Raw genomic sequence first — 60,948 nt, 5'->3', positions numbered from 1 at the left:
AGAGCAAAATACCAATAATGAGAAACTAGTTGCATCTATGAATGTGATATGAAAAATGCATGTCTCTCTTTTTGACTCTCAATAATAACATTGACTCTCTCTATGATTCACATTCTGCCTGATGTCTGTTCTCTGTATTTCCTTGTTCTGAATGACTTCTACAGAAAAAATAGACTTTTAGAGGCTGATAGTCACTCAGGAGAACAAGGCATAGTTGGTATTTTGTCCAAAATGTATTTCGGCTTGTTAACCATCTAACTAAACATCAGTGAAGTAAACAATACAAAATAATTAATGTATGAATTAATTGCTAAATTTATTAATCAATCTATCAAGACATTTTATGTGTATCCTTTTCTGCAGCCCCACTTTTGCCTGACTGCCTGCCTGTCTCAGTTATTCTGCCTTACACCCACCCACACACCCACCCATACAATCCACCACCACACACAAGCACACATGTATTTGTGCCAAAAGTGACTTAGGTTGCAATGTTTGAATGTGCTTTTGATGTGTTATTAGTGATTTGATGCAAATGGTACAGATAACTGTGTTATTCTGGTGAGAACTAACTATGAATTTGCTATTATTTAAGGGGACAACTTGTTCTTGCTGACGTGGCCCTTATTGTGACATTTTTGATTTGCTTATGATAAACAAGAAAGATAAACTCTCTCTCGCTCCACCACTACTCCTCCCCTGTTCTCTGTGGGGGAGGTGTGGTTTGTCTTTTTTGTGTCTTTCTCTCTCATCACACTCTACCATCTCAGTTGATCAGAAACCGGACAGCACACAGCATGGAGCTCTCTCCTGTGGGCCTGCTGCTTGGTGAGTTATGTCTCTCTCTCTCTCTCTCTCTCTCTCTCTCTCTCTCTCTCTCTCTCTCTCTCTCTCAAATTCAAATTCAAAGTTGCTTTATTAGCATGACTGTATTGGAAAAGTGTTGCCAAAGCTGTTGTTACATAGAACATAACATACAAGAACATAAGACCATAGGACAAAAAACAAAAACAGAAAATACATAAGAAGAGGTGGCTACAGTACATCATTGTGGGGTGGACATAAAAGATCTAAAATTAACAGCAGTAAAGAACAAGAGTAATACTGTAATAGTGTGATGTGAAGTGTGTGTGTGTGTGTGTGTGTGTGTGTGTGTGTGTGTGTGTGTGTGTGTGTGTGTGTGTGTGTGTGTGTGTGTGCATACGTGTGTGTGTATGTGTGTGCATACTTGTGTGTGTGTGCACGTGTGTGTGTGTGTGTGTATATAGCACAGACACAAATATGTTTTAGTCCCTCAGATCCTCACATTTCAAGATAAATTGTGCTGCTAAGGCAGCAGAGGGCTCTTCACCAAGAAGTATGGCCATTTTTTCATCATTGTCAAAATCTTGAAAGTGTGGGATAACTATTTGGAATTTGAGGAAGAATGTCTGTCTTACATTTTTGTATTTTATCACAGTGAAGAAAGAAGTGCTCCTCTGTCTCAACAATCTCTGCCTGACAGTGACCATATTCTTTATTCTTTTGGCAGCCAGGTTTTCCTGTGCCTGCCTGTTTCTATTGCTAGATTGTGGTCACTGAGCCTGCATTTGGTCAGGACTTGCCTCTGTTTCCTATCTCTTACAGAGATGAGATACTCTACCAATTCATATTCTCTTTTTATGATAAGATAATAATTCTACTTTGGTTGGCAATTTGGTTTGTCCAATGATCTAAATATTCTTCTTTTGCTTGATTCATGATTTTGTTGACTCTGATTGATGTTTGGGAAACAGAACTGGACTGAGCTTGATGTGTATTGGTTGTTGCTATTGAGTTAGTTAGCTTCAGTACCACCTGGCTTAGGGGACTCTTTTCAGGTTTCAGCTCCTGGGTTTTTAGTGCCTCAAAGTGGAGAGAGTTCTTGGGACTGCTGTTCAGGTGCATCCAAAATTTCAAGATTCTTTTCTGAATAGGTAAAGCCAATGGAAAACGGCCTAATTCTGCCCTGCATGCATTATTGTGTATGGTGTTTTTGATTGGACTTTTAGTATAGATCGACAGAATTCTGTATGTAGGGCTTCAGTTGGATGCTTGTCCCATTTCATGTAGTCGTGCATACTGAGTGGACCCCAAACCTCACTTCCATACAGCGCAATAGGCTGGATTATGCTGTCAAATATTTTGCACCAGATTGTAATTGGAATGTTTATTTTGTGAAATTTTCTTTTAATTGCATAAAGTGCCCTGCGGGCTATTGCTTTTAGTGCATTCACTGCCATGCTGAAACTTCCTGATGCTGTAATGATTAGACCAAGGTAGGTATATTGCATTGTGTGTTGCCTAGAGTGCTGCCTAGAGTAAACATGTATCTATGTTCCTGACACCTGGGTTTCTTTTGAAAAATCATAATTTTGGTCTTTGTTGGGTTTACTGCCCAGGGCCCAGGACTGACAGTACTGCTCTAGCAGATCAAGGAGCTGCTGTAATCTCTCTCTCTCTCTATTTCTCTCTCTGTCTCTCTCTCTCTCTCTCTCTCTCTCTCTCTCTGTGTGCATGTGTGTGTGTGTGTGTGTGTGTATGTGTCAGTGTGTGTGTGTGTGTGTGTGTGTGTGTGTGTGTGTGTGTGTGTGCGTGCGTGCATGTGTGTGTGTGTTCTGGAAGTTTCTTCTCTGTTGCTTTCTTTACTACTGTATGCATGTGAATATCATGTTTATGAATGAGCACAAAGTTTTGTGGATGTGTGTGCACTTGGATATGTCCTGTTTTGTATCTGTGTTGTCTGCAGATATAAAGAAATGCATGAACGTTTAAGAATTCAGGAAATTCATTTGAGGAAAATATGTTTGACTTGATGATGTCTGAACATGTCATGCCTAAATGCCTGATAGCTTTGCTGCTGCTTTTCCCCTGTAATCATTTGTTGTGCTACTAAACAAAAGGCAGGTTGTTGTTAAACAGAAGTCTCAAAATGATTAAAACGACAAGTAGCTGCAATTACTGTTGGCCCAAAAGACGACAATGTCAGGAAACACCAAACATTATGTGTTGATTTCAACACTTTTGCAGGAAATCATTTGTTAATCCAGCACACCTTCACTAGACTGATGAGTTGTGAAAGTCCTGCTCCTGTGTCCCTGATTGAGGAGGGGAGCCTCTTTTGAGTATGTCAGTAGAGCAGCACATTCTAGTGGTGAGAATCAACACATCCTTTAATGAAGAGTACGGCTTAGGTGTTGCTACTCAGTGGTGTAATGTAGTTGTGCTGGGCCTGATTAGGTGTTGCTACTCAGTGGTGTAATGTAGTTGTGCTGGGCCTGATTAGGTGTTGCTACTCAGTGGTGTAATGTAGTTGTGCTGGGCCTGATTAGGTGTTGCTACTCAGTGGTGTAATGTAGTTGTGCTGGGCCTGATGAGGTGTTGCTACTCAGTGGTGTAATGTAGTTGTGCTGGGCCTGATTAGGTGTTGCTACTCAGTGGTGTAATGTAGTTGTGCTGGGCCTGATTAGGTGTTGCTACTCAGTGGTGTAATGTAGTTGTGCTGGGCCTGATTAGGTGTTGCTACTCAGTGGTGTAATGTAGTTGTTCTGGGCCTGATTAGGTGTTGCTACTCAGTGGTGTAATGTAGTTGTGCTGGGCCTGATTAGGTGTTGCTGCTGTACTCAGTGGTGTAATGTAGTTGTGCTGGGCCTGATTAGGTGTTGCTACTCAGTGGTGTAATGTAGTTGTGCTGGGCCTCAGAACAATAATTTAACATTTTCTACTTGTTGTTGTTTTTTGCTCTTGAAAGGTGGCTTTGAAGATTGAAGATAACGTGGGTTATATTGTAAGCAGTAACATATAGAATGTAGAGGTAGATGGAAAATGGAAGTACATTTGTCATTCAGTTTCAGCAAGTGCCACTTTCAGTTCACTGATTGTGATATTGAACTAATTATTATAAAACCTAATATTAAATGTTATTTTAAGGGTACAATGAGAGCATGGTTTGTGTATGAGAGAGCAATCATCACTCAAGCCCAAAACGTCAATCAGCTAGCTGCCCATCCTGTGAGTACACTGTCAAAATAACAAAAAATAACAAAATAACAAAAAAATAAATGTGTAGGCAGCCCACGGTCCGAAAACTGGAAACAAACAAACTGGACAGCCTGCACTCCGAACAAAAGTGCAACACTGTGTGTACATTAGTTTCTCTGGGAATAGTGAAGGGAGGCTGGTTTTGTTTGGTCCTTGATTGAAATTTAAGGCACATTGTTTTGTACAAAAGCATCTAAATATAAACATAAACAAGTGCGATACCATGCACAATGGATGACTGTACGGTGATGTTGGTAGTGGTGACTCTCATGGTGAGAGGAGATAATGATGAAGCACATTTGCCCTACAGTATAATATAGTTTCACTTGCTCTTGTGCGTTAGTGTACTCCTGAGTAGTGATTCTGTTCTTACCCAACAGCAAATCTCAGATAACAAATCATTGGTGAGTGTCAGAATCTTAATGAAAACTGTGTGAAGAACTCTGATGAACTTGGGTCGGTGTGTCTTTGTGTTCTAGTGCTGATCTTGTGTTCCTACTCTGGACATACAGCAGCATGGCAAGGTAAAAGTGAATGTTATCATGTAATTTGTAATATGTTGAAATATCCCAGACACAGCTAGCTTATCCCCACATCACACACTAAACTAATTCGGTTCTCAGACTATATGTCTTTACGTCCAGTTTCCATCAGTTTTCCTCACACCTTCATGTCATGTTTGTCCTGTGATTCACAAAGAGAATCCCAAAGCTGTTCTGGTGCTGGATCGTGACCAAACACAGTTCTACACTGGAGAGTCTGTCACTCTCAGATGCAGCATAGAGGGACAGGACACGTCAGGGTGGAAGTTCGTCTGGCAAAGAGATGGTAGATATAATTACCCACAACAAGGCTGGAGTGACAAGAATGAATACATACCACTGGATGTGTCCGATGGTGTTGAATACAAATGCCATGGTGTCAATGATAAAGAATACAGCGAATGGAGTAAGAGAGTGAAACTGCAAGTGTCTGGTGAGTTTTGGTCACTTAATGTGAACCATAACCATTTTCTTCCACTGGATTTGCTAGCAGTAAAAGACAGTTGAATTTCCAGGTACAGTAAGTGCCTGTGTATATCTGGGGTGTCCTGTGTATGTTGGAGAGACAGTCACTCTGAAGTGTGAAGGACAGTCTGACAGGAACTGGAAGTATGTGTGGTGTAAAGGCAGGTCTGATAATGTAGGCTACTGTTTGTGTCTGACAAGAGCTCATACACCATCACAGCCGACGTCATGACAACGAGAACGTTTATTTGTTCGAGTTATATATTTCAAATAGAGAAACGTGAAATATTTTAAGCCTTTTTGTTGACTTAATCTTGATTATTATAATCTTGATTATTGGAATTTACGGCTCATGGAAATCAAAGATCCAGTATATCAAAATATTAGAATAAAGAATGTATCATACAAAAATGTCAACCTGAGAAGAGCTTTAATGAGTTAATTAAGTCAATATACTGGCAATGAATGATATCAAAAATCTAAATATTAGAAGGAAGAATTTATAATACAGAAATTTCTATACAGAGAGCTCTAATCAGATAATAAAGTCAATATACTGGCAATGATTTCCCGATCATTTAATCTCTCAGTCTGTTCAGGGTAATTGACTTTCCACTATATTCTATTTTTTTGAGATGCTGATGCACCTGTATTTGGAGAGAGTGACTATCGACAAACTGGTTATCAGGTTCATTATCAGGCCCATTTATCATGTGATGAGTGTGCTGTTAATCAGTGTTGTGTGTGTCCCCATAGCCCTGCCTACACCTACACTGAGTGTGCAGCCAGAGACTCCTGTGTTCACTGGAGAGGAAGTCAAGTGTATTTATTCATTTTTTACTCTTTACCTCCCATAGCCCTGCCCACTCCTACAGTGACCATAGAGCCAGAGAGTTCTGTGTATGTTGGAGAGAGAGTCACTCTGAAGTGTGAGATACAGTCTGAGAGTGACTGGACGTATAAGTGGTTTAAAGGCTCCAACAGTGATCATCTCTCTCAGCCTGACACCAGCACACTGACCATCACAGCAGCAGCCAAGTCTGATGAGAGTCATTACTGGTGTCAGGGAGAGATGAGAGGCAGAGCTGTGTCTTCACTGATGAGTGGACATGTTTATCTTTTTGTTAAAGGTGAGTAACTTCTTGAACGGGGTATAATGCATCTTTGCTTTTAAGGTAGCTCAACCTAATGGAAGAGTGTGTAAAGCAGTGGCTCTGAAAACAATTTGTCTGGTGACCCAGAAAATGATTGACCCCACTCTCTCCTACCTGCAAAAATGGAGTTCACTTTAGATAATGTGGTGAGATTGTTGGCGTGGGCAGAACATGTGCTGTCAACACTGAAGGCATTAATGTCAATGGCAGACTTTGACAATCTAATTCTAATTTATTATTTCCCAATGAAAAACTAGCGCTTATTCAATGTATAACTAGTGATCCTGTGGCAAAAGCAGGCTGCATCACTGGTAAGCTCACGTCACACACAGCCTCTAAGAGTTCATCATTGCCAAAGGCATAGATTTGCATCTTCGTATAATTTGTTTTAGAAAATGTTCTTTAATTCAGACCGGAAATCATTTTCCAACCACTCCCATAATTTTGATGTATAATATGTATCTTTCTGTTCTGGCCCTTCATACATTTTATGTTTATTGACCCACACAGTAGAAGTCAGTCAGTAAATTAGTCTGCGGCTGTTAATGTTTCCCTCCACACTGCAGTCAGTCACTCTGAAGTATCTCTATTCATCCTATTTGTCTCCTCATTCTCTCCATGTGTTCCTCTGCAGAGCTGCCTTTGGCTACACTGACTGTAGAGCCCCAGAGTCCTGTGTTCACTGGAGAGAACGTCACTCTGAAGTGTGTGATAGAGTCTCTCAGTGGCTGGACATATAAGTGGTATAAGGAGTCCAGCAGAACCCCAGTGTCTGAGGGAAACACCTTCACCATCAGAGGAGCTGCTGAGTCTCATAAGGGCCAGTACTGGTGTCAGGGGGAGAGGAGAGACAGACCCACATCATCACAACCAAGCAGGAGAACAACTCTTGATGTCAAAGGTAAGTGTGTGTGTATGTGTATGTGTGTGTGCTTGTGTGTGTGTTTGCTCACCAGGGGCGCCGCTAGGGGGGGGCAGCACTGACAGGAGGCCCCTAGAGAGCCCCTCTGATAATACTATACTGTATAATATCTGGGGGCCCAGAACTATTGTCTGTCATAGGGCCCAAATTTTCCTAGCAGCACCCCTGGTGGGCACTTTACTGTGTGCACAGTACCATTTCACCTTGTGCAGTGATCCTGCATTATCAGCTCCTGTGATCTGTCCTGTATTTATCTTTAATGTTGTATTTACAGTGTGTTGATTTGTGTTTTTAATGCATTTTCCCTGTTTTTGGGATAATGAATTTGACCTGGACTTAGAGTGTGTGAGTGAGTGACCTGAGATGATATTTGACTATGTTTGAAAATTATTAATTGTACTTTTACTATGAGTAAATGAGTGAACTGAAATGATGTTTGAATGTGTTTCCCATGTTGAGATGTTACATTAGCTGAACATGACTGTTTCATCCACTTTAGACTCAAAGCCCAAACTCACATTAAGTCCAGGCCACCAACTCCTCACAGGAGACTCAGTGAATCTGAGATGTGAGTTGGGTGTTTCCTCTGGTTTGGTGTTCTACTGGTACAGAGACACACAGACCTCTGATCCTGTGGCCCAGACTGATGGAAACTCCTACAGCATCAGCTCTGTTAAAGTCTCTGATGGAGGACAGTACTGGTGCAGAGCTGGGAGAGGAGACCCAGTCTTCTACACTCAATATAGTGATGCAGCTGAGATAAAGGTTACAGGTTAGTAGTTTCATTACAATATACAATTATTGTTTTTTTGAACATGCTCTAGTGTGAATTAATGGGATTCGCTGTATTTTCTATCCAAAGTAATGCTGGGGCGGCCCATTCAGTTCAGTGGAATCTGAGGACCATCTCATTGTCAGTAACAATCATGTCCTTGTACCTTCACTGAGTGATCACTGAGTTCAATATTTCAGATGCTGGGTCCTCTACGTTGGTGGTAGCAGTGGGTGTGGTGATTGGACTGCTTGTTGCGTTTGCTCTGGTCGTTTCACTGGTCCTGATGTATCGCTCCCAGAAAGATAAGAGTAAGAAAGCAAATTTATGGACATCAATCAGTGTTTCTCATGACATGTAAATATGCAGACTTTCTCTTTTTTATACTTAGGTTCAGTTTCAGTGACGCCAAACCCGTAAGTAATTATTGTATGTGTCATATCTGCTATAAGACTAAGTCATAGATGAATCGTATGTGTGTGTGAGTGTGTGTGTGTGTGTGTGTCACACACACCACTGTTCTCTGTCTCCCTCTAGTGGTCCACAGCAAAGCAGCAGTCACAGTCCAACCTCACAGAACAGAGTTTTAGGTAAGAAATTCCATTCATATAATGTTTACCTGATCTTCTTCTTTGTTGATTCATTTTAAGCTATTAATCTCTTCCTGAATCAGGAAACTGAGAGTCAGATCAAAGTTGAGTATATGGAGAGTTTCTGGTATGATATGTTTTCATTGTACACTGAAAGTGGTAGTATTTTCCAATGGCTCCCATGGCAACCAGTAGCAATTTTAGAAAATAAACTGTATACAGTATGTAGAGCAATGTATTGCAAAATCATTATATGGACAGAACTATTTTCTGTATCTTCCACTAGTTGGTGCTGTGGCTGGAACTGGTGATGTGGTCTATGCCGAGATTGAGCTGAAGAATACAGACAAGAAAAAGAAAGAAGGTCTGTGATGTGAAATATACACTTTACACTTCATCTTAATTATGTTGAATTGTCACAGTAGTGTGGATAAGTCATCCATTGTGTGACCTGTTTGTTTTTAAACTTGTTCCAGCCAAGAGAGGTGCGTCAATGTCTGACACTCTGTACTCCCTCCTGAGGCCAGTGAAGAGTCCAGGTAAGAGTATCTGAGCCATCACTGGCTCCATCAATAGCTCACATGCTTTGAATTCCATAACAACTTTTAGTAAGCAAGTACAATTTATTTATGAAGCACATTTAAACACAGCTTTCACTGAGAGTTATGCAAATGAAAATAAACTTGTAATCTGTAAAAACTCTAATGTCTTTACTTATGAAGCTAAAATTAAAGTATTTAGCAGATGATTTTATCCAAAGTGTCACAGACTCACGACGGGGGATTCAGGAATCAAACTCAGGCCAATTAAATGTGAGGGGGTGACATGACTACTACAACACACCATAGTTATTATAACAACAGAGTAATTTACTTATTACATTCACTGATGAAAAAAAAGTAAATGAAAGAAAACGTCAATGAAACTCTCCATGGATAAGACCTCAGACTAGGACTAGGTTGTTTGTCTAGGACTAGCAGGGGCGTAGCACCAAATTCTGGGCCCTATGCACAAGTGGTGGCCATGGGCCCCCCCCCCCCCCCCCCAACCAACCAACCACCGGCTGTAAGCATGAAGCATGAGGTTCACAACTAACTACTATCTAATCACACATTGAATTAATCTAACAACTCGGTAGTTAGGAAATGGTTTCCCTTCCCTGTCTTTTGCTGTGATTTTATTTGTTTTTTCTCTGCTCGCCAATCTGCGTACTATTGTGTCTCTCTCTTCATTCGTCAACTTCTCTGGCCATAGTGCTGGATCCTCAGGCAATGGCATATACCCCTTAGCACTGCCCTGACTGCTTTCTGACCTCTCTTCATCTCTTTCACTTTTTTCAGAACCTTCTCTGCTTTCACTTCCTTCATCCTCTATCACATCTTCTCTATCTACCTGGACAGACCCCTCTACAAGCATATAAGCATATAGATATATTAGCAGGCAATTCCAATGTAGCCTTATGGATGTGACTGAACATGCTTAATATTTAAATATTCTGTGTAAAATTTCCTCAAATTTCATTTTTCATTTGCTTCATAAAAACATAAGAACATTTTATTTTTTTTCTGATGGTTGTGGCAAAAAAATGGTCTATTCTAATTAGACTAGACTACAGTGAAAGACAGAGCATGAGTGTTGCTAAATATACATTGCAGTATAGCCTTTCGTGTGATTTCATTTTAAACTATAGGCTCACCTTGTCTCAAGTCCACATCAGATGGTGAGAGGTCTGCTGCTGCTGCATCACCCTCTGTGACAGTTTCTGAAACTGAGTGTGATGCGTTTCACAAGTTAGCTTTGCTACTAATTTGACAGCCTTTCCTCATGAACCTATATAACATTGAGCCTAAGTTAAGCTATTAGCTCATAATAATTTTTGAATTAGTAGGCTATTGAAATGTTGTGGTAGGCTATAAATCAGGCATCATGTTATTTCTAATTTTGTGTTAATGCTGTTTTAGCACTGATAATCGCGGATTCGCGGTGGTATTGAAGTGTTTTGTAACCTTCAGGAGTTAATTTCATTTGTAGACTATTGTTTTCACATTGGGCTCACCTTTCTTGGGAAAGAAGACTGTTAACACTTGTTTTCCCTCATTTCTTTTTTTCTCCCTTTCTTGCCTCTCTTTTCTTTTCTGGGAACCGGATTTAGCTTTCTTAGACTTAGACATCTTCACACCGTGACTGTCTGCATTGCAGCTTCGGCAGAATGAACGTTACTTCAAAAATGCGCCTAGGAGGGGAAGGCGGACTGAACCATTTCGTGCAAGGGAGAGGGTGCCTGCCCTCAAACAATGTTGGCTTGGACACAATTTAATACATCAATCACCTGATGCATTTACCCGAAATATTTGCATCTATATTACAATTTATTAAGATCTTTAAATTAAGGAAATTATTTATTATTAAGGAAAATAAAATTCAACTCCTTAGGGGCCCTCCCCCCACTTGGGGCCCGGGTAATTTATTCTCACTTGTCCCCCCACTACGACGCCCTTGAGGACTAGGACTAACTCTCTCTGGTCGTGGTGTCTCTGAAATAGTCTCGGATGGAGTTGGGGACGGGTCCAGTGATGTGACATATGCCAAAGTAAAACCAAAGAAACACAGGAAGCAAGGTGAAGCAAGTTGACGCCTTGAGTGCTGCCTGACTATAATTTAATATTACAACATCAACATTTCTGAAGAGTTAAACAGTCTTCATATAACCAGTAAAATCTAAGGATGTTTTCTTTTCAATCACGAAGATTCAGCTGGCCCCAGTGATGTCACATATGCTGATGTACCGATTAAGATGAAATCACTGGGCAGTAGAGGTGAGTCATATCTCTGTCCTCTAAAGCAACAGCATGCTGCAATTTATGACTCTGTTTTCACTTGTAACTCGTGTTGGTATCTTCATTATGATATAGTGATATGAAGGACTATTTAAGCCCGTTGTTCCCACAAGTGACCCATGCACCACACTGTTTCATAGCAAGCCTTGTCTTAGTGACAGCTCTGCTTTTACTGAATATTTTGACATACCTTTAGGTAGCTATATTTAGCTTGCTTGTTTTGAACTAAATTACCTTACTATTTTGCTAACTTGAAGCTGCTATGTCATTTTGTTTTAGCAAACCAACCACAGGAACATCTTTACTCTGCTGTCAAGCCTGGCTGTTCTTAAAGTAAGGAATAATGTGCCCCAAGCTTTCAAAACAGATGGAAAGATGGGTTGTGATGGTTGGACAAAAGTACAGGGGAAATGGCAAGCAATCTGTGGAGTTTCTTGTACATGTGTGAAGTTAAGTAAGTTTCTAGAAGTTAATTTGGAAGAATTTGTTTGGGAAATCTTTCAAACTTACCCAAATTGTTAGATTGGGAACGTGTGCCTCTCTGATTTGAGCTGTATTTTGTAAAATATAAAAAGAAATTGTGTACATCTGAGCACATTGCCTTTTGCTTTAGACATTTTCTTTTAAAGCATTGTAATGTTTTATTAAGCATTTCATACTACATTTTTTTACTGTATATTGGAAAGCCAAAAATGTAATAGGCCAAGCTTGACTCTATAGGTCATCATGCTATTGTAACATAGTAATCCCTTACTGTAGATGAATGCTGAAATTACTTTAAACTTCAACATCTAGAAAAGGGGAGATGTCTGTAACGTTTTGGAACTTGACTGTATATAAATAAGGCTTATTTCTACCGAGCCCTAGAGTTGACATGAAAAAAAAAAAAAAAAACTGAGAAAAGGTATGTACTGGGGACAAACACTCACTAGGTTGATTAGCGAGATCTTGACTTTCTTTTGCGGGATATTGAGTTTGTTTTGCGAAATCTTGAGTTTCTTTGGCGAGATCTCGAGTTTAACTTTTTTTTTTTTTCATGTCACCTCCCGGGCTCCGTATATTTCAGAGTAAAGCTTTAATATCTATAAAACAGATTGTTCTGTGTAGAGATCAGTGATACAGTATTACTCTGTGTAGAGAATAGTGTGATTTTATTTAACAGCTATATTACTTGTTGAAGAGGCAGCTTGATTAAAAAAATTCGCAAACCTTTCTCAAACCTGCTGCAAATTTGTTTCATTTTGTTTTTTTGAATTGTAGAGTACAATAACATATTTGCCAATTTGTCTCATAAAGATGTGTATTATAAACATGTAATGAAAGTTTATTTTTGTTTGCTGTTTTATCACTTGACTTCAATAAAGCTTCCCCATTAAATCATGATGTTAATAAACAGAATCCATCATTTTTAAGGATGCTAAGGTTTGATATACCTCAGAGGTTTGCCCCAATGTGGTTGAAAAGAAGAAAAGAAACCTCAGACCGAGGAAGCATAAACAGAAAGAGAAAAGCACAGGTTTTGTCTTTAGACTCCTTTATTGGGTAATGTGGGTTTGCTCAGGGGAGAACAGGTTTTGTCTTTAGACTCCTTCATTGGGTAATGTGGGTTTGCTCAGGGGAGAACAGGTTTTGTCTTTAGACTCCTTTATTGGGTAATGTGGGTTTGCTCAGGGGAGAACAGGTTTTGTCTTTAGACTCCTTTATTGGGTAATGTGGGTTTGCTCAGGGGAGAACAGGTTTTGTCTTTAGACTCCTTCATTGGGTAATGTGGGTTTGCTCAGGGGAGAACAGGTTTTGTCTTTAGACTCCTTTATTGGGTAATGTGGGTTTGCTCAGGGGAGAACAGGTTTTGTCTTTAGACTCCTCCATTGGCTAATGTGGGTTTGCTCAGGGGAGAACAGGTTTTGTCTTTAGACTCCTTTATTGGGTAATGTGGGTTTGCTCAGGGGAGAACAGGTTTTGTCTTTAGACTCCTCCATTGGCTAATGTGGGTTTGCTCAGGGGAGAACAGGTTTTGTCTTTAGACTCCTTTATTGGGTAATGTGGGTTTGCTCAGGGGGGAAAAGGTTTTGTCTTTAGACTCCTCCATTGGGTAATGTGGGTTTGCTCAGGGGAGAATAGGTCAAACCACATCCTGTTGGGGGTTACGCCTCAAGAGATCTTGCCAGAAGTCACAGAGTCTGCAGAGGATGGAGAGGCATGTAGTGTAGAGCACAGGAAATATGGTCAGATGTGATAAATCCTGTATTTTGCCACCCTCCTCCTGCTTAACTACTGAGAACACCATTTGTCCCAGTTAAGGGTTTGGAGACTCCTCTCTTTGAGAATGCATTAGTAGTAAAGTGACTAATGCTATATTGTGCTGAAGGCTCATGGGTGTGAGACTGAGTGGCCATCTGTAAGAAGGCATCATGAACTCCAGAAATTCCACAAATTCTGTTAATGACCTAACGTATCCTCTGCTTAACATTCTACAAATGCATCTCCAGCCAGCTGAATGAGATCTGGCACACACACACACACACTATTGCATCTCCTCCCTTATTTCCAGTAATTTCGATTTGTCTGCTGCTATCCTATCAGGACCACACAGTGCTGATTCCTGCAGGTCCTAATAGGTCGGATAACTTCTCAAATACTTTCTATTTTCCTTCAGCCAGTTGCTTCAAAATCTCAACTAATTCCATGTAATATTGTAAATTGTAATGTGACATATTACTGTCTTTTCATGGGACATATCATTCATGGTTTTATCGCCAGACCTTTATCGTACTCACTTGTCAACCAAACCAAAGTTGTTTTCTCAGTAAGATTCTCTTAATGAATACATATCACGTTACGGTGTCATTTCAATAAATAGTTGTACATTCAATCCATTCTGTTATAAAATCAAATCATACACTCGATCACAAAACATCGAGTTTTGCCACGAAGACACATTTGAATACCACATCAATTTGGAGAAGTAACAGGCCTTCATTATGGTTATGGTTATGGATGGTTATGGATTTAGCAGACGCCTTTGTCCAAAGCGACATATAAATACAAAACAACATAATAATATTTAAAAATGAACATGGAACAGATTAAAATCTAGGTCAAATATAGTAAGGAGAATAGTTGTAGTACACAATAATATCAATTCAATCAATAGCCTAATAAAAAAAGCAATGTAAAAAAGGGGAAAGGCAATAATAAAACAATAATGTCAATTCAATCAATAATATAAAAACAATAACATGCTAAGACTACATTAAGGAGAATATCAATAATAAACAATAATGTCAAATTAATTAACAGCCCAATTAAAATAAAAACAACATTATATAAAACCATAACACATAAGCGCTTAAACAACTAAGTATATGTTGAATAGGAATGTCTTTAGACCCCTCTTAAACGACCCAAAACTACCACAGGAACGGAGAGCACTGGGCAGTTCATTCCACCAACATGGAACCACTGAAGAAAAGAGTCTGGAATTAGACCCAGTTTTTATGACTGGTCGACACAACATACGCTCACCAGAAGACCGCAGTGGGCGGTTGGGCATGTAAGGCTTGATTATTGAATTAAAATAACTAGGAGCAGATCTAGTTAGTGTCCTATAGGCCAAAGTGAGAGATTTAAATTTAATTCTGGCTACTATAGGGAGCCAATGGAGAGTAACTAGGAGAGGAGTTACATGTGTCCTCTTTGGCTGATTGAAGACCAGGCGTGCTCCAGCATTTTGAATCAGCTGTAATGATCTTGTTACACAAGCGGGTAAGCCAGCTAATAGTGAATTACAATAGTCCAGCTTAGAGATGACCATGGTCTGAACAAGAAGTTGTGTGGAATCTTGTGTCAGATAAGGTCTGATCTTCCTAATGTTGTAAAGCATAAACCGGCATGATTTTGCAATAGAAGCTATATGCTCAGAGAAGTTAAGTCGGTCATCAATTACAACGCCCAAGTTTCGTGCCGATCTAGTTGGGGTCAGTGAAGTTGAGTCAAGCTGGATGTTAATCTGTTGGGGAATAGCTGTTTTAGCTGGAAACACCAAAAACTCTGTTTTTGAGAGATTAAGCTGAAGGTGCCGATCTTTCATCCAGGCTGAAATATCCTTAAGGCATGCAGAAATCCGGTGGGAAACACTAGAGTCATCAGGTGGGAAAGACAGGTAAAGTTGAGTGTCGTCTGCATAACAGTGATGGTCAAATCCATGGGAGCGAATAGTATCACCTAAGGAAGTGGTGTAAATAGAGAAAAGCAAGGGTCCTAATACTGATCCCTGAGGCACACCTGTGGTGAGGGCATGAGACTTAGATACTTGTCCCTGCCAAGACACGTTGAAAGAACGCCCTTTAAGGTAAGATTCAAACCAGTCAAGAGCTTTTCCAGAAATTCCCAGTTCAGATAGTATAGATAAGAGAATGTCATGGTTAACAGTATCAAAGGCTGCAGATAAATCTAGTAGAATTAATACTGATGACTGAGCAGAGGACTTAGCTACTCTCAATGCTTCAGTCACAGACAGAAGAGCAGTTTCAGTAGAATGACCACTCTTGAAACCAGACTGCATAGGGTCTAGTAGATTATTCTGATGAAGAAAGTCACAAACTTGCTTGAAGACCACTTTCTCCAAAACCTTTGACAAGAAAGGAAGAAGGGAGACAGGTCTGTAGTTCTTCACCTCAGTTGGATTAAGTGTACTTTTCTTTAGCAGAGGTGTAACCCTAGCCTGTTTAAAAGAATAAGGAACTATTCCAGAACTGAGTGAAGCATTAAATACATGTGTGACTGCTGGTAGAACAGCGGGTGAGATAGACTGTAGAAGAGTGGACGGGACAGGATCTAATGGGCATGTTGTTGGACGACATCGCTGAAGCAATTGAGAGACTGCTTCCTCATCAAGAGGAGAGAAAGAGTCAAATGATGGGGTCATACTAACACAAGGCAAAGCCCTCCTTATAGGAGCATCAAACTGAGCACTTATTTTAGCAACTTTTTCAGTGAAAAATGTTGCAAAGTCATTTGCTGACAGTGAAGTAGTTGATGGTGGTGGTGGAGGATTGAGGAGAGATTTGAAAGTAGAAAAAAGTTGTCTACTGTCAGTGGCGCTCTCAATCTTGCTTTGATAGAATGCCTTTTTTGCAAGTGTAACAGTGGATGAAAAGGATGACAGCAAAGACTGGTAGTTACTAAGATCATTTCCATCTCTGGATTTACGCCATTTCCTCTCAGCAGCTCTAAGTTCCTTTCGTACTGAGACTATACTGTTCGTCAGCCATGGATGGCGAGGTTTAGAACGAGTAGGTCTTGAGGAAAGAGGACATGCTGCATTCAGACAAGATGCCAGTGTAGAGCAGAGAGTCTCTGTAGCGTCATTAACCTCAAGTGTCAAGAATGAGCTAGGAGTAGGTAAAGCAGATGTTACTAATGTTGCAAAATGGTCACTTGAGAGGCTTCTGAGATTACGCCGGAACGAAATTATCGGAGGAGGAGCTGCTGGGTTATCCAGGAGACACACAGAGAATCTGATAAAGTGATGATCCGATACATGTAATGGATTAACCAAAACCTTGTCTGTATTACAGTTACGTACCAGAATTAAATCAAGATCATATACATATATGAATACATAGCCCAAATGTCCTAAGTAAGACCTACGTAACAAAGTTTGAATGAAGTTTCTACGTCTAACGGTTGAAGCTGCATTAAACGCGTTAGAAGAAGAAAAATAAGAACTAGAAAAGCATTTCCTGAAGGAAAATACAGTGCATGAAAATGCAAAAATATGATGAGTTCATATGGTTAAATTATTTGCTTGGTAGATAAGGTTTAATATAGTTGGAATGACTGAACAGTTAAATAGGTTGATAATTGAAATGGTTAAATTATTTAGGCAGATAGTTGACGATAACTAACAGTTGGAATGGCTCCAATTTTTGCTAGCAGTTATGCTAACTATGTTAACAAAGATAATAATGTTAACCAAGTTACTATGCTAACTAGCATGTTAACAATGTTAAAATGTTAACTATGCTAACCATATGACTTAGCTAACTTCACTAATCATTTTTAGCAGTTATGCTAACATGCTAACATGCTAGCATGCTAACTATGCTAACTATGTGACTTAGCTAACTTAGCTAATCATTTTTAGCAGTTTTTAAAAAATGCTAACTAGCATGCTAACATGTTAGCATGCTAACTATGCTAACCACGTGACTTAGCTAACTTAGCTGATCATTTTTAGCAGTTTTTAAAAAATGCTAACTAGCATGCTAACATGTTAGCATGCTAACTATGCTAACCACGTGACTTAGCTAACTTAGCTGATCATTTTTAGCAGTTTTGCAAAAAATTCTAACTAGCATGCTATCATGCTAGCATGCTAACTATGCTAACCATGTGACTTAGCTAACTTAGCTAATCATTTTTAGCAGTTTTGTAAAAAATGCTAACTAGCATGCTAACATGCTAGCATGCTAACTATGCTAACCATGTGACTTAGCTAACTTAGCTAATCATTTTTAGCAGTTTTATAAAAAATGCTAACTAGCATGCTAACTAGCATGCTTACATGCTAGTATGCTAACTATGCTAACCAAGTTACTTAGCTAACTTAGCTAACTAGCTACAGTGGGTAGGAGTCATAGTTGATGACAAGTAACAGTTACAATGGCTGAACAGTTAAAAAGTTCAGTAGTTTAAAGGGTTAAATTGTTTAACAATGAAATATTGTAGTGAGGACTTTTATTTTGAAACAGTTTTTGGCAGAGGAAGCAGTTGAACAGGATGTGTAGTCTTAATAGGGCCAGTTTGTATGCTTAAAGCCTGAGAATGGCAGTTGAAACAGATGGCCGAACACCTGCCACAGGATTCTATTTGCTGTGATGTCATAAAGGGCAATGTTAAGTCAATGGGGAAATTTTGATAGTTTTTAATTAATAGTTTAAAAAGTATAAAAGTTACAAAGTTGAAAAATACAAAGCCCACATGTCCTAATTAAGACCTACGCGTCAATGTTTGAATGAAGTTTCTACGTTAAACGGTTGAAGCTGCATTAACTGCGTTAGAAGAAGAGGAATAATAAGAACTAGAAAAGCATTTCCTGAAGGAAATACAGTGCATGAAAATGCAAAAAATATGATGTCAAATTTCATACAGAGTAAAAAGAAACTATATTGGTTGCTAGGTAGATGAGGTTTAATATAGTTGGAATGACTGAACAGTTAAATAGGTGGATAGTTTATACAGTTAAATGATTTGCTTGGTAGATAAGGTTTAATATAGTTGGAATGATTGAACGGTTAAATAGGTGGATAATACTTAACTTAGTTAACTTAGCTAATGTTTTCATTTTTAGTAGTTATGCTAACTAGCATGTTAGCAATGCTAACATGCTAACTATGTTAACCAAGTGACTTAGCTAACCTAGCTAATCATTTTTAGCAGTTTTGCTAAAAATGCTAACTAGCATGCTAACATGCTAGCATGCTAACTATGCTAACCATGTGACTTAGCTAACTTAGCTAATCATTTTTAGCAGTTTTGTAAAAAATGCTAACTAGCATGCTAACATGCTAGCATGCTAACTATGCTAACCATGTGACTTAGCTAACTTAGCTAATCATTTTTAGCAGTTTTGTAAAAAATGCTAACTAACATGCTAGCATGCTAACTATGCTAACCATGTGACTTAGCTAACTTAGCTAATCATTTTTAGCAGTTTTGCTCAAAATGCTAACTAGCATGCTAACTAGCATGCTAGCATGCTAACATGCTAACTATGCTAACCAAGTTACTTAGCTAACTTAGCTAACTAGCTACAGTAGGTAGGAGTCATAGTTGATGACAAGTAACAGTTACAATGGCTGAACAGTTAAAAAGTTCAGTAGTTTAAAGGGTTAAATTGTTTAACAGTGAAATATTGTAGTGAGGACTTTTATTTTGAAACAGTTTTTGGCAGAGGAAGCAGTTGAACAGGATGTGTAGTCTTAATAGGGCCAGTTTGTATGCTTAAAGCCTGAGAATGGCAGTTGGGCCAGCTGGCCTGAACACCTGCCATAAGATTCTAATTGCTGTGATGTCATAAAGGGCAATGTTAAGTCAATGGGGAAATTTTGATAGTTTTTAATTAATAGTTTAAAAAGTATAAAAGTTACAAAGATGAAAAATACATAGCACTCTTATCCCAAGTAAGACCTACGTAACAAAGTTTGAATGAAGTTTCTACGTTAAACGGTTGAAGCTGCATTAAACGCGTTAGAAGAAGAAGAATAAGAAGAACTAGAAAAGCATTTCCTGAAGGAAATACAGTGCATGAAAATGCAAAAAATATGATGTAAAATATCATACAGAGTAAAAACAAACTATATTGGTTGCTAAGTAGATGAGGTTTAATATAGTTGGAATGACTGAACAGTTAAATAGGTGGATAGTTTAAATGGTTAAATTATTAAAGTAGATAGTTGACGATAACTGACAGTTGGAATGGCTCTAATGTTTGCTAGTAGTTATGCTAACTATGTTAACAAAGATAATAATATTAACCAAGTTACTATGCTAACTAACATGTTAACAATGTTAAAAGGCTAATTATGTTAACCATGTTACTTAGCTAACTTAGCTAATCATTTTTAATAGTTTTGCTAAAAATGCTAACTAGCATGTTAACATGGTAGCATGCTAACTATGCTAACCATGTGACTTAGCTAACTTAGCTAATCATTTTTAGCAGTTATGCTAACTATGATAACTAGCATGTTAGCATGCTAGCATGTTAACTATGCTAACCATGTGACTTAGCTAACTTAGCTAATCGTTTTTAGCTGTTTTGCAAAAAATGCTAACTAGCATGTTAACATGCTAGCATGCTAACTATGCTAACCATGTGACTTAGCTAACTTAGCTAATCATTTTTAGCAGTTTTGCTAAAATGCTAACTAGCATGCTAACATGCTAGCATGCTAATTATGTTAACCATGTGACTTAGCTAACTTAGCTAATCGTTTTTAGCAGTTTTGCTAAAAATGCTAACTAGCATGCTAACATGCTAGCATGCTAACTATGCTAACCATGTGACTTAGCTAACTTAGCTAATCATTTTTAGCAGTTTTGCAAAAAATGCTAACTAGCATGCTAACATGCTAGCATGCTAACTATGCTAACCATGTGACTTAGCTAACTTAGCTAATCGTTTTTAGCTGTTTTACAAAAAATGCTAACTAACATGCTAACATGCTAGCATGCTAACTATGCTAACCATGTGACTTAGCTAACTTAGCTAATCGTTTTTAACAGTTTTGCTAAAAATGCTAACTAGCATGCTAACTAGCATGCTAACATGCTAGCATGCTAACATGCTAACTATGCTAACCATTTTAACTAGCTACAGTGGGTAGGAGTCATAGTTGATGACAAGTAACAGTTACAATGGCTGAACAGTTAAAAAGTTCAGTAGTTTAAAGGGTTAAATTGTTTAACAGTGAAATATTGTAGTGAGGACTTTTATTTTGAAACAGTTTTTGGCAGAGGAAGCAGTTGAACAGGATGTGTAGTCTTAATAGGGCCAGTTTGTATGCTTAAAGCCTGAGAATGGCAGTTGGGCCAGCTGGCCTGAACACCTGCCATAAGATTCTAATTGCTGTGATGTCATAAAGGGCAATGTTAAGTCAATGGGAAAATTTTGATAGTTTTTAATTAATAGTTTAAAAAGTATAAAAGTTACAAAGTTGAAAAATACAAAGCCCACATGTCCTAATTAAGACCTACGCGTCAATGTTTGAATGAAGTTTCTACGTTAAACGGTTGAAGCTGCATTAACTGCGTTAGAAGAAGAGGAATAACTAGAAAAGCATTTCCTGAAGGAAATACAGTGCATGAAAATGCAAAAAATATGATGTAAAATATCATACAGAGTAAAAACAAACTATATTGGTTGCTAGGTAGATGAGGTTTAATATAGTTGGAATGACTAAACAGTTAAATAGGTGGATAGTTTATATAGTTAAATTATTTGCTTGGTAGATAAGGTTTACTATAGTTGGAATGACTGAACAGTTAAATAGGTTGATAATTGAAATGGTTAAATTATTTAGGCAGATAGTTGACGATAACTAACAGTTGGAATGGCTCCAATGTTTGCTAGTAGTTATGCTAACTATGTTAAAGATAATAATGGTAACCAAGTAACTATGCTAACTAGCATGCTAACAATATTAAAATGTTAACTATGCTAACCATATGACTTACCTAACCTAGCTAATAATTTTTATTAGTTATGATAACTATGCTAATTAGCATACTAACATGCTAATTATGTTAACCATGTGACTTAGCTAACTTTGCTAATAATTTTTAACAGTAATGCTAACTAGCATGCTAACATGTTAGCATGCTAACTATGCTAACCATGTGACTTAGCTAACTTAGCTAATGATTTTTAGCAGTTTTGCAAAAAATGCTAACTAGCATGCTAACATGCTAGCATGCTAACTATGCTAACCATGTGACTTAGCTAACTTAGCTAATCATTTTTAGCAGTTTTGTAAAAAATGCTAACTAGCATGCTAACATGTTAGCATGCTAACTATGCTAACCATGTGACTTAGCTAACTTAGCTAATCATTTTTAGCAGTTTTATAAAAAATGCTAACTAGCATGCTAACATGCTAGCATGCTAACTATGCTAACCATGTGACTTAGCTAACTTAGCTAATCATTTTTAGCAGTTTTGCTAAAAATGCTAACTAGCATGCTAACATGTTAGCATGCTAACATGCTAGCTATGCTAACCATGCTAACTAGCTACAGTGGGTAGGAGTCATAGTTGATGACAAGTAACAGTTACAATGGCTGAACAGTTAAAAAGTTCAGTAGTTTAAAGGGTTAAATTGTTTAACAGTGAAATATTGTAGTGAGGACTTTTATTTTGAAACAGTTTTTGGCAGAGGAAGCAGTTGAACAGGATGTGTAGTCTTAATAGGGCCAGTTTGTATGCTTAAAGCCTGAGACTGGCAGTTGAAACAGGTGGCCCGAACACCTGCCATAGGATTCTAATTGCTTAACGGCCGTATTGTGATGTCATAATCATAATGTTAAGTCAATGGGGAAAATTTGATTAGTTTTTAATTAATAGTTTAAAAAGTATAAAAGTTACAAAGATGAAAAATACATAGCACCCATGTCATAAGTAAGACCTACGCAACGCAGTTTGAATGAAGTTTCTACGTTAAACGGTTGAAGCTGTATTAAGCGCGTTAGAAGAAGAAGAAGAATAAGAACTAGAAAAGCATTTCCTGAAGGAAATACAGTGCATGAAAATGCAAAAATATGATGAGTTCATATGGTTAAATTATTTGCTTGGTAGATAAGGTTTAATATAGTTGGAATGACTGAACAGTTAAATAGGTTAATAATTGAAATGGTTAAATTATTTAGGCAGATAGTTGACGATAACTAACAGTTAGAATGGCTCCAATGTTTGCTAGTAGTTATGCTAACTATGTTAATAAAGATAATAATGTTAACCAAGTTACTATGCTAACTAGCATGCTAACAATGTTAAAATGTTAACTATGCTAACCATATGACTTAGCTAACCTAGCTAATCATTTTTATTAGTTATGATAACTATGCTAATTAGCATGCTAACATGTTAATTATATTAACCATGTGACTTAGCTAACTTCGCTAATCATTTTTAGTAGTTTTGCAAAAAATGCTAACTAGCATGCTAACATGCTAGCATGCTAACTATGCTAACCATGTGACTTAGCTAACTTAGCTAATCATTTTTAGCAGTTTTATAAAAAATGCTAACTAGCATGCTAACATGTTAGCATGCTAACTATGCTAACCATGTGACTTAGCTAACTTAGCTAATCATTTTTAGCAGTTTTATAAAAAATGCTAACTAGCATGCTAACATGTTAGCATGCTAACTATGCTAACCATGTGACTTAGCTAACTTAGCTAATCATTTTTAGCAGTTTTATAAAAAATGCTAACTAGCATGCTAACATGCTAGCATGCTAACTATGCTAACCATGTGACTTAGCTAACTTAGCTAATCATTTTTAGCAGTTTTGCTAAAAATGCTAACTAGCATGCTAACATGCTAGCATGCTAACATGCTAACTATGCTAACCATGCTAACTAGCTACAGTGGGTAGGAGTCATAGTTGATGACAAGTAACAGTTACAATGGCTGAACAGTTAAAAAGTTCAGTAGTTTTAAGGGTTAAATTGTTTAACAGTGAAATATTGTAGTGAGGACTTTTATTTTGAAACAGTTTTTGGCAGAGGAAGCAGTTGAACAGGATGTGTAGTCTTAATAGGGCCAGTTTGTATGCTTAAAGCCTGAAACTGGCAGTTGATCCAGGTGGCCCGAACACCTGCCATAGGATTCTAATTGCTTAACGGCTGTATTGTGATGTCATAATCATAATGTTAAGTCAATGGGGAAATTTTGATCAGTTTTTAATTAATAGTTTAAAAAGTATAAAAGTTACAAAGATGAAAAATACATAGCACCCATGTCATAAGTAAGACCTACGCAACGCAGTTTGAATGAAGTTTCTACGTTAAACGGTTGAAGCTGTATTAAGCGCGTTAGAAGAAGAAGAAGAATAAGAATAAGAAGAAGCCTAGGAAGAACAGTACAGTGCATTTTCATGCACTGTAATAAGAAGAAGCCTAGGAAGAACAGTACAGTGCATTTTCATGCACTGTAATAAGAACTAGAAAAGCATTTCCTGAAGGAAATACAGTGCATGAAAATGCAAAACATATGATGTAAAATATCATACAGAGTAAAAACAAACTATATTGGTTGCTAGGTAGATGAGGTTTAATATAGTTGGAGTGACTGAACAGTTAAATAGGTGGATAGTTTATATGGTTAAATGATTTGCTTGGTAGATAAGGTTTAATATAGTTGGAATGATTGAACGGTTAAATAGGTGGATAATACTTAACTTAGTTAACTTAGCTAATGTTTTCATTTTTAGTAGTTATGCTAACTAGCATGTTAGCAATGCTAACATGCTAACTATGTTAACCATGTTACTTAGCTAATCATTTTTAACAGTTTTGCTAAAAATGCTAACTAGCATGATAGCATGCTAACCATGTGACTTAGCTAACTTAGCTAATCATTTTTAGCAGTTTTGCTAAAAATGTTAACTAGCATGATAGCATGCTAACTATGCTAACCATGTGACTTAGCTAACTTAGCTAATCATTTTTAGCAGTTTTGCTAAAAATGCTAACTAGCATGCTAACATGCTAGCATGTTAACTATGCTAACCATGTGACTTAGCGAACTTAGCTGATCATTTTTAGCAGTTTTGCTATAAATGCTAACTAGCATGCTAACATGTTAGCATGCTAACTATGCTAACCATGTGACTTAGCTAACTTAGCTAATCATTTTTAGCAGTTTTGCTAAAAATGCTAACTAGCATGCTAACATGCTAGCATGCTAACTATGCTAACCAAGTTAATTAGCTAACTTAGCTAATCATTTTTAGCAGTTTTGCTAAAAATGCTAACTAGCATGCTAACTAGCATGCTAACATGCTAGCATGCTAACTAGCTACAGTGGGTAGGAGTCATAGTTGATGACAAGTAACAGTTACAATGGCTGAACAGTTGAAAAGTTCAGTAGTTTAAAGGGTTAAATTGTTTAACAGTGAAATACTGTAGTGAGGACTTTTATTTTGAAACAGTTTTTGGCAGAGGAAGCAGTTGAATAGGGTGTGTAGTCTTAATAGGGCCAGTTTGTATGCTTAAAGCCTGAGAATGGCAGTTGGGCCAGCTGGCCTGAACACCTGCCATAAGATTCTAATTGCTGTGATGTCATAAAGGGCAATGTTAAGTCAATGGGGAAATTTTGATAGTTTTTAATTAATAGTTTAAAAAGTATAAAAGTTACAAAGATGAAAAATACATAGCACTCTTATCCCAAGTAAGACCTACGTAACAAAGTTTGAATGAAGTTTCTACGTTAAACGGTTGAAGCTGCATTAAACGCGTTAGAAGAAGAAGAATAAGAAGAACTAGAAAAGCATTTCCTGAAGGAAATACAGTGCATGAAAATGCAAAAAATATGATGTAAAATATCATACAGAGTAAAAACAAACTATATTGGTTGCTAGGTAGATGAGGTTTAATATAGTTGGAATGACTGAACAGTTAAATAGGTGGATAGTTTATATGGTTAAATGATTTGCTTGGTAGATAAGGTTTAATATAGTTGGAATGATTGAACGGTTAAATAGGTGGATAATACTTAACTTAGTTAACTTAGCTAATGTTTTCATTTTTAGTAGTTATGCTAACTAGCATGTTAGCAATGCTAACATGCTAACTATGTTAACCATGTGACTTAGCTAACCTAGCTAATCATTTTTAACAGTTTTGCTAACTATGCTAACTAGCATGCTAACACGCTAGCATGCTAACTATGCTAACCACGTTACTTAGCTAACTTAGCTAATCATTTTAAGCAGTTTTGCTAAAAATGCTAACTAACATGCTAACGTGTTAGCATGCTAACTATGCTAACCACGTGACTTAGCTAACTTAGCTAATCATTTTTAGCAGTTTTGCTTAAAATGTTAACTAGCATGTTAACATGCTAACTATGCTAACCATGTGACTTAGCTAACTTAGCTAATCATTTTCAGCAGTTTTGCTAAAAATGCTAACTAGCATGCTAACATGCTAACTATGCTAACCATGTGACTTAGCTAACTTAGCTAATCATTTTTAGCAGTTTTGCTAAAAATGCTAACTAGCATGCTAACATTGTAGCATGCTAACTATGCTAACCATGTGACTTAGCTAACTTAGCTAATCATTTTCAGCAGTTTTGCTAAAAATGCTAACTAGCATGATAACATGCTAGCATGCTAACTATGCTAACCATGTGACTTAGCTAACTTAGCTAATTATTTTTAGCAGTTTTGCTAAAAATGCTAACTAGCATGTTAACATGCTAGCATGCTAACTATGCTAACCATGTGACTTAGCTAACTTAGCTAATCATTTTTAGTAATTTTCTTAAAAATGCTAACTAGCATGTTAACTAGCTAGCATGCTAACTTGCTAGCATGTTAACTATGCTAACCATGCTAACTAGCTACAGTGGGTAGGAGTCATAGTTGATGACAAGTAACAGTTACAATGGCTAAACAGTTAAAAAGTTCAGTAGTTTAAAGGGTTAAATTGTTTAACAGTGAAATATTGTAGTGAGGACTTTTATTTTGAAACAGTTTTTGGCAGAGGAAGCAGTTGAACAGGATGTGTAGTCTTAATAGGGCCAGTTTGTATGCTTAAAGCCTGAAAGTGGCAGTTGATCCAGGTGGCCCGAACACCTGCCACAGGATTCTAATTGCTGTGATGTCATAAAGGGCAATGTTAAGTCAATGGGGAAATTTTGATAGTTTTTAATTAATAGTTTAAAAAGTATAAAAGTTACAAAGATGAAAAATACATAGCACTCTTATCCCAAGTAAGACCTACGTAACAAAGTTTGAATGAAGTTTCCACGTTAAACGGTTGAAGCTGCATTAAATGCGTTAGAAGAAGAAGAAGAACTAGAAAAGCATTTCCTGAAGGAAATACAGTGCATGAAAATGCAAAAAATATGATGTAAAATATCATACAGAGTAAAAACAAACTATATTGGTTGCTAAGTAGATGAGGTTTAATATAGTTGGAATGACTGAACAGTTAAATAGGTGGATAGTTTAAATGGTTAAATTATTAAAGTAGATAGTTGACGATAACTGACAGTTGGAATGGCTCTAATGTTTGCTAGTAGTTATGCTAACTATGTTAACAAAGATAATAATATTAACCAAGTTACTATGCTAACTAGCATGTTAACAATGTTAAAAGGCTAATTATGTTAACCATGTGACTTAGCTAACTTAGCTAATCATTTTTAGCAGTTTTGCAAAAAATGCTAACTAGCATGCTAACATGCTAGCATGCTAACTATGCTAACCATGTGACTTAGCTAACTTAGCTAATCGTTTTTAGCTGTTTTGCAAAAAATGCTAACTAACATGCTAACATGCTAGCATGCTAACTATGCTAACCATGTGACTTAGCTAACTTAGCTAATCGTTTTTAACAGTTTTGCTAAAAATGCTAACTAGCATGCTAACTAGCATGCTAACATGCTAGCATGCTAGCATGCTAACTATGCTAACCATTTTAACTAGCTACAGTGGGTAGGAGTCATAGTTGATGACAAGTAACAGTTACAATGGCTGAACAGTTAAAAAGTTCAGTAGTTTAAAGGGTTAAATTGTTTAACAGTGAAATATTGTAGTGAGGACTTTTATTTTGAAACAGTTTTTGGCAGAGGAAGCAGTTGAACAGGATGTGTAGTCTTAATAGGGCCAGTTTGTATGCTTAAAGCCTGAGAATGGCAGTTGGTCCAGGTGGCCCGAACACCTGCCATAGGATTCTAATTGCTTAACGGCTCTATTGTGATGTCATCAGCCCATGTTAAGTCAATGGGGAAATTTTGAACAGTTTTTAATTAATAGTTTAAAAAGTATAAAAGTTACAAAGCTGAAAAATACAAAGCACCCATGTCCTAAGTAAGACCTACGTAACATAGTTTGAATGAAGTTTCTACGTTAAACGGTTGAAGCTGCATTAAGTGCGTTAGAAGAAGAATAAGAATAAGAAGCCTAGGAAGAACAGTACAGTGCATTTTCATGCACTGTAACTAGAAAACGCAATTCCAGGGAATTACCAGTGCATGAAAATGCAAAACATATTGTGTGAAATATATTGTTAAAACAGATGATGTGCTAATTGGCAACCAACATGATGAGGTTTAATATAGTTCAAATGACTGAACTAGGTAGATGAGGTTTAATATAGTTGGAATGACTGAACAGTTAAATAGGTGGATAGTTTAAATGGTTAAATTATTTGCTTGGTAGATAAGGTTTACTATAGTTGGAATGACTGAACAGTTAAATAGGTTGAATATTGAAATGGTTAAATTTTTAGGCAGATAGTTGACGATAACTAACAGTTGGAATGGCTCCAATGTTTGCTAGTAGTTATGCTAACTATGTTAAGAAAGATAATAATGCTAACCAAGTAACTATGCTAACTAGCATGCTAACAATGTTAAAATGTTAACTATGCTAACCATATGACTTAGCTAACCTAGCTAATCTTTTTATTAGTTATGCTAACTATGCTAACTAGCATGTTAACATGCTAATTATGGTAACCACGTGACTTAGCTAACTTAGCTAATCATTTTTAGCAGTTTTGCTAAAAATGCTAACTAGCATGCTAACATGCTAGCATGCTAAATATGCTAACCATGTGACTTAGCTAACTTAGCTAATCATTTTTAGCAGTTTTGCAAAAAATGCTAACTAGCATGCTAACATGTTACTATGCTAACCATGTGACTTAGCTAACTTAGCTAATCATTTTTAGCAGTTTTGCTAAAAATGCTAACTAGCATGCTAACATGCTAGCATGCTAACTATGCTAACCATGTGACTTAGCTAACTTAGCTAATCATTTTTAGCAGTTTTGCTAAAAATGCTAATTAACATGCTAACATGCTAGCATGCTAACATGCTAGCATGCTAACATGCTAACCATGCTAACTAACTACAGTGGGTAGGAGTCATAGTTGATGACAAGTAACAGTTACAATGGCTGAACAGTTAAAAAGTTCAGTAGTTTAAAGGGTTAAATTGTTTAACAGTGAAATATTGTAGTGAGGACTTTTATTTTGAAACAGTTTTTGGCAGAGGAAGCAGTTGAACAGGATGTGTAGTCTTAATAGGGCCAGTTTGTATGCTTAAAGCCTGAGACTGGCAGTTGATGCAGCTGGCCCGAACACCTGCCATAGGATTCTAATTGCTTAACGGCCGTATTGTGATGTCATAATCATAATGTTAAGTCAATGGGGAAATTTTGATTAGTTTTTAATTAATAGTTTAAAAAGTATAAAAGTTACAAAGATGGAAAATACATAGCACCCATGTCATAAGTAAGACCTACGCAACGCAGTTTGAATGAAGTTTCTACGTTAAACGGTTGAAGCTGTATTAAGCGCATTAGAAGAAGAAGAAGAATAAGAACTAGAAAAGCATTTCCTGAAGGAAATACAGTGCATGAAAATGCAAAAAATATGATGTAAAATATCATACAGAGTAAAAACAAACTATATTGGTTGCTAGGTAGATGAGGTTTAATATAGTTGGAGTGACTGAACAGTTAAATAGGTGGATAGTTTATATGGTTAAATGATTTGCTTGGTAGATAAGGTTTAATATAGTTGGAATGATTGAACGGTTAAATAGGTGGATAATACTTAACTTAGTTAACTTAGCTAATGTTTTCATTTTTAGTAGTTATGCTAACTAGCATGTTAGCAATGCTAACATGCTAACTATGTTAACCATGTTACTTAGCTAATCATTTTTACTTAACTTAGTTAACTTACTTAACTTAGCTAATCATTTTTAATAGTTTTACTAAAAATGCTAACTAGCATGCTAACGTGTTAGCATGCTAACTATGCTAACCATGTGACTTAGCTAACTTAGCTAATCATTTTTAGCAGTTTTACTAAAAATGCTAACTAGCATGCTAACATGCTAGCATGTTAACTATGCTAACCATGTGACTTAGTGAACTTAGCTGATCATTTTTAGCAGTTTTGCTAAAAATGCTAACTAGCATGCTAACATGTTAGCATGCTAACTATGCTAACCATGTGACTTAGCTAACTTAGCTAATCATTTTTAGCAGTTTGGCTAAAAATGCTAATTAGTATGCTAACTAGCATGCTAACTTGCTAGCATGCTAACTATGCTAATCATGTGACTTAGCTAACTTAGCTAATCATTTTTAACAGTTTTGCTAAAAATGCTAACTAGCATGCTAACATGCTAGCATGCTAACTATGCCAACCAAGTTACTTAGCTAACTTAGCTAACTAGCTACAGTGGGTAGGAGTCATAGTTGATGACAAGTAACAGTTACAATGGCTGAACAGTTAAAAAGTTCAGTAGTTTAAAGGGTTAAATTGTTTAACAGTGAAATATTGTAGTGAGGACTTTTATTTTGAAACAGTTTTTGGCAGAGGAAGCAGTTGAACAGGATGTGTAGTCTTAATAGGGCCAGTTTGTATGCTTAAAGCCTGAGACTGGCAGTTGATGCTGGTGGCCTGGCCACCTGGCCTAGGATTCTAATTGCTTAACGGCAGTCTTAATAGAGCCATATTTATTGTATGCTTAAAGCCTCAGACAGAGTATATAGTTTAAAAGTTAAATGTAGATAGTGTAATGGATGTTGATAGACAGAAAGTTGAATGGATGTTGATAGGCAGATTGTTTAATAGATGTTGATGGATAGTTTAATGGGTGGATGAGTGAATGGTTTGAAGAGGATGAATGGATAGAAAGTTGGATGAAATGTGTCTTATATCCTTGTAGAATGGAGAGACAGAGAGAGTTGGTCTAGTTCAGTAGAAAGCAGTTGATACAGGTGCAATCAGTTGAACTGATTCTTTGATGGGGCCTAGATGAGCAGCTGGAAGATGATACCAGGTGCAAATCAAGTTAATTAGTCCATTGTGATGTCATCAGCCCATGTTAAGTCTATGGGGAAATTTTGAGTAGTTTTTAATTAATAGTTTAAAAAGTATAAAAGTTACAAAGATGAAAAATACAAAGCCCACATGTCATAAGTAAGACCTACGCAACGCAGTTTGAATGAAGTTTCTACGTTAAACGGTTGAAGCTGCATTAATTGCGTTAGAAGAAGAAGAATAACTAGAAAAGCATTTCCTGAAGGAAATACAGTGCATGAAAATGCAAAAATATGATGTTCATATGGTTAAATTATTTGCTTGGTAGATAAGGTTTACTATAGTTGGAATGACTGAACAGTTAAATAGGTTGATAATTGAAATGGTTACATTTTTAGGCAGATAGTTGACGATAACTAACAGTTGGAATGGCTCCAATGTTTGCTAGTAGTTATGCTAACTATGTTGACAAAGATAATAATGTTAACCAAGTAACTATGCTAACTAGCATGCTAACAATGTTAAAATGTTAACTATGCTAACCATATGACTTAGCTAACCTAGCTAATCATTTTTATTAGTTATGATAACTATGCTAATTAACATGTTAACTATGCTAACCATGTGACTTAGCTAACTTAGCTAATCATTTTTAGCAGTTTTGCAAAAAATGCTAACTAGCATGCTAACATGTTAGCATGCTAACTATGCTAACCATGTGACTTAGCTAACTTAGCTAATCATTTTTAGCAGTTTTGCAAAAAATGCTAACTAGCATGCTAACATATTAGCATGCTAACATATTAGCATGCTAACTATGTTAACCATGTGACTTAGCTAACTTAGCTAATAATTTTTAGCAGTTTTGCTAAAAATGCTAACTAGCATGCTAACATGCTAACTATGCTAACCATGCTAACTAGCTACAGTGGGTAGGAGTCATAGTTGATGACAAGTAACAGTTACAATGGCTGAACAGTTAAAAAGTTCAGTAGTTTAAAGGGTTAAATTGTTTAACAGTGAAATATTTTAGTGAGGACTTTTATTTTGAAACAGTTTTTGGCAGAGGAAGCAGTTGGACAGGATGTGTAGTCTTAATAGGGCCAGTTTGTATGCTTAAAGCCTGAGACTGGCAGTTGATGCAGCTGGCCCGAACACCTGCCATAGGATTCTAATTGCTTAACGGCCGTATTGTGATGTCATAATCATAATGTTAAGTCAATGGGGAAATTTTGATTAGTTTTTAATTAATAGTTTAAAAAGTATAAAAGTTACAAAGTTGAAAAATACAAAGCTCACATGTCCTAAGTAAGACCTACGTAACATAGTTTGAATGAAGTTTCTACGTTAAACGGTTGAAGCTGCATTAAGTGCGTTAGAAGAAGAATAATAATAACTAGAAAAGCATTTCCTGAAGGAAATACAGTGCATGAAAATGCAAAAAATATGATGTAAAATATCATACAGAGTAAAAACAAACTATATTGGTTGCTAGGTAGATGAGGTTTAATATAGTTGGAGTGACTGAACAGTTAAATAGGTGGATAGTTTATATGGTTAAATGATTTGCTTGGAAGATAAGGTTTAATATAGTTGGAATGATTGAACGGTTAAATAGGTGGACAATACTTAACTTAGTTAACTTAGCTAATGCATTTTTAGTAGTTAGCAATGCTAACATGCTAACTATGTTAACCATGTGACTTAGCTAATCTAGCTAATCATTTTTAGCAGTTTTGCTAACTATGCTAACTAGCATGCTAACATGTTAACATGCTAACTATGCTAACCATGTGACTTAGCTAACTTAGCTAATCATTTTTAGCAGTTTTGTAAAAAATGCTAACTAGCATGCTAACATGCTAGCATGCTAACTATGCTAACCATGTGACTTAGCTAACTTAGCTAATCATTTTTAGCAGTTTTGCAAAAAATGCTAACTAGCATGCTAACATGTTAGCATGCTAACATGCTAACTATGCTAACCATGCTAACTAGCTACAGTGGGTAGGAGTCATAGTTGATGACAAGTAACAGTTACAATGGCTGAACAGTTAAAAAGTTCAGTAGTTTAAAGGGTTAAATTGTTTAACAGTGAAATATTGTAGTGAAGACTTTTATTTTGAAACAGTTTTTGGCAGAGGAAGCAGTTGAACAGGATGTGTAGTCTTAATAGGGCCAGTTTGTATGCTTAAAGCCTGAAACTGGCAGTTGATCCAGGTGGCCCGAACACCTGCCATAGGATTCTAATTGCTTAACGGCTGTATTGTGATGTCATAATCATAATGTTAAGTCAATGGGGAAATTTTGATTAGTTTTTAATTAATAGTTTAAAAAGTATAAAAGTTACAAAGATGAAAAATACATAGCACCCATGTCATAAGTAAGACCTACGCAACGCAGTTTGAATGAAGTTTCTACGTTAAACGGTTGAAGCTGTATTAAGCGCGTTAGAAGAAGAAGAAGAATAAGAATAAGAAGAAGCCTAGGAAGAACAGTACAGTGCATTTTCATGCACTGTAATAATAATAACTAGAAAAGCATTTCCTGAAGGAAATACAGTGCATGAAAATGCAAAAAATATGATGTAAAATATCATACAGAGTAAAAACAAACTATATTGGTTGCTAGGTAGATGAGGTTTAATATAGTTGGAGTGACTGAACAGTTAAATAGGTGGATAGTTTATATGGTTAAATGATTTGCTTGGAAGATAAGGTTTAATAAAGTTGGAATGATTGAACGGTTAAATAGGTGGACAATACTTAACTTAGTTAACTTAGCTAATGCATTTTTAGTAGTTAGCAATGCTAACATGCTAACTATGTTAACCATGTGACTTAGCTAATCTAGCTAATCATTTTTAGCAGTTTTGCTAACTATGCTAACTAGCATGCTAACATGTTAGCATGCTAACTATGCTAGCATGCTAACTATGCTAACCATGTGACTTAGCTAACTTAGCTAATCATTTTTAGCAGTTTTGTAAAAAATGCTAACTAGCATGCTAACATGTTAGCATGCTAACTATGCTAACCATGTGACTTAGCTAACTTAGCTAATCATTTTTAGCAGTTTTGTAAAAAATGCTAACTAGCATGCTAACATGCTAGCATGCTAACTATGCTAACCATATGACTTAGCTAACTTAGCTAATCATTTTTAGCAGTTTTGTAAAAAATGCTAACTAGCATGCTAACATGTTAGCATGCTAACTATGCTAACCATGTGACTTAGCTAACTTAGCTAATCATTTTTAGCAGTTTTGCTAAAAATGCTAACTAGCATGCTAACATGCTAGCATGCTAACTATGCTAACCAAGTTACTTAGCTAACTAGCTACAGTGGGTAGGAGTCATAGTTGATGACAAGTAACAGTTACAATGGCTGAACAGTTAAAAAGTTCAGTAGTTTAAAGGGTTAAATTGTTTAACAGTGAAATATTGTAGTGAGGACTTTTATTTTGAAACAGTTTTTGGCAGAGGAAGCAGTTGAACAGGATGTGTAGTCTTAATAGGGCCTGTTTGTATGCTTAAAGCCTGAGAATGGCAGTTGGGCCAGCTGGCCTGAACACCTGCCATAAGATTCTAATTGCTGTGATGTCATAAAGGGCAATGTTAAGTCAATGGGAAAATTTTGATAGTTTTTAATTAATAGTTTAAAAAGTATAAAAGTTACAAAGTTGAAAAATACAAAGCCCACATGTCCTAATTAAGACCTACGCGTCAATGTTTGAATGAAGTTTCTACGTTAAACGGTTGAAGCTGCATTAACTGCGTTAGAAGAAGAGGAATAATAAGAACTAGAAAAGCATTTCCTGAAGGAAATATAGTGCATGAAAATGCAAAAATAGCATGCTAATAATGTTAAAATGCTAACAATGTTAACCATGAGACTTAGCTTACCTAGCTAATCATTTTTAGTAGTTTTGCAAAAAATGCTAACTAGCATGTTAACATGCTAACTATGCTAACCATGTGACTTAGCTAACTTAGCTAATCATTTTTAGTAGTTTTACAAAAAATGCTAACTAGCATGCTAACATGCTAACTATGCTAACCATGTGACTTAGCTAACTTAGCTAATCATTTTTAGTAGTTTTGCAAAAAATGCTAACTAGCATGCTAACATGCTAGCATGCTAACTATGCTAACTATGTGACTTAGCTAACTTAGCTAATCATTTTTAACAGTTTTGCAAAAAATGCTAACTAGCATGCTAACATGCTAGCATGTTAACTATGCTAACCATGTGACTTAGCTAACTTATCTAATCATTTTTAGCAGTTTTGCAAAAAATGCTAACTAGCATGCTAACATGCTAGCATGCTAACTATGCTAACCATGTGACTTAGCTAACTTAGCTAATCATTTTTAGCAGTTTTGTAAAAAATGCTAACTAGCATGCTAACATGCTAGCATGCTAACTATGCTAACCATGTGACTTAGCTAACTTAGCTAATCATTTTTAGCAGTTTTGTAAAAAATGCTAACTAGCATGCTAACATGCTAGCATGCTAACTATGCTAACCATGTGACTTAGCTAACTTAGCTAATCATTTTTAGCAATTTTGTAAAAAATGCTAACTAGCATGCTAACATGCTAGCATGCTAACTATGCTAACCATGTGACTTAGCTAACTTAGCTAATCATTTTTAGCAGTTTTGAAAAAAATGCTAACTAGCATGCTAACATGTTAGCATGCTAACATGCTAACTATGTTAACCATGCTAACTAGCTACAGTGGGTAGGAGTCATAGTTGATGACAAGTAACAGTTACAATGGCTGAACAGTTAAAAAGTTCAGTAGTTTAAAGGGTTAAATTGTTTAACAGTGAAATATTGTAGTGAGGACTTTTATTTTGAAACAGTTTTTGGCAGAGGAAGCAGTTGAACAGGATGTGTAGTCTTAATAGGGCCAGTTTGTATGCTTAAAGCCTGAGACTGGCAGTTGAAACAGGTGGCCCGAACACCTGCCATAGGATTCTAATTGCTTAACGGCCGTATTGTGATGTCATAATCATAATGTTAAGTCAATGGGGAAATTTTGATTAGTTTTTAATTAATAGTTTAAAAAGTATAAAAGTTACAAAGTTGAAAAATACAAAGCTCACATGTCCTAAGTAAGACCTACGTAACATAGTTTGAATGAAGTTTCTACGTTAAACGGTTGAAGCTGCATTAAGTGCGTTAGAAGAAGAATAATAATAATAACTAGAAAAGCATTTCCTGAAGGAAATACAGTGCATGAAAATGCAAAAATATGATGAGTTCATATGGTTAAATTATTTGCTTGGTAGATAAGGTTTAATATAGTTGGAATGACTGAACAGTTAAATAGGTTGATAATTGAAATGGTTAAATTATTTAGGCAGATAGTTGACGATAACTAACAGTTGGAATGTTAGCATGCTAACTATGCTAACCACGTGACTTAGCTAACTTAGCTAATCATTTTTAGCAGTTTTGCAAAAAATGCTAACTAGCATGCTAACATGCTAGCATGCTAACTTTGCTAACCATGTGACTTAGCTAACTTAGCTAATCATTTTTAGCAGTTTTGTAAAAAATGCTAACTAGCATGCTAACATGCTAGCATGCTAACTATGCTAACCATGTGACTTAGCTAACTTAGCTAATCATTTTTAGCAGTTTTATAAAAAATGCTAACTAGCATGCTAACTAGCATGCTAACATGCTAGCATGCTAACCATGCTAACTAGCTACAGTGGGTAGGACTCATAGTTGATGACAAGTAACAGTTACAATGGCTGAACAGTTAAAAAGTTCAGTAGTTTAAAGGGTTAAATTGTTTAACAGTGAAATATTGTAGTGAGGACTTTTATTTTGAAACAGTTTTTGGCAGAGGAAGCAGTTGAACAGGATGTGTAGTCTTAATAGGGCCAGTTTGTATGCTTAAAGCCTGAGACTGGCAGTTGAAACAGGTGGCCCGAACACCTGCCATAGGATTCTAATTGCTTAACGGCCGTATTGTGATGTCATAATCATAATGTTAAGTCAATGGGGAAATTTTGATTAGTTTTTAATTAATAGTTTAAAAAGTATAAAAGTTACAAAGTTGAAAAATACAAAGCTCACATGTCCTAAGTAAGACCTACGTAACATAGTTTGAATGAAGTTTCTACGTTAAACGGTTGAAGCTGCATTAAGTGCGTTAGAAGAAGAATAATAATAATAATAATAACTAGAAAAGCATTTCCTGAAGGAAATACAGTGCATGAAAATGCAAAAAATATGATGTAAAATATCATACAGAGTAAAAACAAACTATATTGGTTGCTAGGTAGATGAGGTTTAATATAGTTGGAGTGACTGAACAGTTAAATAGGTGGATAGTTTATATGGTTAAATGATTTGCTTGGAAGATAAGGTTTAATATAGTTGGAATGATTGAACGGTTAAATAGGTGGACAATACTTAACTTAGTTAACTTAGCTAATGCATTTTTAGTAGTTAGCAATGCTAACATGCTAACTATGTTAACCATGTGACTTAGCTAATCTAGCTAATCATTTTTAGCAGTTTTGCTAACTATGCTAACTAGCATGCTAACATGTTAACATGTTAACTATGCTAACCATGTGACTTAGCTAACTTAGCTAATAATTTTTAGCAGTTTTGTAAAAAATGCTAACTAGCATGCTAACATGCTAGCATGCTAACTATGCTAACCATTTGACTTAGCTAACTTAGCTAATCATTTTTAGCAGTTTTATAAAAAATGCTAACTAGCATGCTAACATGCTAGCATACTAACTATGCTAACCATTTGACTTAGCTAACTTAGCTAATCATTTTTAGCAGTTTTGTAAAAAATGCTAACTAGCATGCTAACATGCTAGCATGCTAACTATGCTAACCATGTGACTTAGCTAACTTAGCTAATCATTTTTAGCAGTTTTGTAAAAAATGCTAACTAGCATGCTAACATGCTAGCATGCTAACTATGCTAACCATGTGACTTAGCTAACTTAGCTAATCATTTTTAGCAGTTTTGTAAAAAATGCTAACTAGCATGCTAACATGTTAGCATGCTAACTATGCTAACCATGTGACTTAGCTAACTTAGCTAATCATTTTTAGCAGTTTTGTAAAAAATGCTAACTAGCATGCTAACATGCTAGCATGCTAACTATGGTAACCATGCTAACTAGCTACAGTGGGTAGGAGTCATAGTTGATGACAAGTAACAGTTACAATGGCTGAACAGTTAAAAAGTTCAGTAGTTTAAAGGGTTAAATTGTTTAACAGTGAAATTTTGTAGTGAGGACTTTTATTTTGAAACAGTTTTTGGCAGAGGAAGCAGTTGGACAGGATGTGTAGTCTTAATAGGGCCAGTTTGTATGCTTAAAGCCTGAGACTGGCAGTTGATGCAGCTGGCCCGAACACCTGCCATAGGATTCTAATTGCTTAACGGCCGTATTGTGATGTCATAATCATAATGTTAAGTCAATGGGGAAATTTTGATTAGTTTTTAATTAATAGTTTAAAAAGTATAAAAGTTACAAAGTTGAAAAATACAAAGCTCACATGTCCTAAGTAAGACCTACGTAACATAGTTTGAATGAAGTTTCTACGTTAAACGGTTGAAGCTGCATTAGCTGCGTTAGAAGAATAATAATAATAATAATAATAATAATAATAAAATGCCTTGGAATAACAGTACAGTGCATTTTCATGCACTGTAATAATAATAAAATGCCTTGGAATAACAGTACAGTGCATTTTCATGCACTGTAATAATAAAATGCCTTGGAATAACAGTACAGTGCATTTTCATGCACTGTAATAAGAAGCCTAGGAAGAACAGTACAGTGCATTTTCATGCACTGTAATAGTTGGAATGATTGAACGGTTAAATAGGTGGACAATACTTAACTTAGTTAACTTAGCTAATGCATTTTTAGTAGTTAGCAATGCTAACATGCTAACTATGTTAACCATGTGACTTAGCTAATCTAGCTAATCATTTTTAGCAGTTTTGCTAACTATGCTAACTAGCATGCTAACATGTTAACATGCTAACTATGCTAACCATGTGACTTAGCTAACTTAGCTAATCATTTTTAGGAGTTTTGTAAAAAATGCTAACTAGCATGCTAACATGCTAGCATGCTAACTATGCTAACCATGTGACTTAGCTAACTTAGCTAATCATTTTTAGCAGTTTTGTAAAAAATGCTAACTAGCATGCTAACATGCTAGCATGCTAACTATGCTAACCATGTGACTTAGCTAACTTAGCTAATCATTTTTAGCAGTTTTATAAAAAATGCTAACTAGCATGCTAACATGTTAGCATGCTAACTATGCTAACCATGTGACTTAGCTAACTTAGCTAATCATTTTTAGCAGTTTTGTAAAAAATGCTAACTAGCATGCTAACATGCTAGCATGCTAACTATGCTAACCATGTGACTTAGCTAACTTAGCTAATCATTTTTAGCAGTTTTGTAAAAAATGCTAACTAGCATGCTAACATGCTAGCATGCTAACTATGCTAACCATGTGACTTAGCTAACTTAGCTAATCATTTTTAGCAGTTTTGTAAAAAATGCTAACTAGCATGCTAACATGCTAGCATGCTAACTATGCTAACCATGTGACTTAGCTAACTTAGCTAATCATTTTTAGCAGTTTTGTAAAAAATGCTAACTAGCATGCTAACATGTTAGCATGCTAACTATGCTAACCATGTGACTTAGCTAACTTAGCTAATCATTTTTAGCAGTTTTGTAAAAAATGCTAACTAGCATGCTAACATGCTAGCATGCTAACTATGGTAACCATGCTAACTAGCTACAGTGGGTAGGAGTCATAGTTGATGACAAGTAACAGTTACAATGGCTGAACAGTTAAAAAGTTCAGTAGTTTAAAGGGTTAAATTGTTTAACAGTGAAATTTTGTAGTGAGGACTTTTATTTTGAAACAGTTTTTGGCAGAGGAAGCAGTTGGACAGGATGTGTAGTCTTAATAGGGCCAGTTTGTATGCTTAAAGCCTGAGACTGGCAGTTGATGCAGCTGGCCCGAACACCTGCCATAGGATTCTAATTGCTTAACGGCCGTATTGTGATGTCATAATCATAATGTTAAGTCAATGGGGAAATTTTGATTAGTTTTTAATTAATAGTTTAAAAAGTATAAAAGTTACAAAGTTGAAAAATACAAAGCTCACATGTCCTAAGTAAGACCTACGTAACATAGTTTGAATGAAGTTTCTACGTTAAACGGTTGAAGCTGCATTAGCTGCGTTAGAAGAATAATAATAATAATAATAATAATAATAATAAAATGCCTTGGAATAACAGTACAGTGCATTTTCATGCACTGTAATAATAATAAAATGCCTTGGAATAACAGTACAGTGCATTTTCATGCACTGTAATAATAAAATGCCTTGGAATAACAGTACAGTGCATTTTCATGCACTGTAATAAGAAGCCTAGGAAGAACAGTACAGTGCATTTTCATGCACTGTAATAGTTGGAATGATTGAACGGTTAAATAGGTGGACAATACTTAACTTAGTTAACTTAGCTAATGCATTTTTAGTAGTTAGCAATGCTAACATGCTAACTATGTTAACCATGTGACTTAGCTAATCTAGCTAATCATTTTTAGCAGTTTTGCTAACTATGCTAACTAGCATGCTAACATGTTAACATGCTAACTATGCTAACCATGTGACTTAGCTAACTTAGCTAATCATTTTTAGGAGTTTTGTAAAAAATGCTAACTAGCATGCTAACATGCTAGCATGCTAACTATGCTAACCATGTGACTTAGCTAACTTAGCTAATCATTTTTAGCAGTTTTGTAAAAAATGCTAACTAGCATGCTAACATGCTAGCATGCTAACTATGCTAACCATGTGACTTAGCTAACTTAGCTAATCATTTTTAGCAGTTTTATAAAAAATGCTAACTAGCATGCTAACATGTTAGCATGCTAACTATGCTAACCATGTGACTTAGCTAACTTAGCTAATCATTTTTAGCAGTTTTGTAAAAAATGCTAACTAGCATGCTAACATGCTAGCATGCTAACTATGCTAACCATGTGACTTAGCTAACTTAGCTAATCATTTTTAGCAGTTTTATAAAAAATGCTAACTAGCATGCTAACATGCTAGCATGCTAACTATGCTAACCATGTGACTTAGCTAACTTAGCTAATCATTTTTAGCAGTTTTGTAAAAAATGCTAACTAGCATGCTAACATGCTAGCATGCTAACTATGCTAACCATGTGACTTAGCTAACTTAGCTAATCATTTTTAGCAGTTTTATAAAAAATGCTAACTAGCATGCTAACATGTTAGCATGCTAACTATGCTAACCATGTGACTTAGCTAACTTAGCTAATCATTTTTAGCAGTTTTGTAAAAAATGCTAACTAGCATGCTAACATGCTAGCATGCTAACTATGCTAACCATGCTAACTAGCTACAGTGGGTAGGAGTCATAGTTGATGACAAGTAACAGTTACAATGGCTGAACAGTTAAAAAGTTCAGTAGTTTAAAGGGTTAAATTGTTTAACAGTGAAATATTGTAGTGAGGACTTTTATTTTGAAACAGTTTTTGGCAGAGGAAGCAGTTGAACAGGATGTGTAGTCTTAATAGGGCCAGTTTGTATGCTTAAAGCCTGAGACTGGCAGTTGAAACAGGTGGCCCGAACACCTGCCATAGGATTCTAATTGCTTAACGGCCGTATTGTGATGTCATAATCATAATGTTAAGTCAATGGGGAAATTTTGATTAGTTTTTAATTAATAGTTTAAAAAGTATAAAAGTTACAAAGTTGAAAAATACAAAGCTCACATGTCCTAAGTAAGACCTACGTAACATAGTTTGAATGAAGTTTCTACGTTAAACGGTTGAAGCTGCATTAAGTGCGTTAGAAGAAGAATAATAATAACTAGAAAAGCATTTCCTGAAGGAAATACAGTGCATGAAAATGCAAAAAATATGATGTAAAATATCATACAGAGTAAAAACAAACTATATTGGTTGCTAGGTAGATGAGGTTTAATATAGTTGGAGTGACTGAACAGTTAAATAGGTGGATAGTTTATATGGTTAAATGATTTGCTTGGTAGATAAGGTTTAATATAGTTGGAATGATTGAACGGTTAAATAGGTGGATAATACTTAACTTAGTTAACTTAGCTAATGTTTTCATTTTTAGTAGTTATGCTAACTAGCACTATGTTAACCATGTGACTTAGCTAACCTAGCTAATCATTTTTAGCAGTTTTGCTAAAAATGCTAACTAGCATGCTAACATGCTAGCATGCTAACTATGTTAACCATGTGACTTAGCTAACTTAGCTAATCGTTTTTAGCAGTTTTGCAAAAAATGCTAACTAGCATGCTAACATGTTAGCATGCTAACTATGCTAACCATGTGACTTAGCTAACTTAGCTAATCATTTTTAGCAGTTTTGTAAAAAATGCTAACTAGCATGCTAACATGCTAGCATGCTAACATGTTAGCATGCTAACTATGTTAACCATGCTAACTAGCGACAGTGGGTAGGAGTCATAGTTGATGACAAGTAACAGTTACAATGGCTGAACAGTTAAAAAGTTCAGTAGTTTAAAGGGTTAAATTGTTTAACAGTGAAATATTGTAGTGAGGACTTTTATTTTGAAACAGTTTTTGGCAGAGGAAGCAGTTGAACAGGATGTGTAGTCTTAATAGGGCCAGTTTGTATGCTTAAAGCCTGAGACTGGCAGTTGATGCTGGTGGCCTGGCCACCTGGCCTAGGATTCTAATTGCTTAACGGCAGTCTTAATAGAGCCATATTTATTGTATGCTTAAAGCCTCAGACAGAGTATATAGTTTAAAAGTTAAATGTAGATAGTGTAATGGATGTTGATAGACAGAAAGTTGAATGGATGTTGATAGGCAGATTGTTTAATGGATGTTGATGGATAGTTTAATGGGTGGATGAGTGAATGGTTTGAAGAGGATGAATGGATAGAAAGTTGGATGAAATGTGTCTTATATCCTTGTAGAATGGAGAGACAAAGAGAGTTGGTCTAGTTCAGTAGAAAGCAGTTGATACAGGTGCAATCAGTTGAACTGATTCTTTGATGGGGCCTAGATGAGCAGCTGGAAGATGATACCAGGTGCAAATCAAGTTAATTAGTCCATTGTGATGTCATCAGCCCATGTTAAGTCTATGGGGAAATTTTGAGTAGTTTTTAATTAATAGTTTAAAAAGTATAAAAGTTACAAAGATGAAAAATACAAAGCCCACATGTCATAAGTAAGACCTACGCAACGCAGTTTGAATGAAGTTTCTACGTTAAACGGTTGAAGCTGCATTAACTGCGTTAGAAGAAGAAGAATAACTAGAAAAGCATTTCCTGAAGGAAATACAGTGCATGAAAATGCAAAAAATATGATGTAAAATATCATACAGAGTAAAAACAAACTATATTGGTTGCTAGGTATATGAGGTTTAATATAGTTGGAGGGACTGAACAGTTAAATAGGTGGATAGTTTATATGGTTAAATGATTTGCTTGGTAGATAAGGTTTAATATAGTTGGAATGATTGAACGGTTAAATAGGTGGATAATACTTAACCTAGTTAACTTAGCTAATGTTTTCATTTTTAGTATGTTAACCATGTGTCTTTGCTAACCTAGCTAATCATTTTTAGCAGTTTTGCTAACTATGCTAACTAGCATGGTAACATGCTAGCATGCTAACTATGTTAACCATGTGACTTAGCTAACTTAGCTAATCATTTTTAGCAGTTTTGCTAAAATGCTAACTAGCATGCTAACATGCTAATTATGCTAACCATGTGACTTAGCTAACTTAGCTAATCGTTTTTAGCAGTTTTGCTAAAAATGCTAACTAGCATGCTAACATGCTAGCATGCTAACTATGCTAACCATATGACTTAGCTAACTTAGCTAATCATTTTTAGCAGTTTTGCTAAAAATGCTAACTAGTATGCTAACATGGTAGCATGCTAACTATGCTAACCATGTGACTTAGCTAACTTAGCTAATCGTTTTTAACAGTTTTGCTAAAAATGCTAACTAGAATGCTAACATGCTAACTATGCTAACAATGTTACTTAGCTAACTTAGCTAACTAACTACAGTGGGTAGGAGTCATAGTTGATGACAAGTAACAGTTACAATGGCTGAACAGTTGAAAAGTTCAGTAGTTTAAAGGGTTAAATTGTTTAACAGTGAAATATTGTAGTGAGGACTTTTATTTTAAAACAGGTTTTGGCAGAGGAAGCAGTTGAACAGGATGTGTAGTCTTAATAGGGCCAGTTTGTATGCTTAAAGCCTGAGACTGGCAGTTGATGCAGCTGGCCCGAACACCTGCCATAGGATTCTAATTGCTTAACGGCAGTCTTAATAGAGCCATATTGTATGCTTAAAGCATGAGACAGAGTATATAGTTTAAAAGTTAAATGTAGATAGTGTAATGGATGTTGATAGACAGAAAGTTGAATGGATGTTGATAGGCAGATTGTTTAATAGATGTTGATGGATAGTTTAATGGGTGGATGAGTGAATGGTTTGAAGAGGATGAATGGATAGAAAGTTGGATGAAATGTGTCTTATATCCTTGTAGAATGGAGAGACAGAGAGAGTTGGTCTAGTTCAGTAGAAAGCAGTTGATACAGGTGCAATCAGTTGAACTGATTCTTTGATGGGGCCTAGATGAGCAGCTGGAAGATGATACCAGGTGCAAATCAAGTTAATTAGTCCATTGTGATGTCATCAGCCCATGTTAAGTCTATGGGGAAATTTTGAGTAGTTTTTAATTAATAGTTTAAAAAGTATAAAAGTTACAAAGATGAAAAATACAAAGCCCACATGTCATAAGTAAGACCTACGCAACGCAGTTTGAATGAAGTTTCTACGTTAAACGGTTGAAGCTGCATTAATTGCGTTAGAAGAAGAAGAATAATAATAAGAAGAAGAAGAAGCCTAGGAAGAACAGTAGAGTGCATTTTCATGCACTCTAATAAGAAGAAGAAGAAGAAGCCTAGGAAGAACAGTAGAGTGCATTTTCATGCACTCTAATAATAATAATAAAATGCCTTGGAATAACAGTACAGTGCATTTTCATGCACTGTAATAACTAGAAAAGCATTTCCTGAAGGAAATACAGTGCATGAAAATGCAAAAAATATGATGTAAAATATCATACAGAGTAAAAACAAACTATATTGGTTGCTAGGTAGATGAGGTTTAATATAGTTGGAGTGACTGAACAGTTAAATAGGTGGATAGTTTATATGGTTAAATGATTTGCTTGGAAGATAAGGTTTAATAAAGTTGGAATGATTGAACGGTTAAATAGGTGGACAATACTTAACTTAGTTAACTTAGCTAATGCATTTTTAGTAGTTAGCAATGCTAACATGCTAACTATGTTAACCATGTGACTTAGCTAATCTAGCTAATCATTTTTAGCAGTTTTGCTAACTATGCTAACTAGCATGCTAACATGTTAGCATGCTAACTATGCTAACCATGTGACTTAGCTAACTTAGCTAATCATTTTTAGCAGTTTTGTAAAAAATGCTAACTAGTATGCTAACATGCTAGCATGCTAACTATGCTAACCATGTGACTTAGCTAACTTAGCTAATCATTTTTAGCAGTTTTGTAAAAAATGCTAACTAGCATGCTAACATGTTAGCATGCTAACTATGCTAACCATGTGACTTAGCTAACTTAGCTAATCATTTTTAGCAGTTTTGTAAAAAATGCTAACTAGCATGCTAACATGCTAGCATGCTAACTATGCTAACCATGTGACTTAGCTAACTTAGCTAATCATTTTTAGCAGTTTTACAAAAAATGCTAACTAGCATGCTAACATGCTAACATGCTAACATGCTAGCATGCTAACTATGCTAACCATGCTAACTAGCTACAGTGGGTAGGAGTCATAGTTGATGACAAGTAACAGTTACAATGGCTGAACAGTTAAAAAGTTCAGTAGTTTAAAGGGTTAAATTGTTTAACAGTGAAATATTGTAGTGAGGACTTTTATTTTGAAACAGTTTTTGGCAGAGGAAGCAGTTGGACAGGATGTGTAGTCTTAATAGGGCCAGTTTGTATGCTTAAAGCCTGAGACTGGCAGTTGATGCAGCTGGCCCGAACACCTGCCATAGGATTCTAATTGCTTAACGGCCGTATTGTGATGTCATAATCATAATGTTAAGTCAATGGGGAAATTTTGATTAGTTTTTAATTAATAGTTTAAAAAGTATAAAAGTTACAAAGTTGAAAAATACAAAGCTCACATGTCCTAAGTAAGACCTACGTAACATAGTTTGAATGAAGTTTCTACGTTAAACGGTTGAAGCTGCATTAGCTGCGTTAGAAGAAGAATAATAATAATAACTAGAAAAGCATTTCCTGAAGGAAATACAGTGCATGAAAATGCAAAAAATATGATGTAAAATATCATACAGAGTAAAAACAAACTATATTGGTTGCTAGGTAGATGAGGTTTAATATAGTTGGAGTGACTGAACAGTTAAATAGGTGGATAGTTTATATGGTTAAATGATTTGCTTGGAAGATAAGGTTTAATATAGTTGGAATGATTGAACGGTTAAATAGGTGGACAATACTTAACTTAGTTAACTTAGCTAATGCATTTTTAGTAGTTAGCAATGCTAACATGCTAACTATGTTAACCATGTGACTTAGCTAATCTAGCTTATCATTTTTAGCAGTTTTGCTAACTATGCTAACTAGCATGCTAACATGCTAACTATGCTAACCATGTGACTTAGCTAACTTAGCTAATAATTTTTAGCAGTTTTGTAAAAAATGCTAACTAGCATGCTAACATGCTAACATGCTAGTTTGCTAACTATGCTAACCATGCTAACTAGCTACAGTGGGTAGGAGTCATAGTTGATGACAAGTAACAGTTACAATGGCTGAACAGTTAAAAAGTTCAGTAGTTTAAAGGGTTAAATTGTTTAACAGTCAAATATTGTAGTGAGGACTTTTATTTTGAAACAGTTTCTTGCAGAGGAAGCAGTTGAACAGGATGTGTAGTCTTAATAGGGCCAGTTTGTATGCTTAAAGCCTGAGACTGGCAGTTGAAACAGGTGGCCCGAACACCTGCCATAGGATTCTAATTGCTTAACGGCCGTATTGTGATGTCATAATCATAATGTTAAGTCAATGGGGAAATTTTGATTAGTTTTTAATTAATAGTTTAAAAAGTATAAAAGTTACAAAGTTGAAAAATACAAAGCTCACATGTCCTAAGTAAGACCTACGTAACATAGTTTGAATGAAGTTTCTACGTTAAACGGTTGAAGCTGCATTAAGTGCGTTAGAAGAAGAATAATAATAACTAGAAAAGCATTTCCTGAAGGAAATACAGTGCATGAAAATGCAAAAAATATATACTATATAAACTATATTGGTTGCTAGGTAGATGAGGTTTAATATAGTTGGAATGACTGAACAGTTAAATAGGTGGATAGTTTATACAGTTAAATGATTTGCTTGGTAGATAAGGTTTAATATAGTTGGAATGATTGAACGGTTAAATAGGTGGATAATACTTAACTTAGTTAACTTAGCTAATGTTTTCATTTTTAGTAGTTATGCTAACTAGCATGTTAGCAATGCTAGCATGTTAACTATGCTAACCATGTGACTTAGCTAACTTAGCTAATCATTTTTAGCAGTTTTGTAAAAAATGCTAACTAGCATGCTAACATGCTAGCATGCTAACTATGCTAACCATGTGACTTAGCTAACTGAGCTAATCATTTTTAGCAGTTTTGTAAAAAATGTTAACTAGCATGCTAACATGCTAGCATGCTAACTATGCTAACCATGTGACTTAGCTAACTTAGCTAATCATTTTTAGCAGTTTTGCTAAAAATGCTAACTAGCATGCTAACATGTTAGCATGCTAACTATGCTAACCATGTGACTTAGCTAACTTAGCTAATCATTTTTAGCAGTTTTGCTAAAAATGCTAACTAGCATGTTAACATGCTAGCATGCTAACTATGCTAACCATGTGACTTAGCTAACTTAGCTAATCATTTTAGCAGTTTTGCTAAAAATGCTAACTAGCATGCTAACATGCTAGCATGCTAACTATGCTAACCAAGTTACTTAGCTAACTTAGCTAACTAGCTACAGTGGGTAGGAGTCATAGTTGATGACAAGTAACAGTTACAATGGCTGAACAGTTAAAAAGTTCAGTAGTTTAAAGGGTTAAATTGTTTAACAGTGAAATATTGTAGTGAGGACTTTTATTTTGAAACAGTTTTTGGCAGAGGAAGCAGTTGAACAGGATGTGTAGTCTTAATAGGGCCAGTTTGTATGCTTAAAGCCTGAGAATGGCAGTTGGGCCAGCTGGCCTGAACACCTGCCATAAGATTCTAATTGCTGTGATGTCATAAAGGGCAATGTTAAGTCAATGGGAAAATTTTGATAGTTTTTAATTAATAGTTTAAAAAGTATAAAAGTTACAAAGTTGAAAAATACAAAGCCCACATGTCCTAATTAAGACCTACCCGTCAATGTTTGAATGAAGTTTCTACGTTAAACGGTTGAAGCTGCATTAACTGCGTTAGAAGAAGAGGAATAATAAGAACTAGAAAAGCATTTCCTGAAGGAAATACAGTGCATGAAAATGCAAAAATATGATGAGTTCATATGGTTAAATTATTTGCTTGGTAGATAAGGTTTACTATAGTTGGAATGACTGAACAGTTAAATAGGTTGATAATTGAAATGGTTAAATTATTTAGGCAGATAGTTGACGATAACTAACAGTTGGAATGGCTCCAATGTTTGCTAGTAGTTATGCTAACTATGTTAAAGATAATAATGGTAACCAAGTAACTATGCTAACTAGCATGCTAACAATATTAAAATGTTAACTATGCTAACCATATGACTTAGCTAACCTAGCTAATAATTTTTATTAGTTATGATAACTATGCTAATTAACATGCTAACATGCTAATTATGTTAACCATGTGACTTAGCTAACTTTGCTTATCATTTTTAACAGTAATGCTAACTAGCATGCTAACATGCTAGCATGCTAACATGCTAACCATGTGACTTAGCTAACTTAGCTAATCATTTTTAGCAGTTTTGCTAAAAAATGCTAACTAGCATGCTAACATGCTAGCATGCTAACTATGCTAACCATATGACTTAGCTAACTTAGCTAATCATTTTTAGCAGTTTTGCAAAAAATGCTAACTAGCATGCTAACATGTTAGCATGCTAACTATGCTAACCATGTGACTTAGCTAACTTAGCTAATCATTTTTAGCAGTTTTGCAAAAAATGCTAACTAGCATGCTAACATGTTAGCATGCTAACTATGCTAACCATGTGACTTAGCTAACTTAGCTAATCGTTTTTAATAGTTTTGCTAAAAATGCTAACTAGCATGCTAACTAGCATGCTAACATGCTAGCATGCTAACTATGCTAACCAAGTTACTTAGCTATCTTAGCTAACTAGCTACAGTGGGTAGGAGTCATAGTTGATGAAAAGTAACAGTTACAATGGCTGAACAGATAAAAGTTCAGTAGTTTAAAGGGTTAAATTGTTTAACAGTGAAATATTGTAGTGAGGACTTTTATTTTGAAACAGTTTTTGGCAGAGGAAGCAGTTGAACAGGATGTGTAGTCTTAATAGGGCCAGTTTGTATGCTTAAAGCCTGAGACTGGCAGTTGATGCAGCTGGCCCGAACACCTGCCATAGGATTCTAATTGCTTAACGGCTCTATTGTGATGTCATCAGCCCATGTTAAGTCTATGGGGAAATTTTGAACAGTTTTTAATTAATAGTTTAAAAAGTATAAAAGTTACAAAGCTGAAAAATACAAAGCACCCATGTCCTAAGTAAGACCTACGTAACATAGTTTGAATGAAGTTTCTACGTTAAGCGGTTGAAGCTGCATTAATTGCGTTAGAAGAAGAAGAATAAGAAGCCTAGGAAGAACAGTACAGTGCATTTTCATGCACTGTAATAAGAAGAAGCCTAGGAAGAACAGTACAGTGCATTTTCATGCACTGTAATAAAATGCCTTGGAATAACAGTACAGTGCATTTTCATGCACTGTAATAAAATGCCTTGGAATAACAGTACAGTGCATTTTCATGCACTGTAATAATAAAATGCCTTGGAATAACAGTACAGTGCATTTTCATGCACTGTAACTAGAAAAGCATTTCCTGAAGGAAATACAGTGCATGAAAATGCAAAAAATATGATGTAAAATATCATACAGAGTAAAAACAAACTATATTGGTTGCTAAGTAGATGAGGTTTAATATAGTTGGAATGACTGAACAGTTAAATAGGTGGATAGTTTAAATGGTTAAATTATTAAAGTAGATAGTTTGACGATAACTGACAGTTGGAATGGCTCTAATGTTTGCTAGTAGTTATGCTAACTATGTTAACAAAGATAATAATATTAACCAAGTTACTATGCTAACTAGCATGTTAACAATGTTAAAATGCTAATTATGTTAACCATGTTACTTAGCTAACTTAGCTAATCTTTTTTAGCAGTTTTACAAAAAATGCTAACTAGCATGCTAACATGCTAACTATGTTAACCATGTGTCTTAGCTAACTTAGCTAATCATTTTTAGCTGTTTTGCAAAAAATGTTAACTAGCATGCTAACATGCTAGCATGCTAACTATGCTAACCATGTGACTTAGCTAACTTAGCTAATCGTTTTTAGCAGTTTTGCTAAAAATGTAAACTAGCATGCTAACATGCTAGCATGCTAACTATGCTAACCATGAGACTTAGCTAACTTAGCTAATCGTTTTTAACAGTTTTGCTAAAAATGCTAACTAGCATGCTAACTAGCATGCTAACATGCTAGCATGCTAACTGTGCTAACCATGTGACTTAGCTAACTTAGCTAATCATTTTTAGCAGTTTTGTTAAAAATGCTAACTAGCATGCTAACATGCTAGCATGCTAACTATGCTAACCATGTGACTTAGCTAACTTAGCTAACTAGCTACAGTGGGTAGGAGTCATAGTTGATGACAAGTAACAGTTACAATGGCTGAACAGTTAAAAAGTTCAGTAGTTTAAAGGGTTAAATTGTTTAACAGTGAAATATTGTAGTGAGGACTTTTATTTTGAAACAGTTTTTGGCAGAGGAAGCAGTTGAACAGGATGTGTAGTCTTAATAGGGCCACTTTGTATGCTTAAAGCCTGAGACTGGCAGTTGATGCAGCTGGCCCGAACACCTGCCATAGGATTCTAATTGCTTAACGGCAGTCTTAATAGAGCCATATTGTATGCTTAAAGCCTGAGACAGAATATATAGTTTAAAAGTTAAATGTAGATAGTGTAATGGATGTTGATAGACAGAAAGTTAAATGGATGTTGATAGGCAGATTGTTTAATGGATGTTGATGAATAGTTTAATGGGTGGATGAGTGAATGGTTTGAAGAGGATGAATGGATAGAAAGTTGGATGAAATGTGTCTTATATCCTTGTAGAATGTAGAGACACAGAGAGAGTTGGTCTAGTTCAGTAGAAAGCAGTTGATACAGGTGCAATCAGTTGAACTGATTCTTTGATGGGGCCTAGATGAGCAGCTGGAAGATGATACCAGGTGCAAATCAAGTTAATTAGTCCATTGTGATGTCATCAGCCCATGTTATTAGTTTTTAATTAATAGTTTAAAAAGTATAAAAGTTACAAAGATGGAAAATACATAGCACCCATGTCATAAGTAAGACCTACGCAACGCAGTTTGAATGAAGTTTCTACGTTAAACGGTTGAAGCTGTATTAAGCGCATTAGAAGAAGAAGAAGAATAAGAACTAGAAAAGCATTTCCTGAAGGAAATACAGTGCATGAAAATGCAAAAAATATGATGTAAAATATCATACAGAGTAAAAACAAACTATATTGGTTGCTAGGTAGATGAGGTTTAATATAGTTGGAGTGACTGAACAGTTAAATAGGTGGATAGTTTATATGGTTAAATGATTTGCTTGGTAGATAAGGTTTAATATAGTTGGAATGATTGAACGGTTAAATAGGTGGATAATACTTAACTTAGTTAACTTAGCTAATGTTTTCATTTTTAGTAGTTATGCTAACTAGCATGTTAGCAATGCTAACATGCTAACTATGTTAACCATGTTACTTAGCTAATCATTTTTACTTAACTTAGTTAACTTACTTAACTTAGCTAATCATTTTTAATAGTTTTACTAAAAATGCTAACTAGCATGCTAACGTGTTAGCATGCTAACTATGCTAACCATGTGACTTAGCTAACTTAGCTAATCATTTTTAGCAGTTTTACTAAAAATGCTAACTAGCATGCTAACATGCTAGCATGTTAACTATGCTAACCATGTGACTTAGTGAACTTAGCTGATCATTTTTAGCAGTTTTGCTAAAAATGCTAACTAGCATGCTAACATGTTAGCATGCTAACTATGCTAACCATGTGACTTAGCTAACTTAGCTAATCATTTTTAGCAGTTTGGCTAAAAATGCTAATTAGTATGCTAACTAGCATGCTAACTTGCTAGCATGCTAACTATGCTAATCATGAGACTTAGCTAACTTAGCTAATCATTTTTAGCAGTTTTGCTAAAAATGCTAACTAGCATGCTAACATGCTAGCATGCTAACTATGCTAACCAAGTTACTTAGCTAACTTAGCTAACTAGCTACAGTGGGTAGGAGTCATAGTTGATGACAAGTAACAGTTACAATGGCTGAACAGTTAAAAAGTTCAGTAGTTTAAAGGGTTAAATTGTTTAACAGTGAAATATTGTAGTGAGGACTTTTATTTTGAAACAGTTTTTGGCAGAGGAAGCAGTTGAACAGGATGTGTAGTCTTAATAGGGCCAGTTTGTATGCTTAAAGCCTGAGACTGGCAGTTGATGCTGGTGGCCTGGCCACCTGGCCTAGGATTCTAATTGCTTAACGGCAGTCTTAATAGAGCCATATTTATTGTATGCTTAAAGCCTCAGACAGAGTATATAGTTTAAAAGTTAAATGTAGATAGTGTAATGGATGTTGATAGACAGAAAGTTGAATGGATGTTGATAGGCAGATTGTTTAATAGATGTTGATGGATAGTTTAATGGGTGGATGAGTGAATGGTTTGAAGAGGATGAATGGATAGAAAGTTGGATGAAATGTGTCTTATATCCTTGTAGAATGGAGAGACAGAGAGAGTTGGTCTAGTTCAGTAGAAAGCAGTTGATACAGGTGCAATCAGTTGAACTGATTCTTTGATGGGGCCTAGATGAGCAGCTGGAAGATGATACCAGGTGCAAATCAAGTTAATTAGTCCATTGTGATGTCATCAGCCCATGTTAAGTCTATGGGGAAATTTTGAGTAGTTTTTAATTAATAGTTTAAAAAGTATAAAAGTTACAAAGATGAAAAATACAAAGCCCACATGTCATAAGTAAGACCTACGCAACGCAGTTTGAATGAAGTTTCTACGTTAAACGGTTGAAGCTGCATTAATTGCGTTAGAAGAAGAAGAATAACTAGAAAAGCATTTCCTGAAGGAAATACAGTGCATGAAAATGCAAAAATATGATGTTCATATGGTTAAATTATTTGCTTGGTAGATAAGGTTTACTATAGTTGGAATGACTGAACAGTTAAATAGGTTGATAATTGAAATGGTTACATTTTTAGGCAGATAGTTGACGATAACTAACAGTTGGAATGGCTCCAATGTTTGCTAGTAGTTATGCTAACTATGTTGACAAAGATAATAATGTTAACCAAGTAACTATGCTAACTAGCATGCTAACAATGTTAAAATGTTAACTATGCTAACCATATGACTTAGCTAACCTAGCTAATCATTTTTATTAGTTATGATAACTATGCTAATTAACATGTTAACTATGCTAACCATGTGACTTAGCTAACTTAGCTAATCATTTTTAGCAGTTTTGCAAAAAATGCTAACTAGCATGCTAACATGTTAGCATGCTAACTATGCTAACCATGTGACTTAGCTAACTTAGCTAATCATTTTTAGCAGTTTTGCAAAAAATGCTAACTAGCATGCTAACATATTAGCATGCTAACTATGTTAACCATGTGACTTAGCTAACTTAGCTAATCATTTTTAGCAGTTTTGCTAAAAATGCTAACTAGCATGCTAACATGCTAACTATGCTAACCATGCTAACTAGCTACAGTGGGTAGGAGTCATAGTTGATGACAAGTAACAGTTACAATGGCTGAACAGTTAAAAAGTTCAGTAGTTTAAAGGGTTAAATTGTTTAACAGTGAAATATTTTAGTGAGGACTTTTATTTTGAAACAGTTTTTGGCAGAGGAAGCAGTTGGACAGGATGTGTAGTCTTAATAGGGCCAGTTTGTATGCTTAAAGCCTGAGACTGGCAGTTGATGCAGCTGGCCCGAACACCTGCCATAGGATTATTCTAATTGCTTAACGGCAGTCTTAATAGAGCCATATTGTATGCTTAAAGCCTGAGACAGAGTATATAGTTTAAAAGTTAAATGTAGATAGTGTAATGGATGTTGATAGACAGAAAGTTGAATGGATGTTGATGGATAGTTTAATGGGTGGATGAGTGAATGGTTTGAAGAGGATGAATGGATAGAAAGTTGGATGAAATGTGTCTTATATCCTTGTAGAATGTAGAGACACAGAGAGAGTTGGTCTAGTTCAGTAGAAAGCAGTTGATACAGGTGCAATCAGTTGAACTGATTCTTTGATGGGGCCTAGATGAGCAGCTGGAAGATGATACCAGGTGCAAATCAAGTTAATTAGTCCATTGTGATGTCATCAGCCCATGTTATTAGTTTTTAATTAATAGTTTAAAAAGTATAAAAGTTACAAAGATGGAAAATACATAGCACCCATGTCATAAGTAAGACCTACGCAACGCAGTTTGAATGAAGTTTCTACGTTAAACGGTTGAAGCTGTATTAAGCGCATTAGAAGAAGAAGAAGAATAAGAACTAGAAAAGCATTTCCTGAAGGAAATACAGTGCATGAAAATGCAAAAAATATGATGTAAAATATCATACAGAGTAAAAACAAACTATATTGGTTGCTAGGTAGATGAGGTTTAATATAGTTGGAGTGACTGAACAGTTAAATAGGTGGATAGTTTATATGGTTAAATGATTTGCTTGGTAGATAAGGTTTAATATAGTTGGAATGATTGAACGGTTAAATAGGTGGATAATACTTAACTTAGTTAACTTAGCTAATGTTTTCATTTTTAGTAGTTATGCTAACTAGCATGTTAGCAATGCTAACATGCTAACTATGTTAACCATGTTACTTAGCTAATCATTTTTACTTAACTTAGTTAACTTACTTAACTTAGCTAATCATTTTTAATAGTTTTACTAAAAATGCTAACTAGCATGCTAACGTGTTAGCATGCTAACTATGCTAACCATGTGACTTAGCTAACTTAGCTAATCATTTTTAGCAGTTTTACTAAAAATGCTAACTAGCATGCTAACATGCTAGCATGTTAACTATGCTAACCATGTGACTTAGTGAACTTAGCTGATCATTTTTAGCAGTTTTGCTAAAAATGCTAACTAGCATGCTAACATGTTAGCATGCTAACTATGCTAACCATGTGACTTAGCTAACTTAGCTAATCATTTTTAGCAGTTTGGCTAAAAATGCTAATTAGTATGCTAACTAGCATGCTAACTTGCTAGCATGCTAACTATGCTAATCATGAGACTTAGCTAACTTAGCTAATCATTTTTAGCAGTTTTGCTAAAAATGCTAACTAGCATGCTAACATGCTAGCATGCTAACTATGCTAACCAAGTTACTTAGCTAACTTAGCTAACTAGCTACAGTGGGTAGGAGTCATAGTTGATGACAAGTAACAGTTACAATGGCTGAACAGTTAAAAAGTTCAGTAGTTTAAAGGGTTAAATTGTTTAACAGTGAAATATTGTAGTGAGGACTTTTATTTTGAAACAGTTTTTGGCAGAGGAAGCAGTTGAACAGGATGTGTAGTCTTAATAGGGCCAGTTTGTATGCTTAAAGCCTGAGACTGGCAGTTGATGCTGGTGGCCTGGCCACCTGGCCTAGGATTCTAATTGCTTAACGGCAGTCTTAATAGAGCCATATTTATTGTATGCTTAAAGCCTCAGACAGAGTATATAGTTTAAAAGTTAAATGTAGATAGTGTAATGGATGTTGATAGACAGAAAGTTGAATGGATGTTGATAGGCAGATTGTTTAATAGATGTTGATGGATAGTTTAATGGGTGGATGAGTGAATGGTTTGAAGAGGATGAATGGATAGAAAGTTGGATGAAATGTGTCTTATATCCTTGTAGAATGGAGAGACAGAGAGAGTTGGTCTAGTTCAGTAGAAAGCAGTTGATACAGGTGCAATCAGTTGAACTGATTCTTTGATGGGGCCTAGATGAGCAGCTGGAAGATGATACCAGGTGCAAATCAAGTTAATTAGTCCATTGTGATGTCATCAGCCCATGTTAAGTCTATGGGGAAATTTTGAGTAGTTTTTAATTAATAGTTTAAAAAGTATAAAAGTTACAAAGATGAAAAATACAAAGCCCACATGTCATAAGTAAGACCTACGCAACGCAGTTTGAATGAAGTTTCTACGTTAAACGGTTGAAGCTGCATTAATTGCGTTAGAAGAAGAAGAATAACTAGAAAAGCATTTCCTGAAGGAAATACAGTGCATGAAAATGCAAAAATATGATGTTCATATGGTTAAATTATTTGCTTGGTAGATAAGGTTTACTATAGTTGGAATGACTGAACAGTTAAATAGGTTGATAATTGAAATGGTTACATTTTTAGGCAGATAGTTGACGATAACTAACAGTTGGAATGGCTCCAATGTTTGCTAGTAGTTATGCTAACTATGTTGACAAAGATAATAATGTTAACCAAGTAACTATGCTAACTAGCATGCTAACAATGTTAAAATGTTAACTATGCTAACCATATGACTTAGCTAACCTAGCTAATCATTTTTATTAGTTATGATAACTATGCTAATTAACATGTTAACTATGCTAACCATGTGACTTAGCTAACTTAGCTAATCATTTTTAGCAGTTTTGCAAAAAATGCTAACTAGCATGCTAACATGTTAGCATGCTAACTATGCTAACCATGTGACTTAGCTAACTTAGCTAATCATTTTTAGCAGTTTTGCAAAAAATGCTAACTAGCATGCTAACATATTAGCATGCTAACTATGTTAACCATGTGACTTAGCTAACTTAGCTAATCATTTTTAGCAGTTTTGCTAAAAATGCTAACTAGCATGCTAACATGCTAACTATGCTAACCATGCTAACTAGCTACAGTGGGTAGGAGTCATAGTTGATGACAAGTAACAGTTACAATGGCTGAACAGTTAAAAAGTTCAGTAGTTTAAAGGGTTAAATTGTTTAACAGTGAAATATTTTAGTGAGGACTTTTATTTTGAAACAGTTTTTGGCAGAGGAAGCAGTTGGACAGGATGTGTAGTCTTAATAGGGCCAGTTTGTATGCTTAAAGCCTGAGACTGGCAGTTGATGCAGCTGGCCCGAACACCTGCCATAGGATTCTAATTGCTTAACGGCAGTCTTAATAGAGCCATATTGTATGCTTAAAGCCTGAGACAGAGTATATAGTTTAAAAGTTAAATGTAGATAGTGTAATGGATGTTGATAGACAGAAAGTTGAATGGATGTTGATGGATAGTTTAATGGGTGGATGAGTGAATGGTTTGAAGAGGATGAATGGATAGAAAGTTGGATGAAATGTGTCATATCCTTGTAGAATGTAGAGACACAGAGAGAGTTGGTCTAGTTCAGTAGAAAGCAGTTGATACAGGTGCAATCAGTTGAACTGATTCTTTGATGGGGCCTAGATGAGCAGCTGGAAGATGATACCAGGTGCAAATCAAGTTAATTAGTCCATTGTGATGTCATCAGCCCATGTTAAGTCTATGGGGAAATTTTGAGTAGTTTTTAATTAATAGTTTAAAAAGTATAAAAGTTACAAAGATGAAAAATACAAAGCCCACATGTCATAAGTAAGACCTACGCAACGCAGTTTGAATGAAGTTTCTACGTTAAACGGTTGAAGCTGCATTAACTGCGTTAGAAGAAGAAGAATAACTAGAAAAGCATTTCCTGAAGGAAATACAGTGCATGAAAATGCAAAAATATGATGAGTTCATATGGTTAAATTATTTGCTTGGTAGATAAGGTTTACTATAGTTGGAATGACTGAACAGTTAAATAGGTTGATAATTGAAATGGTTAAATTATTTAGGCAGATAGTTGACGATAACTAACAATTGGAATGGCTCCAATGTTTGCTAGTAGTTATGCTAACTATGTTAAAGATAATAATGTTAACCAAGTAACTACGCTAACTAGCATGCTAACAATATTAAAATGTTAACTATGTTAACCATATGACTTAGCTAACCTAGCTAATAATTTGTATTAGTTATGATAACTATGCTAATTAGCATGCTAACATGCTAATTATGTTAACCATGTGACTTAGTTAACTTCGCTAATCATTTTTAACAGTAATGCTAACTAACATGCTAACTATGCTAACCATGTGACTTAGCTAACTTAGCTAATCATTTTTAGCAGTTTTGCAAAAAATGCTAACTAGCATGCTAACATGCTAGCATGCTAACTATGCTAACCATGTGACTTAGCTAACTTAGCTAATCATTTTTAGCAGTTTTATAAAAAATGCTAACTAGCATGCTAACATGTTAGCATGCTAACTATGCTAACCATGTGACTTAGCTAACTTAGCTAATCATTTTTAGCAGTTTTATAAAAAATGCTAACTAGCATGCTAACATGTTAGCATGCTAACTATGCTAACCATGTGACTTACCTAACTTAGCTAATCATTTTTAGCAGTTTTGCAAAAAATGCTAACTAGCATGCTAACATGCTAACTATGCTAACCATGTGACTTAGCTAACTTAGCTAATCATTTTTAGCAGTTTTGCAAAAAATGCTAACTAGCATGTTAACATGCTAGCATGCTAAATATGCTAACCATGTGACTTAGCTAACTTAGCTAATCATTTTTAGCAGTTTTGCAAAAAATGCTAACTAGCATGCTAACATGCTAGCATGCTAACTATGCTAACCATGTGACTTAGCTAACTTAGCTAATCATTTTTAGCAGTTTTGTAAAAAATGCTAACTGGCATGCTAACTAACATGCTAACATGCTAACATGCTAACTATGCTAACCAATTTACTTAGCTAACTTAGTTAACTAGCTACAGTGGGTAGGAGTCATAGTTGATGACAAGTAACAGTTACAATGGCTGAACAGTTAAAAAGTTCAGTAGTTTAAAGGGTTAAATTGTTTAACAGTGAAATATTGTAGTGAGGACTTTTATTTTGAAACAGTTTTTGGCAGAGGAAGCAGTTGAACAGGATGTGTAGTCTTAATAGGGCCAGTTTGTATGCTTAAAGCCTGAGACTGGCAGTTGATGCTGGTGGCCTGGCCACCTGGCCTAGGATTCTAATTGCTTAACGGCAGTCTTAATAGAGCCATATTTATTGTATGCTTAAAGCCTCAGACAGAGTATATAGTTTAAAAGTTAAATGTAGATAGTGTAATGGATGTTGATAGACAGAAAGTTGAATGGATGTTGATAGGCAGATTGTTTAATAGATGTTGATGGATAGTTTAATGGGTGGATGAGTGAATGGTTTGAAGAGGATGAATGGATAGAAAGTTGGATGAAATGTGTCTTATATCCTTGTAGAATGGAGAGACAGAGAGAGTTGGTCTAGTTCAGTAGAAAGCAGTTGATACAGGTGCAATCAGTTGAACTGATTCTTTGATGGGGCCTAGATGAGCAGCTGGAAGATGATACCAGGTGCAAATCAAGTTAATTAGTCCATTGTGATGTCATCAGCCCATGTTAAGTCTATGGGGAAATTTTGAGTAGTTTTTAATTAATAGTTTAAAAAGTATAAAAGTTACAAAGATGAAAAATACAAAGCCCACATGTCATAAGTAAGACCTACGCAACGCAGTTTGAATGAAGTTTCTACGTTAAACGGTTGAAGCTGCATTAATTGCGTTAGAAGAAGAAGAATAACTAGAAAAGCATTTCCTGAAGGAAATACAGTGCATGAAAATGCAAAAATATGATGTTCATATGGTTAAATTATTTGCTTGGTAGATAAGGTTTACTATAGTTGGAATGACTGAACAGTTAAATAGGTTGATAATTGAAATGGTTACATTTTTAGGCAGATAGTTGACGATAACTAACAGTTGGAATGGCTCCAATGTTTGCTAGTAGTTATGCTAACTATGTTGACAAAGATAATAATGTTAACCAAGTAACTATGCTAACTAGCATGCTAACAATGTTAAAATGTTAACTATGCTAACCATATGACTTAGCTAACCTAGCTAATCATTTTTATTAGTTATGATAACTATGCTAATTAACATGTTAACTATGCTAACCATGTGACTTAGCTAACTTAGCTAATCATTTTTAGCAGTTTTGTAAAAAATGCTAACTAGCATGCTAACATGTTAGCATGCTAACTATGCTAACCATGTGACTTAGCTAACTTAGCTAATCATTTTTAGCAGTTTTGCAAAAAATGCTAACTAGCATGCTAACATATTAGCATGCTAACATATTAGCATGCTAACTATGTTAACCATGTGACTTAGCTAACTTAGCTAATCATTTTTAGCAGTTTTGCTAAAAATGCTAACTAGCATGCTAACATGCTAACTATGCTAACCATGCTAACTAGCTACAGTGGGTAGGAGTCATAGTTGATGACAAGTAACAGTTACAATGGCTGAACAGTTAAAAAGTTCAGTAGTTTAAAGGGTTAAATTGTTTAACAGTGAAATATTTTAGTGAGGACTTTTATTTTGAAACAGTTTTTGGCAGAGGAAGCAGTTGGACA

General features: G+C 35.6%; 1 protein-coding gene across 2 annotated transcripts; it reads left to right on the top strand.

Annotated features, from left to right (window-relative positions):
* The first annotated feature begins 788 nt into the window (after nucleotides 1-788).
* LOC143127384 (Fc receptor-like protein 2) lies at nucleotides 789-12,722 on the top strand. 2 transcript variants are annotated; one of them, XM_076288860.1, is made up of 14 exons: nucleotides 789-828; nucleotides 4,539-4,583; nucleotides 4,759-5,034; nucleotides 5,924-6,196; nucleotides 6,855-7,121; nucleotides 7,642-7,914; nucleotides 8,115-8,225; nucleotides 8,306-8,330; nucleotides 8,452-8,504; nucleotides 8,791-8,868; nucleotides 8,981-9,043; nucleotides 11,048-11,122; nucleotides 11,252-11,320; nucleotides 11,621-12,722. In XM_076288860.1, the coding sequence occupies exons 1-14, from the start codon at nucleotides 798-800 to the stop codon at nucleotides 11,671-11,673; spliced, it is 1,692 nt and encodes a 563-aa protein (XP_076144975.1). In that variant the 5' UTR covers nucleotides 789-797; the 3' UTR covers nucleotides 11,674-12,722. The 2 variants fall into 2 exon arrangements, 1 of the variants encoding a protein (XP_076144975.1); XR_012987584.1 differs by lacking the exon at nucleotides 11,621-12,722 and having other exon boundaries at nucleotides 10,657-11,122; nucleotides 11,252-11,276.
* Nucleotides 12,723-60,948: the final 48,226 nt, after the last annotated feature.

This window comes from Alosa pseudoharengus, unplaced genomic scaffold (assembly GCF_046254945.1).
Source record: "Alosa pseudoharengus isolate Yale_2024_CS ecotype anadromous, Long Island Sound unplaced genomic scaffold, YU_APseudo_1.1 YU_APseudo_1.1_scf_17, whole genome shotgun sequence".
Classification (NCBI taxonomy): Eukaryota; Metazoa; Chordata; class Actinopteri; order Clupeiformes; family Clupeidae; genus Alosa; species Alosa pseudoharengus.
The sequence above is the reverse complement of the archived record's forward strand: the minus strand, read 5'-3'. Positions and strand labels throughout refer to the sequence as shown.

Bases quoted from the DNA above. Each gene is read 5' to 3' on its own strand.
- LOC143127384 (XM_076288860.1), top strand. From the start codon at position 798: ATGGAGCTCTCTCCTGTGGGCCTGCTGCTTG. The intron at 829-4,538 runs GTGAGTTATGTC...TTTGTGTTCTAG, and splicing joins TCCTGTGGGCCTGCTGCTTG to TGCTGATCTTGTGTTCCTAC. The intron at 11,123-11,251 runs GTGAAGCAAGTT...TCAATCACGAAG, and splicing joins AAAGAAACACAGGAAGCAAG to ATTCAGCTGGCCCCAGTGAT.